General features: G+C 45.6%; 4 protein-coding genes, 1 long non-coding RNA gene and 1 other non-coding gene across 7 annotated transcripts in view; 5 read left to right on the top strand and 1 right to left on the bottom strand.

The window, feature by feature from the left end:
- LOC129847407 (beta-chimaerin-like) overlaps window positions 1–12,742 on the top strand; it is a gene marked incomplete at its 5' end in the record, with an annotated part of 28,218 nt that extends 15,476 nt beyond the window's left edge. Inside the window, 6 exon segments of the mRNA XM_055915195.1 lie at window positions 66–150; window positions 8,065–8,238; window positions 9,104–9,181; window positions 9,401–9,538; window positions 9,722–9,827; window positions 9,970–12,742. Of these exon segments, the coding sequence (XP_055771170.1) occupies window positions 66–150; window positions 8,065–8,238; window positions 9,104–9,181; window positions 9,401–9,538; window positions 9,722–9,827; window positions 9,970–10,141 (753 nt within the window).
- trnaa-agc (transfer RNA alanine (anticodon AGC)) lies at window positions 8,364–8,438 on the top strand. The gene has a single exon. It is a non-coding gene; the product is annotated as a tRNA-Ala (tRNA).
- Window positions 12,743–12,974: 232 nt separating the features above from the next.
- Window positions 12,975–16,055, top strand: LOC129847408 (uncharacterized). The gene is made up of 2 exons (XR_008758418.1): window positions 12,975–13,537; window positions 13,728–16,055. It is a non-coding gene; the product is annotated as an uncharacterized LOC129847408 (long non-coding RNA).
- A 4,455-nt stretch (window positions 16,056–20,510) lies between these two features.
- LOC129847409 (pleckstrin homology domain-containing family A member 8-like) lies at window positions 20,511–36,465 on the top strand. Its single transcript, XM_055915196.1, has 13 exons — window positions 20,511–20,729; window positions 21,000–21,116; window positions 21,685–21,840; window positions 24,067–24,179; window positions 24,893–25,051; window positions 26,118–26,149; window positions 27,793–27,929; window positions 28,442–28,775; window positions 30,269–30,354; window positions 31,331–31,389; window positions 32,128–32,329; window positions 32,464–32,525; window positions 34,561–36,465. Exons 1-13 carry the CDS (start codon window positions 20,690–20,692, stop codon window positions 34,756–34,758), a joined length of 1,695 nt encoding a protein of 564 aa, XP_055771171.1. The 5' UTR covers window positions 20,511–20,689; the 3' UTR covers window positions 34,759–36,465.
- Window positions 36,466–37,396: 931 nt separating this feature from the next.
- LOC129847412 (acetylcholinesterase collagenic tail peptide-like) lies at window positions 37,397–64,451 on the top strand. 2 transcript variants are annotated; one of them, XM_055915198.1, is made up of 16 exons: window positions 37,397–38,717; window positions 39,659–39,774; window positions 41,843–41,959; window positions 49,600–49,644; window positions 49,819–49,845; window positions 57,621–57,692; window positions 58,179–58,241; window positions 58,340–58,366; window positions 58,548–58,628; window positions 58,908–58,988; window positions 59,685–59,781; window positions 60,834–60,970; window positions 61,105–61,224; window positions 61,355–61,496; window positions 61,773–61,875; window positions 62,018–64,451. In XM_055915198.1, exons 1-16 carry the CDS (start codon window positions 38,621–38,623, stop codon window positions 62,085–62,087), a joined length of 1,395 nt encoding a protein of 464 aa, XP_055771173.1. In that variant the 5' UTR covers window positions 37,397–38,620; the 3' UTR covers window positions 62,088–64,451. The 2 variants fall into 2 exon arrangements, with proteins under 2 accessions (XP_055771173.1, XP_055771174.1); XM_055915199.1 differs by having other exon boundaries at window positions 37,398–38,717; window positions 61,370–61,496.
- A 3,995-nt stretch (window positions 64,452–68,446) lies between these two features.
- On the bottom strand, window positions 68,447–69,842 carry LOC129847411 (2-hydroxyacyl-CoA lyase 1-like). The gene is made up of 4 exons (XM_055915197.1): window positions 69,650–69,842; window positions 69,398–69,505; window positions 69,074–69,260; window positions 68,447–68,950 (listed from the first exon to the last, which is right to left on the bottom strand). Exons 1-4 carry the CDS (start codon window positions 69,781–69,783, stop codon window positions 68,918–68,920), a joined length of 462 nt encoding a protein of 153 aa, XP_055771172.1. The 5' UTR covers window positions 69,784–69,842; the 3' UTR covers window positions 68,447–68,917.
- Between the last annotated feature and the right edge of the window lie 514 nt (window positions 69,843–70,356).

Raw genomic sequence — 70,356 nt, 5'->3', positions numbered from 1 at the left:
AGCGAGAAGGTGTGGCGTGTCTTCCAGACTCTAATCTATTGCTGTGTTTTCTCACCCTTCCATAGGTTCATACTTTCCGAGGGCCTCACTGGTGCGAGTATTGTGCCAACTTCATGTGGGGCCTCATAGCCCAAGGGGTCCACTGCTCAGGTAACCTCCTCTTCCATTCAGACATCCCAACACTACTCACTGCTGACCTAGCTACCATCACTGACCTTTCATGGGTACTTCATCACATTAGAGCACCGTCCCAAATATCACCCTATTACCTATGTAGTCCACGTGTGTAGGGCTCATAGGGTTCTGAGCTAGAGTTTTACAGGGAATTGGATGCAATTTGGGATGAAAGCCTAAAGAAAATAACTCCAATCCCTGATCAGACCCTTGGGGTCCTGTTAACATCCCTGATCAGACCCCTGGGGTCCTGTTAACATCCCTGATCAGACCCTTGGAGTCCTGTTAACATCCCTGATCAGACCCTTGGAGTCCTGTTAACATCCCTGATCAGACCCTTGGAGTCCTGTTAACATCCCTGATCAGACCCTTGGAGTCCTGTTCACATCCCTGATCAGACCCCTGGGGTCCTGTTAACATCCCTGATCAGACCCCTGGAGTCCTGTTAACATCCCTGATCAGACCCCTGGGGTCCTGTTAACAACCCTGATCAGACCCTTGGGGTCCTGTTAACATCCCTGATCAGACCCTTGGGGTCCTGTTAACATCCCTGATCAGACCCTTGGGGTCCTGTTAACATCCCTGATCAGACCCCTGGGGTCCTGTTAACATCCCTGATCAGACCCCTGGAGTCCTGTTAACATTCCTGATCAGACCCCTGGGGTCCTGTTAACATCCCTGATCAGACCCCTGGAGTCCTGTTAATCCATTTCTGCCCAGAGGGATGTTAAGTCAACATGTTCAATAAATCATCCATGTAACCAGGTGTTGTCTCATTTTATCCCCCGTGTTTACCACAAATAAACAATATGACTTCCAAGTTTTGATTTATTTCAAGAATTCACGTTTGATCAAATATCAATCAAATTGGACAACTGATCGGACGTCTCTGTCCGGTTGGGTTTCATGTCATGTGACTAATGTCATGTGACTAATTGTAACACATGAGATATCAAACTTGAAATGCCTAATAATGTATTTATTTTTAAATGCTATGACAATAAATAGGGTATTACAATATTATGTTCAAGCCTGGATCATGTCATGGAATGTAGAGTCCAGGAAATGTGGTCTGTTCCATGTAAATCAATGGTTGGATGAGGCCTGTGAAATGTAGTAATTTAGCATTCCTCAGTGACACCTGGGACAAACCAGTTCCCCCGGCGACTATGGCTGTCAACTATTTATAAACAAGACAGACGCTCACAGAGAGCGTAGAAGGTGCATCAACGGGACACACCCAGTCAAGCAAGGACATCCAAATACTGTATCCACAAAACTGCAACAAGGCTGGCTGTGCTGTCAAATCTAATTTTATTGGTCACATACACATGGTTAGCAGATGTTATTGCGAGTGTAGCGAAATGCTTGTGCTTCTAGTTCCGACAGTGCAGTAATATCTAACAAGTAATCTAACAATTCCACAACAACTACCTAATACACACAAATCTAAGTAAAAAAAGTGAATAAGAATATATACATATAAATATATGGATGAGCAATGACAGAGCGGCATGGGCAAGATGCAATAGATGGTATAAAATACAGTATATACATATGAGATGAGTAATGCAAGATATGTAAACATTATTAAAGTGGCATTCTTAAAGTGACTAGTGATCCATTTATTAAAGTGGCCAATGATTGAGTCTGTATGTAGGCAGCAGCATCTGTGTTAGTGGCTGTTTTAGGTCTGATGGCCTTGAGATAGATGTTTTTCAGTCTCTCGGTCCCAGCTTCAATGCACCTGTACTGACCTCGCCTTCTGGATGGTAGCGGGGTGAACAGGCAGCGGCTCGGGTAGTTGTTGTCCTTGATTATCTTTTTGGGCTTCCTGTGACATCAGGTGCTGTAGGTGTCCTGGAGGGCAGGTAGTTTGCCCCCGGTGATGCGTTGTGCAGACCGCATCACCCTCTGGAGAGCCTTGCGGTTGAGGGCGGTGCAGTTGCTGTACCAGGCGGTGATACACCCCGACAGGATGCTCTCAATTGTGCATCTGTAAAAGTTTGTGAGGGTTTTAGGTGACAAGCCACATTTCTTCAGCCTCTTGAGGTTGAAGAGGCGCTGTTGCGCCTTCTTCACCACACTGTCTGTGTGGATGGACCATTTCAGTTTGTCTGTGATGTGTACACCGAGCAACGTAACGTTCCACCTTCTCCACTGCTGTCCCATTGATGTGGATAGGGGGGTACTCCCTCTGCTGTTTCCTGAAGTTCACGATCATCTCCTTTGTTTTGTTGATGTTGAGTGAGAGGTTGTTTTACTGACACCACACTATGAGTGCCCTCACTTCCTCCCTATGGGGGGTCTCGTCATCGTTGGTGATCAAGCCTACTATTGTTGTGTGGTCTGCAAACTTGATGATTGAGTTGGAGGTGTGCATGGCCATGCAGTCATGGGTGAACAGGGAGTACAGGAGGGGGCTGAGCACGCACGCAAGGTGGAGGTTATATGATCCTTGACTAGTCTCTCAAAGCACTTCATGATGACAGAAGTGAGTGCTACGGGGCGATAGTCATTTAGTTCAGTTACCTTTTGTCTTCTTGAGTACTGGAACAATGGTGGCCATCATGAAACATGTGGGGACAGGAGACTGGGATAGGGAGAGATGGAATATGTCCGTTAACATGCCAGCTGGTCTGCGCATGCTCTGAGGACGCGGCTAGGGATGCCGTCTGGGCCGGCAGACTTGCGAGGGTTAACACGTTTAAATGCCTTACTCCCATCGGCCACAGAGAAGGAGATCCCACAGTCCTTGGTAGCAGGCCGTGTCTGTGGCACTGTATTATCCTCAAAGCAGGCAAAGAAGGTGTTTTTGTTTTTCCTTTTGTAGTCCGTGGTTGTTTGTAGACCCTACCACATATATGTCGTGTCTTAGCCGTTGAATTGTGACTCCACTTTGTCTCTAATACTGACATTTTGCTCGTTTGATTACCTTGCGGAGGGAATAACTACACTGTTTGTATTTGGCCATATTCCCAGTCAGTTTTCCATGGTTAAATGTGGTGATTTGCACTTTCAGTTTGGTGCGAATGCCACCATCTATCCACAGTTTCTGGTTAGGGTAGGTTTTAATAGTCACAGTAGGTACAACATCTCCTACACACTTTCTTATAAACTCACTCACCGAATCAGCGTATACGTCGATATTACTCTCTGAGGCTACCCGGAACATGTCCCAGTCTGCGAGATCAAAACAATCCCGTCTGGCCGTGCCGTCTGGTCTGGCCGTCTGGTCTGGCCGTCTGATCGTGCCGTCTGGTCTGGCCGTGCTGTCTGATCGTGCCGTCTGGTCTGGCCGTGCCGTCTGATCGTGCCGTCTGGTCTGGCCGTGCCGTCTGATCGTCTGGTCTGGCCGTGCCGTGCCGTCTGATCGGGCCGTCTGGTCTGGCCGTGCCGTCTGATCGTGCCGTCTGGTCTGGCCGTGCCGTGCCGTCATGCTTTGTAATGGAGATCTTTTTTAAGGAGTGGTTTTAACCCGTTTCAGTGCTTCAGTACATTGGGAAAATATCACAATACTGTTCATATCATTCCAATTGTGAAGTTAAATCGAGTGAAAAGGGACACATGTACTGTAGCTGTCCTTAGAGCTTCCTGCCAGATAAAATGATGTAATATTTAGGGTTGCAAAGCTACCGGTAAGTTACCATATTGTCCATGAGTTTCTAGTAGATAGACCATATGGTTGAAGAGAAAACGGCATAATAATGCAAAAAGCATTTAATCAACAATGACATTATTTTTTATGAACCGTGACACTCTAACTTTTGTCACAACTGCCACCAGTTTGGGACCAATTTTCTTTCTTTACTATTTTCTACACTGTAGAATAATAGTGAAGACATCAAAACGATGAAATAACACATATGGAATCATGTAGTAACCAAAAAAGTGCTAAACAAATCAGAAGTTATTTGAGGTTCTTCAAAGTAGGCACCCTTTGCCTTAATGGCAGCTTTGCACACACTTGGCATTCTTTCAACCAGCTTCATGAGGTAGTCACCTGGAATGCATTTCAATTAACAGGTGTGAATTTCTTTCCTTCTGAATGCATTTGAGCCAATCTGCTGTGTTGTGACAAGGTAGGGGTGGTATACAGAAGAGATCCCTATTTGGTAAAAGACCAAGTCCATATTATGGGAAGAACAGCTCAAATAAGCAGAGAAAAGACAGTCCATAATTAATTTTAGACATGAAGGTCAGTCAATCAGGAACATTTTAAGAACTTTGAAAGTTTCTTCAAGTGCAGTCACAAAAATCATCAAGCACTATGATGAAACTGGCTCTCATGAGGACCGCCACAGGAAAGGAAGACCCAGAGTTACCTCTGCTGCAGAGGATAAGTTCATTAGAGTTAACTGCACCTCAGATTGCAGCCCAAATAAATGCTTCACAGAGTTAAAGTTACAGAAACATCTCAACATCAACTGTTCAGAAGAGGCTGCGTGAATCAGGCTGAATTGCTGCAAATAATCCACTACTAAAGGACACCAATAAGATGAAGAGACTTGTTTGGGCCAAGAAACACAAGCAATGGACATTAGACCGGTGGAAATCTGTCCTTTGGTCTGACGTGTCCAAATTTGAGATTTTGTCTTTGTGAGATGCAGAGTAGGTGAATGGATGATCTCCGCGTGTGTGGTTCCCACAGTGAAGCATGGAGGAGGAGGTGTGATGGTGTGGGGTGTTTTGCTGGTGACACTGATTTATTTAGAATTCAAAGCACACTTAACCAGCATGGCTACCACAGCATTCTGCAGCGATACTCCATCTCATCTGGTTTGCGCTTAGTGGAACTATCATTTGTTTTTCAACAGGACAATGACCCAAAACACACCTACAGGCGGTGTAAGGGCTATTTGACCAAGAAGGAGAGTGATGGACTGGTGCATCAGATGACCTGGCCTCCACAATCACCCGACCTCAACCCAATTGAAATGGTTTGGAATGAGTTGGACCGCAGAGTGAAGGAAACAAGTGCTCAGCACATGTGGAAACTCCTTCAAGACTGTTGGAAAAGCATACCTCATGAAGCTGTTTGAGAGAATGCCAAGAGTGTTCAAAGCTGTCATCAAGGCAAAGGGTGGCAACTTTGAAGAATCTCAAATAAAATACAAAATATATTTTGATTTATTTAACACTTTTTTGGTTACTACATGGTTCCATATGTATTATTTCATAGTTTGATGTCTTCACTATTATTCTACAATGTAGAAAATAGTAAAAATATAAACCCTGTAATGAGTACAATGGGTGTGTCCAGACTTTTGACTGGTACTGTATGTCACACTGACACCCTAATATGGTACCAATGGTATTTACTAAGTTGCTGGTTTATATTTAGGGTCATGTTTTACAGTGTTGTCATTGTTTGCTTATTTTATATATTTTTACAGGTAATAAGGCCACACAGAGGGCCAGAGATAATTACAGATACCTGTGATAATCTGAAATACCCAAAAAGCGCCACTAGATGTCTTGTGATAACTTAATGATTCCACTGATCAATAATGTTGTATCCTAGTGAACTTGTTGAAATGTTTGTTGGCTGAATAACAGATCAGACTGTATTTTTTTATTTGACGAGGCAAGCCAGTTTAGAACAATTTCTTATTTACAATGACTGCCTATTGGGGAACAGTGGATTAACTGCCTTGTTCAGGGGCAGAACGACACGTTTTTACCTTGTCGGCTCAAGGATTCGTTCCAGCAACCTATCGGTTACTGGCCCAACGCTCTAACCACTAGGCTACCTGCTGGTTACTGGCCCAACGCTCTAACCACTAGGCTACCTGCTGGTTACTGGCCCAACGCTCTAACCACTAGGCTACCTGCTAGTTACTGGCCCAACGCTCTAACCACTAGGCTAACTGCTGGTTACTGGCCCAACGCTCTAACCACTAGACTACCTGCTGGTTACTGGCCCAACGCTCTAACCACTAGGCTACCTGCTGGTTACTGGCCCAACGCTCTAACCACTAGACTACCTGCTGGTTACTGGCCCAACGCTCTAACCACTAGGCTACCTGCTGGTTACTGGCCCAACGCTCTAAACACTAGGCTACCTGCCGCCCTATACTTCACTGGTGCAGTGAAGTATAGGGTTCATACACACAATAGAAATACATTACAGACATTTACAACTTAGCAAGACTATAGCACAATTGAGGCTAGTTGACAAGTAGGTTTGGAAAGTCCCTGAACTCTCTGCGATAGACACAGGGTTCTATTATGGCCTGGACACAATCCTGACATGGATGTGTTTTAGAGGAGGACTAACGTGGCTGTTTTTCTCTGTAGACAGATGGTTTGTTGTTCAGTTATTAGCCATGCTTATAAGCCCCAGGCAAACAGTGGTGTCATCAGACAGCCCTGTGCCCTATGGCAATCAGAAGACTTCTTTAGTACTTCCAGTTGTATCTGAAGCAGTCCTTCTCTAACACTCAGAGATACACAACCTGATGACTGGCTTTCTATCCTCGTTGTCTCTCTTCCTCCCTGTCCCCATCTCTCTCTGTTCTCTCTCTCTTCCTCCCTGTCCCCATCTCTCTCTGTTCTCTCTCTCTCTTCCTCCCTATCCCCATCTCGCTCTGTTCTCTCTCTCTTCCTCCCTGTCCCCATCTCGCTCTGTTCTCTCTCTCTCTCTTCCTCCCTGTCCCCATCTCTCTCTGTTCTCTCTCTCTTCCTCCCTGTCCCCATCTCTCTCTGTTCTCTCTCTCTCTCTCTTCCTCCCTGTCCCCATCTCTCTCTGTTCTCTCTCTCTCTCTTCCTCCCTATCCCCATCTCGCTCTGTTCTCTCTCTCTTCCTCCCTGTCCCCATCTCGCTCTGTTCTCTCTCTCTTCCTCCCTGTCCCCATCTCTCTCTGTTCTCTCTCTCTTCCTCCCTGTCCCCATCTCTCTCTGTTCTCTCTCTCTTCCTCCCTGTCCCCATCTCTCTCTGTTCTCTCTCTTTTCCTCCCTGTCCCCATCTCTCTCTGTTCTCTCTCTCTTCCTCCCTGTCCCCATCTCTCTCTGTTCTCTCTCTCTCTTCCTCCCTGTCCCCATCTCTCTCTGTTCTCTCTCTCTCTCTTCCTCCCTGTCCCCATCTCTCTCTGTTCTCTCTCTCTCTCTTCCTCCCTGTCCCCATCTCTCTCTGTTCTCTCTCTCTTCCTTCTTATCTGGCATGCTTAGACTGTCCTCTTCCTCCCTATCCAATCTCCTTGTCTGTCTATCTCTCTTTATCCATCTTTATCTGTTTGTGTGACAGTCTCCCTCTGTTTTTCTCTGTTTTTAATCTGTCTGAGAATAAGGAACCCCAGTCAGCGGACCAGCAATAATGCTGGGTATTTCTTGGTAGTAAAAACGCCACGATCAGTGGTGAATGATTTAGCTGGATGTTCTTATTGAGTCAGGGAGACTCCCAAGTACAGTATGTTAACAGGCAGAGAAACCTCAACCTAGGTTACATTCCTGTGGCATCTCCCAGAGAGGCAGCTTGTTCTCTTCGTCACGGTGTGTGTGCAGGCCAGACCGGGACAGTGATGCCACACAGAGAGGTAGTGCTCTGCTCTCTCACCCCCATCTGTCCAAGACCCTCTGCATGACTAAAACCACAACACTGCCAAACAGCCAAGACAAGACACGCCCCTGGGGACAGATACGCTGTGACGTGGCCCACCATGGCATATTGAAGCAGCCTGGTCTTACCGTAGCTGGCTGGGCTTTCTCTCTGAGATTGGGGTTAATCAATGTACTACTTGTTATCTCTAACCCTTCTGTAATGTGTTACAGTGTTACATGTTGTTTTAGAAGAAGTCGACCATAATCATGTCAGATTATAAGATTTGAATATATCCTTTCTGTATGGGTATGTATTTAACACTGACTACCTCTCTGACCTGTGGTTTCCAGACTGTGGGCTGAACGTACACAAGCAGTGTTCCAAGCTGGTGCCCAGCGACTGTCAGCCAGACCTGCGCAGGATTAAGAAGGTGTTCAGCTGTGACCTCACTACCCTGGTCAAGGCCCACAACACCACACGGCCCATGGTGGTGGACATGTGTATCAAGGAGATAGAACTACGAGGTACCGTTTAGCAGCCATTCAGTTTAGAATGTTTCTGTGACATTTAAGCCAGGTGCACCCTGCATGTTGTTCGCTAAACTGAAAGAATATTCCAATTTCAAGGTGAAACTGGATGTCTGTGATTTGGTCTCGTGTGGCTCAGTTGGTAGAGAATGGCGCTAGCAACGCCAGGGTTGTGGGTTCGATTCCCATGGGGACCAGTACTTTAATGTATGCACTCACAACTGTGAATTGCTCTGGATAAAAGCGTCTGCTAAATGACTAAAATGTATTGGCTCTCTTGGACCAGGGCTTAGGAGGCTCCTAAAGTAAGCGCTGTGTAAACCAGTCTTTTAAATTAGCATCAAATTCAATCAATCAAATGTATTTATAAATCAATTTTTACATCAGCAGATGTCACAAAGAGCTTAGACAGAAACCCAGCCTTAAACCCCAAACAGCAATGCAGATGTAGAAGCACAGTGGCTAGGAAATAGTCCCTAAAAAGGCAGGAACCTAGGAAGTAACCTAGAGAGGAACCAGGCTCTGAGAGGTGGCCAGTCCTCTTTAGGCTGTTCCAGGTGGACATTGCTACATTTAGTGAAAGAAAATTGTCCATTTGAACTGTGTTGAACTACTCTCAAAAGGGTTATTTCAACTGGATGTGTTATTTCTAAAATATATGTAATACACTTAATCAAAATATGTAATTTCCCCAAAGTACTGTAATCTGCCTCAAGGCTCCATTGGTTGAAATAAAGGCCACCCTTGTTGAATAATTTTGTTGATCCAAAGAGCTTGTTGAGTTTATTTAGTAGAGACTGCATGGGGGTGAAAGAGGGTACAGGGAGTAGAGATAACCGACTCTCTGTGTTGCTGCTTGCAGGTCTGCAGTCTGAGGGCCTCTACAGAGTGTCTGGCTTCTCAGAGCACATTGAGGACGTGAGGCTCGCCTTTGACCGAGGTTTGTGTTAACTTAATTTCCTTTGCCTCAGTGCTTAGGTCTGGTTTAAGGTTATGAGACATGAAAGTCCATAGGTTCAAATGAAAAGCACAGGATAGCTGTATCAGACTGCCGGATGTCGTTATGTGAGGTGTAAAGGGCATATTTGTTGCATTGTGGTAATTGTAGTGAATATACTGCAGTCTGGTCGGTACGTAATGTGTCTGGTCATCTCTGCAGATGGCGAGAAGGCAGACATCAGTGCCAATGTGTACAACGACATCAACATCATCGCTGGAGCTCTGAAGCTCTATCTGAGAGACCTGCCCATTCCAGTCATCACATTCCACGTGTACTCCAGATTCATACAAGCTGCAAGTACGTACTCCCGTATTTATTCCCACAATTAGCTCAATGCACCTTGGGTCTCCAGCGCAATGACTGATGGCGTACTGAGCTAAAGGCTAGGCACTAGCTTGGGGAGCTAAGAAAAATCTTCAGGTCTTAGGCACGGTTATTTATCAGGTGAACGTAACTAACATTAGTACTTCCTCCTGGTAGAAATTCCCAACCCAGACACCAGACTGGAGGCTATCCACGAGGGGCTGCTGCAGCTCCCGCCAGCCCACTACGAGACCCTACGCTACCTGATGATGCATCTCAAGAAGTGATGAAACACACACACACACACACACACACACACACACTGCATCTGATCTTCATGGGGTTGAATCAGTGATGTAGTCTTACAAATACACATATGTTGTTTCTCACCTTTCTGACTGATATAATAATCATCTTTCTCACAGGGTCACCATGTTTGAAAAGGACAATTTCATGAATTCTGAGAACCTGGGGATTGTGTTTGGTCCGACGTTAATGCAGCCGCCTGAACAGAACGCCCTGGCCACTCTGAACGACATGAGGCATCAGAAACTCATCATACAGCTCCTGATAGAGCATGAAGATGTCTTGTTTTGAAGGACTGGAGCCCTGTCTGTTGCTGGGCAGGTAGGGCTGGAGCCCTGTCTGTTGCTGGGCAGGTAGGGCTGGAGCCCTGTCTGTTGCTGGGCAGGTAGGGCTGGAGCCCTGTCTGTTGCTGGGCAGGTAGGGCTGGAGCCCTGTCTGTTGCTGGGCAGGTAGGGCTGGAGCCCTGTCTGTTGCTGGGCAGGAAGGGCTGGAGCCCTGTCTGTTGCTGGGCAGGAAGGGCTGGAGCCCTGTCTGTTGCTGGGCAGGAAGGGCTGGAGCCCTGTCTGTTGCTGGGCAGGAATAGGATGTTTGATTTACTCCATACCAGAGGAATCTCAGGCCATCATGTCTGTCATCATATGAAGTGGCAAAATTCCTAAATGTTTCTATTGTGGTCAGATTTGCGCTTCCATTGCTTCTCTCCCATAAGCATGACTGTATCAGTTGAAGTTGAGTCTGTGGTACGTCAGTCAGACATCATGTCTTGTTACAGTAAGGTCAAAGGTTGTCACATTCTGCCATATTCTCCTTAAGAGGAACAAGGTATTGGATACGTCCCAAATGGCACCCTATTTTCATTACTTCTGAACCGGCCCCATAGGGCTCTGGTTCACAGTAGTGTGCACTATATAGTGAGTAGGGTGCCATTTTAGAAAAAGCCATTGATTCCAGCATTTCCACACACCTTTCATGGCGTCAAGTAGCCTAGCGGTTAGTGTTGGGCCAGTAAACGAAGGTCGCTGGTTTGAATACCCGAGCCGACAAGGTTAAAAATAAGTCAATGTGCCTTTGAGCAAGGCACTTAACCCTAATTTGCTCCAGGGTCGCTGTACTACCATGGCTGACCCTGTAAAACAACACATTTCACTGCCCCTTTCCGGTGTCTGTGACAATAAAAACACGTTTTCATAAATCTAGCATCATCACACTAACACATTCTTCCTGGTTGATGTCTGTCTGTATAGTGATTGTCTGCTCAAGTGTGTTCGTTGTGTGCTTATTGGTTAATGAGTCTCATGACTCAGAGACTATTGACTCAGTAACTGTGTGATCCTGTAGGGTGAGATATGGATGGATGGTCTATGTATGAAGCACTGTGCAGATCAATTTATTTTGTGAAGATTTTTTTTTGCAAAAGTTTTCAGCATCATGTGCTTTTTATCCCCTGAAGCTGATAGGTTGTCAAGGATCTGCGATATGTTCCATTGTCAAAATACATCAAAACCCTAAAGGAATTGGTAAACAGAGCAGGTTAAACTTATAGGGAAATGCTTAGAAACATATTTTGAGTGGCACTGTTGAAGTTCCATCTGCAACTGTTTGCTGGTACTAGAAAAATAGGCTGAGTTATAGTATATGGTTTGGGTGAAATGTGTCTGAGCCTAAATGTTTACAGAACTTTTGAATCAAACTTCCCATTCTTTTAAATTGACACATGGAATGGGTAAATTAATGAATATAATATATATATTAATATTCATACTTACCATGGGGAATACCATGGGGTAATATATATACATATACACACACTGAACAAAAATTTAAATGCAGCATACAACAATTTCAACAGAATTTACTGAGTTACAGTGCAAATAAGGAAATAAATGAATTAGGCCCTTATCTATGGATTTCATATGACTGGGCAGGGGCGCAACCATGGGTAGGCCTGGGAGGACATAGGCCCACCCACTTGGGAGCCAGGCCCAGCCAATCAGAATTCGTTTTTTCCCCCACAAAAGGGCTTTATTACAGACAGAAAGACTCCTCAGTTCCATCAGCTGTCCGGGTGGCTGGTCTCAGACGATTCCGCAGGTAAAGACGCCGGATGTGGAGGTCCTGGGCTGGCATGGTTACACGTGGTTGTGAGGCCGGTTGGACATACTGCCAAATTCTTTAAAATTATGCCGGCTTATGGTACATTCAATTCTCTGGTGGACATTCCTGCAGTCAGCTTGCCAATTGCACGCTCCCTCAAAACTTGAGACATCTGTGGCATTGTGTTGTGACAAAACGGCACATTTTAGAGTGAACTTTTATTGTCCCCAGCACAAGGTGCACCCGTGTAATGATCATGCTGTTTAACCAGCTTCTTGATATGCCACAACTGTCTGGTGGATGGATTATCCTGGCAAAGGAAAAATACTCACAGGGATGTAAATACATTTGTGCACAACATTTTAGAGAAATTAGCTTTTTGTGCAAATGGAACATTTCTGGGATCTTTTATTTCAACTCATGAAACATGGGACCAACACTTTACATGTTGCGTTTATATTTTTGTTCAGTAATAGCTACTCGTAGACTGCCAAACATCTAGTCTGGGTAAGGACTAGACCTCATAGTGTTCTGCCACTATTTGACACATACTAAAGTCAGGAAACATGAAGTCTAAATGTTCAGCCTATAAAACTGCCTGGAGCAGCTATAGGTGCTGTGGAACTCACCCACTCAAAACAACGTCATGGCGACAGAGTTTACACATTCTCTGTTTTCCATTATTGATAATAATTGAAATCCTTTCTACGAATCCATTTTATTAAAAGTATTTTTGTGATGGGTGCAATTAAGATTGTAATTTATCAAATGCTGATTTATTAAAAGGATGTAAAATGACATTTTGCTCAATCTTTTATGTGTACGTTTAGGATAGGCTACAATTCAATTGCTCAAAGCAATGTCTGCATCATGGTGCAATGCAATCACAACACACACGTACTCTACCACACCTTCAATAGGACAACGATGGCGCAATAGCGCTGGTGCTGAAGAGAGCAACAATGGTGGACGCCCTGTACCTGAGGGTACACACGGAATGTGTCTCAAATGGCACCCTATTCCCTATATAGTGCACTACGTTTGAACAGGTTCCATAGGACTGTGGTCAACAGTAGTGCACTATGTAGGGAATAGGGTGCGAATTTGGGACTCAGACATGATTAGTCACCCTGTTTCTAAATGTAAGGGTGTGGAGGACTTTGCATGTATTGTTTCTTCTGTGTGTCTAGTTCTCAGATAATGTGTTACTCTGGCTGTCAGGTCAGGTGTTCTTCCTGCAGGCTTCCAGGGAGGTAACTTCTCTCCCAGTTTTACGTGCACCAATCAGGTGTGCATGGGTGGGGTTTTGTTTGTAGGCGATATAGACAGCTGTATTCCGATGCCTGTAACATTTGTTGCCTCTCAGTGACAGGGATTATATCAGAACTCGGTTATTTACAGTCGGGTAAATTCAAGCCTTGATTGGATGTTGTAAATTGAATCTTCCAAGTGGATGCAGCTGGAAAAAACTTGGAATCTACACTGTCTTAGAAGGTCTGTGTGCGGGTCATGTTGTCCTCAGCCGAGGACTGACCTCACGTTGAACCCCCTTGGAGATATTAGAAGAGACACCAGAGGGCTGAAAACATACAGGTGAGTTGGTGGCAGGTGTATGACATATTATCCATCATAGCTGATCACAAATGTATAGCATGTTTACATGACAGCTATATGAACATGATTTCCTATATTTTCTATTATTGACAGAATTTTTATGGTATGATTGATTCTTTTTTCTCAAAACCAGTTTGGCCATATTGACATACAGAACTGTATCTTGCAGGTGAAACGTGATCCTCCAGATATGGCAGCGCCTGTGAGATTCCCTTGGTGGAGAGCATTTGTGACAAGGAAGAGTATTCCAACAACCCAAGAATCTGGTGAGACCCAACCTTCTGAGGAGAAGATGTCTCCCATCTCCTCCAAATCTACACCGGACTCAAAGGGAAACGAAACATTTCCAGATGCAGAAACCTTTGACGATGCAGAGTTTGAGCCAATGTTCAATGAGAAAACTTGTAGACGGAATCTCAAAGTGTCACGTTCTGGACGTTTTAAGGAGAACAGAAGAGTACGGGGGACCATACCTGACAATAACAACTTCAGTGGAAGTGTTGCTGTGACTGCTGTTGCCAAGTAGTCCAGGCTATACCATTACCATTCTACCTGCCAGACTGCAACCTGTTATAGAGCATGGAGCAATGATGATGAAATTTGAATACATTTTGAGGCATTTTTTAAAGATATAACTTTCATAAATGTTCATCAATTGTGCCTATCACCAGGTATACACCTAATTCATAATATGTTTAGGCCAATGAAGGATGGATACGGAATAGTTATGAAGTATCAAATAATTGTAAAGAATGATTTCATAATCATTTTATAGTGAAATCGGGAAGTAGATCCGTCCGGGACACAAACCAGGGTCCGGTAACTGTCAAGCCATAGACCTTAATGCCAAGAGTTCTGGGTTAAGGTTACTATATATATATACCTTCCTTCAGGAGAGTGTCCCCACACTTCTCTATACCAAGTCTCTCTCATGTGTACACGCCTCTCCGATGGCCTCATAGGTACCATCCCACTTCACTAGGTGTGGGTTAAGGTCTCCTACAATATTGATTTTCAAGTATGTTTTTATATTTCATACACACACAGCCTAAAGCACATGGTATCTAATGTTACAAATATATCCAACCAGGGTAAATTACTGATTTTGTCATTTGTTTGAATTGCTTTTTGTGTGTTTTGTTTTCTTGATATGAAGGACATGACGGACGTGAGGTGGTTTGATATGAAGGACAAGAAGTGGTTTGATATGAAGGACAAGAGGTGGTTTGATATGAAGAACAAGAGGTGGTTTGATATGAAGGACAAGAGGTGGTTTGATATGAAGGACAAGAGGTGGTTTGATATGAAGGACAAGAGGTGGTTTGATATGAAGGACAAGAAGTGGTTTGATATGAAGAACAAGAGGTGGTTTGATATGAAGGACAAGAGGTGGTTTGATATGAAGGACAAGAGGTGGTTTGATATGAAGGACTAGAGGTGGTTTGATATGAAGGACTAGAGGTGGTTTGATATGAAGGACTAGAGGTGGTTTGATATGAAGGACTAGAGGTGGTTTGATATGAAGGACAAGAGGTGGTTTGATATGAAGGACAAGAGGTGGTTTGATATGAAGGACAAGAGGTGGTTTGATATGAAGGACAAGAGGTGGTTTGATATGAAGGACAAGAGGTGGTTTGATATGAAGGACAAGAGGTGGTTTGATATGAAGGACAAGAGGTGGTTTGATATGAAGGACAAGAGGTAGTTTGATATGAAGGACAAGAGGTGGTTTGAAATGAAGGACAAGAGGTGGTTTGATATGAAGGACAAGAGGTGGTTTGATATGAAGGACAAGAGGTGGTTTGATATGAAGGACAAGAGGTGGTTTGATATGAAGGACTCACATACAACCAAACGTTATTTAGATCATGCTGGATTAATCTGATTCTGTTCATACTGTCCTAGGCTACCTATGTTCTAGTATGCATTAATGCAGTGGTTCCCAACCATTTTTTGGTTACTGTACCACCAACTGAATTTTGCTCTGCCTGGAGTACCCCTGAAGTAGACATGTGTATTTTACCAGTAGACCTATGATCTCATGAGTCTTCTCAAGTACCCCTGTGGATAGACCAGGTACCCCCAGGGGTCCTAATACCACTGGTTGGGAACCACTGCAGTAATGAACTCTTCCAGTGGATGTGAATGAAGGATATGCCAGCAGGTACATTAGCTAGTGTTGAGGAGATTTTAAGATTAAATTTAGTTGTTTACATCACATAATATTTTAAATGTAAAAAGAACAAAACATCTGCATTTAGTACAGCAATGTACGTACACACACACTCACTCAGGAATTACATATGACGTTAATACACCTTTGTTACATATTTATTGTGGATAATATATTTACTATTTTGTCACGATCTCAAAATCTCTGTTTTGAATGGACTATGCCTACTGGCATCATTGTTTACAGTCTGCTAAAAGTTTACTTCAGAGATGTATATGAAGAAAAAACATCTACAATATTGTAAATAAATGTGTAAATATGTCATTTGGTTTACTTTGTGTTTTATTTTTACTTAACAATAACAGATATGGTGAAGAAAGCTAAATACATCTAAAAGTCTAAATACATCTTAATAAAATGTTATTGGTCGCATATACATATTTAGCAAATGTTATTGCGGGTATAGCGTAATGCTTATGTTCCTAGCTCCAACAGTGCAGTAATACCTAACAATACAAAACACACAAATCTAAAAAGTAAAATAATGTGATTAAGAAATATATACATGTTAGGATGGAAGTCTAGAAGTCTAAAAGTCTAAATACACCTACCTAAAAGTCTAAATACACATAAGTCTAAATACACCTAGTCTATATACATTTAGAATTTTCAAGATTCTGGTTTATTCTGGTTTCTAGAAGATCAATGGATGCATGACCTGGAACCACACAATAGATGTAGCCATTGTCATTGTTCTGTTGCTAGGCCTCTGGGTGTGGTGACATGTTTAGACAGCAGCTTCCCTGGGGCTGTTGGGGTTATTTTTAAATCATACATTCTTGCCTCTTAGAGCACCATTATTATAAACAGAATTACCTAGGCTTATTACAATAAATTATTGATAGATCCAAATGACCAGTTCCTCCTTACTGGATTAGAGGTAGCTACTGTAACTCATTATGGTTCATGTGAACGGCATGGTTGCTAATGTCAGTGCCAGGACATGATAATGGTTGCTAATGTCAGTGCCAGGACATGATAATGCTTGCTAATGACAGTGCCAGGACATGATCATGGTTGCTAATGTCAGTGCCAGGACATGATGATGGTTGCTAATGACAGTGCCAGGACATGATAATGGTTGCTAATGACAGTGCCAGGACATGATAATGGTTGCTAATGACAGTGCCAGGACATGATCATGGTTGCTAATGTCAGTGCCAGGACATGATAATGGTTGCTAATGACAGTGCCAGGACATGATAATGGTTGCTAATGACAGTGCCAGGACATGATGATGGTTGCTAATGACAGTGCCAGGACATGATAATGGTTGCTAATGACAGTGCCAGGACATGATCATGGTTGCTAATGTCAGTGCCAGGACTTGATAATGGTTGCTATTGACAGTGCCAGGACATGATAATGCTTGCTAATGACAGTGCCAGGACATGATCATGGTTGCCAATGTCAGTGCCAGGACATGATAATGGTTGCTAATGACAGTGCCAGGACATGATAATGGTTGCTAATGACAGTGCCAGAACATGATAATGGTTGCTAATGACAGTGCCAGGACATGATAATGGTTGCTAATGTCAGTACCAGGACTTGATAATGGTTGACTGACGACCTTAATTGAGTGAAATGTACAGTATAAAGGAATGATCTGGTTCATCCTTTTTCAACTCAGATTCACACAGAAGTACATACTGTATTCCCCGTTGCTCTATGTAATCTGCTTATTCACCCGTGTTACAGATGGTGTGAAATAGGGGGACAAATATTTGTGATGGAATGGCTTCTGTGAGCTTTTCACTTCAATTGTTCTCTCCAAGTAAGCAAGGGAGTTTTTCTACACTTTGGGTATTAGTATGAAAACAGAAGAAAGAGCGCCCTCTACTGTTCATCCTGTACTCTACTATCAGTGCCTCTCCCTTATTAAGGCATTGTTGGCACAATTGCAACTTGGCCATGTTTGCGTTGGGGGGAAAATAATAAAATAATAAATACATAAAAATAAAAAGAGTACATGACTCCTCTGAGAGATTTATGAAAAGTGATTTTATTTCAGTGGCTGACAAATACAGATATTCTTAGGAATACTGTATGATACTTTACAAACTGGTGACCCCATCATTCACCATCAGCCTTGTACTTGAACTAAAGACTTGTACTTGAACTAAAGACTAACACAAAAATATGTATCTATACAGAAAATCATTGAAATGAATGTGAATAACTGTACATTGGGTAGAAATGCAGTGGATAGATTTAGTGTTCTCTATGATACGTCTTCAAGGCAGTTGGGGTGGCAGGTAGCCTAGTGGTTAGAGCGTTGGGCCAGTAACCGAAAGGTTGCTGGATCAAATCCCCGAGCTGACAAGGTACAAATCTGTTGTTCTGAACACTGTTCCCCGGTAGGCTGTCATTGTAAATAAGAATTTGTTCTTCACTGACTTGCCTAGTTAAATAAAACATAAAAAAGGTAATTTCATACCTGCAAAACCTTGAAAAATACCCAAATCACATAAATATATGCCAGTAAATCCTGAGCGCTCCTCAGAACACTTTAATTGTAAATTCAGGACTGATTGAACATAGTTAAAATAAGGAGTAAAGGCTGGTTTATACCTGGGCTAATGACACAGACAGTCGCTTGACCTACTGTAAACCAACCTTATAATATCGTGAAGTTCAGACTTCTACAGCTCATCGTGTTTGTAGGTAAACTCTCTAGAAGATATGAATCAATCCTCGCCTCATGACGTGCGTCAGTGAAGAACAAATCCCTTATTTACAATGACGGCCTACCGGGGATTAGTGGGTTAACTGCCTTGTTCAGGGGCAGAACAACAGAACAACAAATCCAGTTTGGGGATTTGATCCAGCAACCTTTCGGTTACTGACCCAACACTCTAACCACTAGGCAACCTGCCGCCCCAACTGCCTTGAAGATGTCTTTCAAACTCTTTCTTCAGGCTTCACAGAGAGAACATAAAACCCTCACATTAACAAACACCTCCTCTCTGTAACCCAGATGTAAAATAATCTGCCTACAGGAGATTAACAATCTGGGTTCAAATACTGGGCTTGATTGAGTTTATCCTGGTGTAACAGTATCACTTCCTTCCTTAGGTACCCTGTCCCTTACTGAGCTCGAACCAGTGATCCTCTGCCTCGCAAAAACATGAGACATTTCAAGATGGGGAGTGAGGTTAGCCATGTAGCTTGTGACTCGAGGGTCCACTAATCCCTGCCGTGTGTAGAGTCCTCTGATGCCTACCTCTGGTTTGGAGAGCCTCCAGTCATCGTTTTGATCCATTTCCTGGAACGTTCTGAATCTCCATGATCTCAATGTCAAAGATCAACGTACTCTTAGGGGAGATTTTACCTGCCAAAATACACGTGAGCAATATGACACGATGGCTGTGTCCCAAATGCCATCCTATTCCCGAGTGTATTTATTTCATCCAGAGCGCTCTAGTCAAAAGTATAGCACTAGGAAAGATTGTCCCATTTGTGGTGCATCTGATGACATTGACACAAAATAATCACCTAGCGAATTAAAGTAATTATGGATTTCAGTGTTTCAGGAGATCACACTAACGATCAGTTCTGTAATTGGGTATGAAGGGTTAGGTAAGCACTAGGCTACTGGTAGTCATATGTTAATACATGTGTAATACCTTTTCCCTCTTTGCCATAGGCCAGAGCTGGGGGGATAGTGAGCTCCCTCATCCCTCCTGAACACATGTACTTCATTCAGCCCCTTATCCCAACCCTTGATCACCTCTCGGATCCCCAGGGTGAACCACACTGGCTGCTTGTCCCTGTGGTTACGGCTGCCAAGAGTCACACAGATCCATCATAGTGTTCTTAAAGAAAAATCAGTAACCACTAAATTAAAGGACTAGTTCACGCCAGTGGCGGCTGGTGGGTGGAGCTATGGGAGGATGGGCTCATTGTAATGGCTGGAATGGAATTCATGGAACGGAGTCAAACATGTGGTTTCCATATGGACTGTCCCTTTAACCAACCGGTTAATCAGAAAAACAAACACATCGATTGTCAATGTCGACAAACATGCAGGTGTGCAGGTGTTATGGGAGTGGGATCATGGGGATTGCCACCTTCAAGATCCCAATTCAACCCTTGAGTATGATGGACTGGTTGACCATTGGTTAGTCGACTAAGATTGCAGCAACAGGCAACGGAACCTTATCCAATCAACAGAGCATTTCATATCGGTTTCAACAAGTCAGCTGGAATGAAACATGGTGCCATTGCTCTCCAGAAATCCCTCGAAGTGCACAAGAAGTATGTCTCCATATTTCGACTTCCTGAAAGCACGCAAATGGTTTATTCAAAACCTCAATTTTCACCTCTGGTTCGGGTAGTTTAGCGCAATTCATATATAAAAAGCACAAAAAAAATTGACCAAAATATAGGAGTAACATTTCAGTGCTTTCTGGTTGGATAGATTAATCACACCAGAGTACACAACTAAGTAGACTTCGCCTGACTAAAAAGTGTGCAACAAACCTGCATGGAGTCTAGATCAATTGATAGCTACGTGGCAGTCAAACTGAGAGGGGTACTTACAAAATGTTTCCCTTGTTCATTTGTGAGACCACCTTTTTTGCGATTGGAGAGAATTTTTGGAAGCCGCACCCAATTTCTAAATAGTTTCTGTTCATTGGAGGACATGCATAGTTCCTCCCACATTGTCACGTCCACAGGCCCTAAAACGCAAATCCATTTGACGTCATATAACTGGGCGGGATCTCACGGAACCCCATTCATGTATGACTTACGTACTTTTCTGTCGTAGCCAAGTGAAACGGGTCCTTTATTTCCGAAAATCTTACTTGGTAATTCAATTGAGTCTCCAGGATCAGCTGTGGCCGGCGTCTTGTTCTAATAAACAAGTAATGAACCTCAGAAACAGATGAAGAATGGAGGGAATCCTATACAAGTGGACAAATTACATAAGTGGTATGTAGAAACTAAGCAGCTAACTGAGCTTCTGAATAAGTCAGCTTTGAATCAGATTGTTAGCTAGCTAGCTAACAACTAGCTGGACAAGTAATCAGCCAGAAAAACAACATGATCTAACCTTAGCTAGCTAGTTAGCTAATTGTCATTGGATGGCACTGAGCCATATGGTTATATGTCTTGCTCTGTTAGCTAGCTACTACAGGTTACAATGAATAGTGAAAGTTGTTTTTCACAGTGGTTATAGTTATCAACATCCTTTTTTTCCAGGTTGGCAGCCTCGCTGGTTTGTACTGGAAGGAGGGACTTTGTCCTACTATGACTCGCAAGAGGATTCCTGGAAAGGATGCAAGGGAAGCATCAAGATCTCAGTGTGTGAAATACAAGGTTGGTACTTGGTAGCTATTACTGGCTTGGTAAAGACACAGTGGCCTGTATTATGACAACATGCTAACTGTTGCGGTCCTTTGAACTAGATAGGCTACACCCTACTGAAGAGTCAATCTGAAGCTTAGTCTATATTGTTTTAGTCCCAAACCTTCCATTTGGAAAAACTCTTTCCCACTTCCTGTTTACCTGTGTGCCTATATACATGTGACCCATGACCCAACATATAGAACCGCTCTAGTGTACAAATTAAGTGGAATATACAAAGGCAGACAAACTATAGACAACATAACAACCACATATGATTGCCAAAATGTCTCCTACACCAGTGGTTCCCAACCTGGGGTACTTGGCCTATCCACAGGGGGTACTTGAAGACTCATGAGCCCATAGACCTACTGGTAAAATACACATGAGGGGGTACTTCAGGGCTACTCCAGGCAGAGCTAAATTCAGTTGGTGGTACAGTAACCAAAAAAGGTTGGGAACCACTGTTCTACCCCCTGCTGTTAACTGGGGTTTACCCACTTTCTGTCTTTCTCTCTCTTCCACCATCTCTCCCTGCTAGTCCACTCCTCTGACTTCACACGGGTTGACCTGACCATCCCTGGAGAACAGTACTTCTACCTCCGAGCCATCAACGCAGCGGAGAGGCAGAAATGGCTGGTCGCGTTGGGATCTGCAAAGGCCTGTCTGACAGACAACCGAACCAAGAGAGAGAAAGGTAAGATGATCGCTTTGGGTTACTCCAAACAAGTCTGAAAACACAATAGCTTGAGTGAAACACGATTTCATGCTTTTATGTGGGTATTTAATTTGGCTTGGTTTTACCTGTTGTAGCCTGGTGCCTGTCATGGACATGTAGGTCTACATGGGTGACCTGTTAAAAGCTTTCCAACTGACTTCATGAAATGAATGTGTTTATATTCCTCAACTGGTGGCCCGAGGGAGGGACAAAGTTTTCTGAGCAAAAACCCCCCAAAACAAGGTGTTTATTTGTTGGAACTGATTTTACAGTCTCATGTCCAAAATATTCCCACGCATAATAGAGATGTGATCGTATAAATGTAAGCAAGGTTTGAAATGATTATGTTTTAGTCAAATATATTTTGGGGATTCTTGCGATCAATTTACAGTCTACAAATAATTTTTTATTATGTTCCGGCCCCGCTCAATAAAAAAATTGTTCCGCTGCTGACTAGTTGATGATCTACAGCAAGTAAGTGAGAACCTCCGCATCCCAAATGGCATCTATTCCCATATAGTGCACTACTTGCCCATTGGCCCTGGTCAAAAGTAGTGCACTAAATAGGGAATAGGGTGTCATTTGGGATGTAACCAGTAAAATGAATTTCCAGGTGAACAAAAGAGAAGAGCAGTCTCAGTTAAAGCAATCCTGTTTATTACAAGTTATAGCCTCCAGCACAGCAGCAGAGGAAATGTCTACCTGGCCTTCTCTGAGACTAAATCCTAATCAGCAGACAGCTGTTCTGTAAACACCAGCCCAGAAGGCTTGTATGAAGTCCAAACAAAAGGCAGTGACTGTCAGCTTCTACAGAATCACAGTGTTTCAGACAACACAATAATAATCAGTGTGTTTAGTCCTTGTACCTCCAGTCTGGCGTCAATCACTATCAACAGATATGAGTTTAATCCGTAACATACAGCATCCAGTCTAGTGACCATCAACCCGAGAGCCACCAACAGAACATTGTGTATTATAGAGAGCCACCAACAGAACATTGTGTATTATAGAGAGCCACCAACAGAACATTGTGTATTATAGAGAGCCACCAACAGAACATTGTGTATTATAGAGAGCCACCAACAGAACATTGTGTATTATAGAGAGCCACCAACAGAACATTGTGTATTATAGAGAGCCACCAACAGAACATTGTGTATTATAGAGAGCCACCAACAGAACATTGTGTATTATAGAGAGCCACCAACAGAACATTGTGTATTATAGAGAGCCACCAACAGAACATTGTGTATTATAGAGAGCCACCAACAGAACATTGTGTATTATAGAGAGCCACCAACAGAACATTGTGTATTATAGAGAGCCACCAACAGAACATTGTGTATTATAGAGAGCCACCAACAGAACATTGTGTATTATAGAGAGCCACCAACAGAACATTGTGTATTATAGAGAGCCACCAATAGAACACTGGACATGGTGTATTATAGAGAGCCACCAATAGAACACTGGACATGGTGTATTATAGAGAGCCACCAATAGAACACTGGACATGGTGTATTATAGAGAGCCACCAACAGAACACTGGACATGGTGTATTATAGAGAGCCACCAACAGAACACTGGACATGGTGTATTATAGAGAGCCACCAACAGAACACTGGACATGGTGTATTATAGAGAGCCACCAACAGAACACTGGACATGGTGTATTATAGAGAGCCACCAACAGAACACTGGACATGGTGTATTATAGAGAGCCACCAACAGAACACTGGACATGGTGTATTATAGAGAGCCACCAACAGAACACTGGACATGGTGTATTATAGAGAGCCACCAACAGAACACTGGACATGGTGTATTATAGAGAGCCACCAACAGAACACTGGACATGGTGTATTATAGAGAGCCACCAACAGAACACTGGACATGGTGTATTATAGAGAGCCACCAACAGAACACTGGACATGGTGTATTATAGAGAGCCACCAACAGAACACTGGACATGGTGTATTATAGAGAGCCACCAACAGAACACTGGACATGGTGTATTATAGAGAGTTACCAACAGAACACTGGACATGGTGTATTATAGAGAGCCACCAACAGAACACTGGACATGGTGTATTAGAGAGGGAAATGTATGCAGAGAATATGATCTTTATTCATCTTAAATATTCACATAACACAACAAAGGATATTTTCAAGAAGTGACATCACATGTCTCTCTCTCTCCATCAGAACACCAGGAGAACACAGAGGCTCTTAAGACCAAGATATCAGAGTTGAGGCTGTACTGTGACCTTCTCCTCCAGCAAGTTAACCAGATCAAGGACAGTGAGGAGAATGAGGAGGTAAGACAGATGGCGGGGTGAGGTTTCAATGGCCTATTTACTCTCTGTGCAACCATAACTTTTTCTCACTGAGTTCAGTATGTTTGCTCTGTTTGAAGCGCCAGTGGATTATGTTGCTATGCAAATGGCCAGTCACTTTTACAGCACAAGCAAGGGATAAGCAATGGCATAAGCAATCTGCTTAGGAGTTGATGGTTGTGTATATCAACTTGCCAGCAGCATACCACCCTGCATACCACTGCTGGCTTGCTTCTGAAGCTAAGCAGGGTTGGTCCTGGTCGGTCCCTGGATGGGAGACCAGATGCTGCTGGAAGTGGTGTTGGAGGGCCAGTAGGAGGCACTCTTTCCTCTGGTCTAAAAAAATATCCCAATGCCCCAGGGCAGACACTGCCCTGTGTAGGGTGCCGTCTTTCGGATGGGACGTTAAACGGGTGTCCTGACTCTCTGAGGTCATTAAAGATCCCATGGCACTTACCGTAAGAGTAGGGGTGTTAACCCCGGTGTCCTGGCTAAATTCCCAATCTGGCCCTCAAACCATCATGGTCACCTAATAATCCCCAGTTTACAATTGGCTCATTCATCCCCCTCCTCTCCCCTGTAACTACTCCCCAGGTCGTTGCTGCAAATGAGAATGTGTTCTCAGTCAACTTACCTGGTAAAATAACGGTAAAATAAAATAAAAAATAAATAAAATATCTGTGTGTCTGTTTCAGGCTGGGGAGAACCCTGGCACCATGGTGAAGTCTACATGCACCACCTTCATCAAGACGTTGGAGGAGTGCATGCTGATCGCCAACCGCACCTTCAGCTCAGACCAGGCCACAAAGACCCCACCCGGGTCGCCTCCCGTGGCAACCATCAAACCCCAGAAGGTACCAGCGTACGCATAGAGATACCAAAGGTTTTTTATAACTAAACCAAGATGGACCACAGCCCGTCGTTTCAAATGGGAACAAATGAGTCAGTGGGCAGAACAAGCAAGGAGGTGGGCAGAGCCAAGCACGAACTAGCGAGATCCTATTGGTGCGTTCTAGCATTCCTTTGCATATTTGCATTAGGGAACGCCCACACTGAAGTGAGCATGTGCAACAACTCAATTTGAATTTGCACTCCTAAGTAACAACAATTTTAAAACTTTGGCAAACAGTAAAGTCTACAAAACTTAGTCCACTCTGTTTGTAACATATTTTAGTTTTGGTAACAGAACTGTATTGAGATCAAATGTTTAATTGATGAGAAAATGAGCAGAATGTCGGCCAAAAACTATCTTGTTCCGTCTTCACCCACTGCCGGCCGCTGGGCTTCCTCTCACCACCGTATTTGGTAGTGAGTGGAAACACCAACCGGATGCTTCACATTTATACATCCGGTGAAATATGTCTCGTTGTTCTATCTGTGGAGAGAGTTTAAATCCTGACAGATGGCAGATGTTTAGTTATGTTGCTACAGTGCAATGTCCATTTGAGGGTTCTATTTTATGTAATTCTATGGGATAAAGGGCAATTCTAGGTTTGATTCTGAAATGACCGTAAGATCCATATTGACCTAAGAGTTTCTAAACCCAGAGGTGCAACATTGTGAGACTTCCGAGAACGCTTTCGAAACAGATCAAACAGACCAGGCTGGAATTTGGCGTTTTTAAAAGTGGAAAATGATTCTTTAGTTGTTAATTTTCTCGAAATCTAAAGGCTCACCCTAGATTGGAGCCAATATCTTAAGTAGTTTAACATGTTATTACTCCAACCTCGTGACAAAAGCATGTTTTCATTTTTGTCAAAAACAACGTATCTATCGAAGGACTACTTTTTGATTTGGCGGCCTGCACATGCTCAGTTTGGTGCAAGACGACCGTGATTCTACACATGAGCTTAGCTAGCCAACGTTTTATCTTCATACTGCTCTGTCTTTGGCTAATGTGCTATTTTCTTTGTTCCACAGGTCAAACCTGTCAATCAATCAAATCAGGAAAAGTAGGTGGCTCTCTTTTCAGAAGTTTGGTTTGAAGCTAACTTGTTGCTCACGTTCTCAACCTTTACACCAGCACTCCCTTATTTCCATCTTCCATTTATTGTTACATGTCCACTAACTGCTGAAACTACAGCATTAGATATGTATCTATGATAACTCTGTGGGGGGTCATTGTCTTGTTCTCTGGGATGTGGGGGAGGTTATTGTCTTGTTCTCTGGGATGTGGGGGAGGTTATTGTCTTGTTCTCTGGGATGTGGGGGGGTTATTGTCTTGATCTCCGGGATGTGGGGGGGTTATTGTCTTGATCTCCGGGATGTGGGGGGGTTATTGTCTTGATCTCCGGGATGTGGGGGGGTTATTGTCTTGATCTCCGGGATGTGGGGGGGTCATTGTCTTGTTCTCTGGGATGTAGGGGGGTTATTGTCTTGTTCTCCGGAATGTGGGGGGGTTATTGTCTTGTTCTCCGGAATGTGGGGGGGTCATTGTCTTGTTCTCTGGGATGTGGGGGAGGTTATTGTCTTGTTCTCTGGGATGTGGGGGAGGTTATTGTATGTGGGGGGGTTATTGTCTTGATCTCCGGAATGTGGGGGGGTTATTGTCTTGTTCTCCGGGATGTGGGGGGGTTATTGTCTTGTTCTCCGGAATGTGGGGGGGTTATTGTCTTGTTCTCCGGAATGTGGGGGGGTTATTGTCTTGTTCTCTGGGATGTAGGGGGTTATTGTCTTGTTCTCCGGAATGTGGGGGGGTCATTGTCTTGTTCTCTGGGATGTAGGGGGTTATTGTCTTGTTCTCCGGGATGTGGGGGGGTTATTGTCTTGTTCTCTGGGATGTGGGGGGGTTATTGTCTTGTTCTCTGGGATGTGGGGGGGTTATTGTCTTGTTCTCCTGGAATGTGGGGGGGTTATTGTCTTGTTCTCTGGGATGTAGGGGGGTTATTGTCTTGTTCTCCGGAATGTGGGGGAGGTTATTGTCTTGTTCTCTGGGATGTAGGGGGTTATTGTCTTGTTCTCCGGAATGTGGGGGGGTTATTGTCTTGTTCTCCGGAATGTGGGGGGGTCATTGTCTTGTTCTCTGGGATGTAGGGGGTTATTGTCTTGTTCTCCGGAATGTGGGGGGGTCATTGTCTTGTTCTCTGGGATGTAGGGGGTTATTGTCTTGTTCTCCGGAATGTGGGGGGGGTTATTGTCTTGTTCTCCGGGATGTGGGGGGGTTATTGTCTTGTTCTCTGGGATGTGGGGGAGGTTATTGTCTTGTTCTCTGGGATGTGGGGGAGGTTATTGTCTTGTTCTCTGGGATGTGGGGGAGGTTATTGTCTTGTTCTCTGGGATGTGGGGGAGGTTATTGTCTTGTTCTCTGGGATGTGGGGGAGGTTATTGTCTTGTTCTCTGGGATGTGTGGGGGGGGTTATTGTCTTGTTCTCTGGGATGTGTAGGGGGGGTATTGTCTTGCTCTCTGGGATGTGGGGGGGGGGTTATTGTCTTGTTCTCCGGAATGTGGGGGGGTTATTGTCTTGTTCTCTGGGATGTGGGGGGGTCATTGTCTTGTTCTCTGGGATGTGGGGGGGTCATTGTCTTGTTCTCCGGGATGTGGGGGGGTCATTGTCTTGTTCTCTGGGATGTAGGGGGTTATTGTCTTGTTCTCCAGACACAGGGAGTGTAAAGAAATCTCAGGAGGATCTGTAACACATGACAACCAGAGCCTTGACTGTGGAGCAGAGGGACCAGACCAACGAGACGGACCAGACACGCTCCCTGAGAGAACCACCCAAACACCCCCAACAGGTCTCATTTAAATACACTTGCCCTTTCAAATGTACGTGTACACATACACACACACAAAGTTCTGTAGAAAGAGGACCAGCTGAAGTTGGTAAAGTAATGTCTTCTAGAGTTCTGTAGAAAGAGGACCAGCTGAAGTTGGTAAAGTAATGTCTTCTAGAGTTCTGTAGAAAGAGGACCAGCTGAAGTTGGTAAAGTAATGTCTTCTAGATGGAAGACAATGATGGATGCCCAGCAGCTTTATTATATTTATCTTAACGTTGATTAAAATGACGGACCCCAATGTACGAAGCCAGATGTATCACTGGCACATGATAAATGTGGAACTTAGAAAGTGCTTCTTTCACAATATGGCACACCTAGATACTGTTAAGGTAGTGGTTTAGAGTTCCCCTTGAAATGGCATTGACAATTCTGCTTGAATGGGTTTCACATGCCAGTTGCTATGGCTCATACATGCCAACTGGAACAGAACATTTGTTAACATGCTGTGTGTGTGTCTCTGTGCCATACAGAACATAGCCCAGCTGGCGGAGACCACCAGGGCCCAGAGGAGTCTGCAGTGGAAGAGGAGGCCACTACCCAAACCACCCACACAAACCCTGACCCAGAACACACCGACCAACCAGCGCAGCAGGAAGAGGAGGAGGAGGAATTCAAAGAGGTGGAGCAGGAAATGAGGAATGCCCAAGAAGAGAAACAGGAAGTGACCCAGAACCAACAGGAAGCTGGCACTGACCAAGAGGAAGCCAAGCTGGAAGAGGAGCAGCCTTCCCAGCCTCAGGAAGAAGAGAGGGAGGAGGAGGAGACAGAGCAGGTGGACACATTCTTCAGTACGATGAGTCACAGGTATGGGGACACACCGCAGGAGGGACACATACTGTAGACCTTACGGTGTAGGGTGAAGTTGACCCTAGAATGCTGATCTGTGGTCAGTTTTGCATTTCCCCCGCTAATGGTTAAAGGGATAGTTTGGGATTTTGGCAATGTAGCGTTAGCTCAAAGACTGGAAGGCTTGGGTATCTGCTAGCATGCTAGCTGCAGAAGACATTTTCTTTGCGCTAAGCTAGTTAGCATTGGCTCATGAAACTACCTCCAACTTCCTTCATATTGAACGCATAGACATTGTATTAAGGTCAAATATTTTGCTAAATATCTTGAAATAAGAGAAATGACTTGTATTAAGCATGTTTTTGGTTAGAATATGCACAATTAGACTGGTACGGGGGAAAAAGAAGGAAAAGTCAGCGTAAGATATTTAGGCTTGCCTAGATTTCACTTTTTGCATTGTAGGATTGGGGGAGGGGAAGCTGATCCTAGATCTGTAACTCGGGGAAAACTTCACCCCAGAGTGTAGGTGTTTTACTACTGCGGTCAATGCTAATATTTCACAAGCAGTAACTAGACAGAACAAGGGCCAACACATACACTAATCGATTAATCCCCATGTTTCCTATAATTATTCTAGGTACTGTAATGATGTTGATTACACAATGAGGTATTTATTATTGAAATTAATGTATTTAGTGTGATCAGATTATGCTGTGAATTGTGCTACTCTGATATATACTGTTTAGGTCCAATGCTAATGCTTTGGGTATGAAAGGGCAAAGGTCATTTTTCCATGCCTGTGCGAAAACAAAAAGGGAGAACTAGCCTGGTCCCAGATCTTTGTGCTCTTGCCAACTCTGTTGCTGTTAATGACTGACTAGGTTAAAACATAGCAAGTTTTATGACTTTTTAAACCCATTTGAACATATAACAAGTTTTACACTGGTGTGTTCTCTGTTGATCACATGACTATTACAGATGCCCTCATCTGATTTAAAAAAAAAAAAAAAATGGTAATCATTTAACGCTTTCTTTTCTTTTGGATGACATTTGAAAGCACCTATTTAACAGTGTTATTCAGCATTAAGATAGGATTTGAATGATCATAACTGTGATATGAATGATCATAACCATGATGTTGTGATATTACAGTATTCCAGTGACGGGGAGAGACAATGTAAGCAGTGTTAACGTGTTTAAGTGCAGTAAACATCGAACACAGAACTAGTGTAAATTAAATCCTTAGAACAATGCCGTAGAGGTTGGGGAACATAGCAGATATGCTTTTGATACATTAGAATTATTTATGATACAGGTGTATCTTAGTTAGAGACAAACTCAAAACAAGTATCAAATCACCTAATAGCCTGACAGCATGGTCTTGTGTGGAGGCTGTCTTTGGCTTTGGTTGTATCTGTTTCTGTTTTGGTTTGATTGAATGAAATAAAGGTTATCGATGCTGGACCTCACTAATATCTCCCCTTGTTTGAATCTCTCTGACTTCCCTTTAGATTTAGTGATATAAGACTGGACGGTGACAGTGGTATTCCTACACAAGCCTTTTTGGACTCATGCTATGCGATAGTGCCTGTATTAGGTAGGATGGTCACTTCACTCATCTGTCTCTTCGTCCATCTTTTTTTCATTTTTTTTTTTCAATCATACCATCTTTCCTGAAACATGTTGTCAATAATCTTTTCCACCTGGTGGTGCATGCTCTATCCATCATGTTTCCTTCAGTCTCCTCTCACACGTTCATACTGTTCTCTCCTCGTCTGCATCTAATTGATCATCCTATTGGATGTGTTCTCTGGTTGACTGGAGGCATTTCTTCTCTTACTAATCAAGTAATAATATACATTCCTCAATCTACACACAATACTCCACAATGACAAAGCAAAAACAGGTTATAATTTTTTCATAATTTACTAAATAAAAAACCTTATAAAACACCTTATTTACATAAGTATTCAGAACCTTTGCTATGAAACTCAAAACTGAGCTCAGGTTCATCCTGTTTCTATTGATCACCCTTGATATTTCTACAACTTGATTGGAGTCCACCTGTTGTAAATTCAATTGATTGGACATGATTTGGAAATGCAATGTCTGTATGTGAGTCTGGAGTGTGTAATCCATCTTGAAGTCATACAACATCCCTCTCTCTGTCCATTGTTCGTGTGATCCGACCCACCGTAATGCATGTCACTGTGATAAACTATAGACAGCTACTGGTATGTATTGTATGTTATACACATTGCTCTGGATCCTCCAGGCTTACGATCTCTTCCATGTTATACTTAGTTGTTTTGTCAATTTACTCTTCTATTGAAGTCTACATCAGTTTGTAAAGGTTACTGGGGAATAAAACACCGGGGTGGGGGTGGGGTTCCCGGACACAGATTAACACACATTCTTGACGCAAAAGCATTTAATGGAGATTCTCTGTCAAACTGTTTTTTTTTAGTCCAGGACTAGCCTTAATATGTGTCCGTGAAACCGCCCCACAAAGACAAACAATAGTGTAACAAAAATATCCAGCATTGAAGTGACATTGGACTCTCTCTCCTCAGACAAACTAGGATCCACAGTATTTGGTCCAGTAAAAATGGATTTTACGGGCAACATCAAGGTAAGAGGAAAGGTTGTCTTGAGTTTAGAACAATGTTAGATTTTTACATTACAGGAAATTAAAGTTAGATTAAGTTTACTAAAGCCTACCTTTTTTAAAAAGCTGCTCAAATCAGCATAACATTCCGGATGTAGATGTTGTATAAGCCTGTCTGGTATCAACAGTTCTCTAAATTACCACAAGAGGGACTCTCCTCCCTCCATGCAGTTACAATGGGACCAAATTGACTTTTACACCCACCGGGTCTGTCCCAAATGGCACCCTATTCCCTATATACGGTAGCGTAGTACAGAAGTAGTGCACTACAGAGGGAATAGGGTCCTTAACCTGCCCTGTGAGCTCTTCAGTTGGGCAGAATACACTCTAAACAAAGACTGTTCTAACAGTTGCTGTGCTGGAAGGGGAAAGTGATATGTCATTAGGCAGTGCTGTGTGTAAAGCACTGGAACATTTCACTAGCAGAGCTTTAACAGAAGTATTTTACTCTACCGCCACCAAGAAATAACAAGCTATGGTTCCCAGTGTTGTCATGGAACAAGTAAACCTGTTAAGTGGCAACACGACCAACCAGATTTAGAAACCTATAAGAACTGCTGGGGCTGCGAACAAACGGCTCCCTATGCACTACTTTTGACCAGGGCACACAGTGCACTATAAAGGGAATAGGGTGCCATTTGGTCGGCAGACATTGTCTTTATGACGACAAGTCCTTCTGTCTCTCTGTGTGGCTGTCTGTAGAAGATCCACCAGAAGCTGTCGTCGGACCCGGGCAGCTTCCCCACACTGCAGACCATAGTGCTCCATGAGGTGCAGACCGGTGTGGCCCGCGTCCGCAACTCAGCCACCGAGGCCCTGCTGTGGCTCAAACGAGGACTCAAGTTCCTCAAGGAGTTCCTGTCCCTGGTCAACTCTGGGGAAAGGGATATCCCTGGAGCGCTGGGTGAGTTAGCATTGCAACACCGTGATACACACACACACTGGTTAGGTGATAGTCCTCTTTTGGTTTGATGTCATATAGTGTATTACATGATGTCCTCTGTATTCCTAACACACTCCCCTCCCTCGTTCATTCAGGTAATGCTTATGGACGGAGTCTGCGGCAGTATCATGGATGGGTTGTGCGAGGTGTATTTGCTGTGAGTAATACTTGATAATCAGTCTTCAAGCTCTTTTTTTTTTAAGGAAGCAGTTTATAGTTGGAAAAAGTATCCCAACATAAGATCATGCCCACTTGGGCGGGCGGGCACTAAGGCTATTATAGTCAACTGAAAGAAAGTAATCAAGGAAAAAAACTATTTAGTAAACAGAAATAAAATAATTAACAAACCTGTTTGAAAAACTATACTGAAACTTATCTCTGACTCCAAAACCAACTACAATAAGAACATGAATTATGTTCATTTTTCTGGGGAGGCAAAAATGGGGTTTAAGGATTTTTTTCTAATGGTGTTTTCAAGCTTCTGAATCTGGTGGATCACATTGAGATTCAATTATAAAGTCAAAGGGAGACTGAGGAGCAGCACTGCAGATATTGGGTGTGTTTGAGTGGTAAGTCTAAAACAACCAACTGTAGATGGAAGTCAAGGGGGGGTTTGAGTGGTAAGTCTAAAACAACCAACTGTAGATGGAAGTCAAGGGGGGGTTTGAGTGGTAAGTCTAAAACAACCAACTGTAGATGGAAGTCAATCGCATTTGCGACAGCCGAAAGTCGGACACTAATGTAGTTCTCTAACAGGCTCAGATCAACATGACAGTGTTGCCATTGTTTATAAAAAATGTTTTCTTTATAATGTATATAACCCATATCACACAAACTGAAATAATAGTATACTGAACAAAAATATAAATGCAACAGGTAATGTTTTGGTTTCATGAGCTGAAATAAGTTTCCAGAGATTTTTCCTAGGCACAAAAGCTTATTTCGCTGAAATTTTGTGCACAAATTTGGTTACATCCCTGATAGTGAGCATTTCTCCCTTGCCAAGATAATCCATCCACCTGACAGATGTGGCATATCAAGAAGCGTATTAAACAGGATGATCATTACACAAGGGCACCTTGTGCTGGGGACAATAAAAGGCCACTAAAATGTGCAGTTTTGTCAAACACAATGTCACAGATGTCTCAAGCGGAGGGAGTGTGCAATTGGCATGCTGACTGCAGGAATGTCCACCAGAGCATTTAATCTTAATTTCTCTACCATAAGCCCCCTCCATTTTAGAGAATTTGGCCGTACGTCCAACCGGCCTCACAATCGCAGACCACGTATAACCACACCAGCCCAGGAAGTCCACATCCGGCTTCTTCACCTGTGGGATTGTCTGAAACCAGCCACTCCCCAGTGGGTTTGCCTGGCTCCCAAGTGGCTGGGCCTATGCCCTCCCATGGTTGCGCCCCTGCCCAAGTCACATGAAATCCATAGATAAGGGCCTAATGAATTTTTTATTTAACCGGGCTCATTGAGATTTAATCTCTTTTTCATGACTCAGCAAGATGAGCAATTTATTTCAATTGACTGATTTTCCTTATAACTAACTCAGTAAAATCATTTCAATTATTTCATGTTGCGTTTATTTTTGTACAGTATACAGTGGAGAGAACAAGTATTTGATACACTGCCGATTTTGCATGTTTTCCTACTTACAAAGCATGTAGATGTCTGTCATTGTTATCATAGGTACACTTCAACTGTGAGAGACAGAATCTAAAACAAAATTCCAGAAAAGCACATTGTTTTGAGCCTGTAATCAAACCCACAAATGCTGATGCTCCAGATACTCAACTAATCTAAAGGACAGTTTTATTGCTTCTTTATTCAGAACAGTTTAACTGTGCTAACATAATTGCAAAAGGATTTTCTAATGGTCAATTAGCCTTTTAAAATTATGAACTTGGATAAGCTAACAACGTGCCGTTGGAACACAGGAGTGATGGTTGCTGATAATGGGCCTATGTAGATATTCCATTAAAGTCTGCCGTTTCCAGCTACAATAGTTATTTACAACATAAACAATGTTATTTTAATGGACAAAAAAGTGCTTTTTCTTTCAAAAACAAGGCCATTTCTAAGTGACCCCAAACTTTTGGCCAGTAGTTTAAGTACAAACCTATAATAACCTTGGTGTGTTCGTGTGTGAGACTTATTGACATTTTTCATCTCTCCGTTCCCAGCTGGCCCTCCGAGCAGCGCCATCATACAGCAGCTTTGCGGCGGCTCTGGTGTCCAGAGAGGGGGATGAACTGAAAGAAGGATTCAACACAGGCATGCACCGGGACCTGGGGGTCTACCTGCCTGCCATGGAGAACCAACTGGCCATCCTGGATGCCCTGTATGAAGAATACAACCTGGAGTCAGATGAGGTGGTCTGAGAGGAGGAGACGAGATCCCAACTGGTGGCCTGAAGAGACGAGACCCCAGCTGGTGGCCCGAGAGGAGGAGACGAGATCCCAACTGGTGGCCTGAGAAGAGGAGACGAGACCCCAGCTGGTGGCCTGAGAGGAGGAGACGAGATCCCAACTGGTGGCCTGAGAGGGACACTACCAGAGGAGGAAGAGAGCCCTCAGACTCAGACCATCTGGGATACACTGACAGAGGAGGACGGTGTGGAGGGAGAGGAGAACCCTCTTCAGGATGCAGAAACTTTAACCCTGGAGGTGTAGGCTTAGTTGGTTTGCTCCCCGAGAACAGGGTCAAGCCCCAGGTAGCCTGCTCACTAGATTAGCCAATCGGAGCCATCCGGAGGATGGAGGGGCGTGATTGAGTGTGAGCATGCTCGGTGTAAGATGAGGTATTGTCTCACATTACTAACTCTGGAACAATGCAAGGCCTAATGGCCGTAGAGGGACTAGGTTTTGGAGGGAGGACTTTTTCAGGTTTTCCTTCTAGTGGTTTACGCTTAGTACTTCCAATTACAAAGGGTGCACTGTTGTACAAATGGTGGTCTTCTGACGGAGCACATTTCCTGACGACGGATGCACACTTCACTTCGTTATAGTGACTTTGACTGTACTTGATGTAGTGTACAGTACTTTGGACTCAGGCTCTTTTCCCTCCTGTGACTTCAATTATGAACAGCTGCACCATTGGTTGCTGAGAATGCACAAATATGAACTTTTACTTTAAATTGAGGCTGATATTGTTATAATTGACAGCATTATTTGACAGCTTACATAGGCTGTATGTAATGAACTGCATACACCACTGAAGAGTAATGTAGCAGTGTTAGTATTGATCCCTGCTGAACTCATACACCAATATACTGTATCTACATGGATGACCTCCCTCCCTCTAGAACCCACCTCCTCCCTCCCTCTAGAACCCACCTCCTCCCTCCCTCTAGAACCCACCTCCTCCCTCCCTCTAGAACCCACCTCCTCCCTCCCTCTAGAACCCACCTCCTCCCTCCCTCTAGAACCCACCTCCTCCCTCCCTCTAGAACCCACCTCCTCCCTCCCTCTAGAACCCTTCTCATTCTAGCATATTGTCTCATCTACAAATGTATTGTTTACCAAGTGACATTAACATGAACTAGTATTTTCCTCGTTATTTTAATCATTTAAATGTAGTCTTTGAGTAACTTATGGAATAAACCATGTTCTATATGGATGGATGGAAATGTCCATGTTTTAATGTATAGGGTTCGACTGAGGTGCCAACTGAAGTGGAATATATATATAGCAAGGCCTTGATTGAAAATGTATTAACAATCATGATGATGGATAGATTGTTAGTCTATTAGCTGACTTTCCTCTCTGTGACTGATGGTGTGGGTTAATGATAATACAGTGGTTATCAGAGGCAGTCTAACTTTGGCCTCTTCATTCTGGACATGAATTCAGTCTTGTTATAGATGCACTGAGCCATTTGAACAAAGCAGGAAGATCTGACCGATGTGCAATAGGCTGATTCCTTGTTGTGAATCATTTCTGCTGTTACTGCTAATGTTTTTGCTATGCTAATGTTTTTGCTATGCCAATGTTTTTGCTATGCTATTGTATCTCACAATTTCAGAACACAATTTATACGAATGTACATAAGATGGCATTTTTACATATGTATTAAACTTGATGAAATGATGAATGGGTACGTTTTGGTCATTTGGATGGTGTTTTTACCTTGGGCATTTCAGTTTCCATTCCAACCCTGTGGAATCCCAACCTTCTAAGACTCGGGTTCCCCTCCTATACACACTCTATCAACCTATATCTTCCTAGCCCTTGATGATGACTCTCCATTACACAGAAGTCATTGGCTGAAGGCATCTTCTCCATGGGGTTTTCTTAAGAGTCCTGACACTGAGTTTGTTGAGAGCATGGTTTTGGAAGCATAAGGACGTTTCATATCAGTGAGAAATAATTGCCAAACAAGGTTAAATTGATACACACCCTTTGTAGGGTTAGGGTTCCCACAAGGCCATATTTCCACAGAGCCACACAGTGGGGGGGTGAATACCCAGAAAACCTAGGTCAAACAGGGAAATGATTCCAATCGTTCCCCCCTCCCTCCCATAGGCGATTTTAGAAACACTTAAAACAAGGGCTGTGTTTCATGTGGGTTTACCCTGGTGTAACATTTTTATAACCATGTAAATCTCTCATGGACAAGGTGACTTTTAGCAACATATTCGGCTCTGTTTACTCTAATTTGAAAATGCTAATTAGCATCAATGTAGACATAATGCAAAACATCTGTAGCCGACATCTTTGCTAACAGGTATTGTATCAATTTAAAACTTGCCCCAGACACTTCACAGAATTGTCAATTTAAAGAAACGTAGCCAATTATTCATTTACTACATTTAGGTAACATTATAGGTAAGAGATTCTTACCTTTGCCTCGATTCGGTAGTCTTGGCCAGATCATCATGGCATGTGGAGTTCTTTATGATAACCACATTACCAGCTAATTCGCGTTTCATTCGTTGGGGGTAAATATAGGCAATATATTGATAAAAGTCACCTTGTCTGAGAGAGATTTTACACACCAGGGTAAACCTTCACGAAGCACAACCCTTATTTTAAGTGTTTCTAAAATCCACTAGTGGAAAAACGATAGGAACCATTTCCCTGACTGCTGTTTTGGCTTCGAGACAATTCATCTTTAAACGGAACATGTAAGGTGGACTATAAGGAGTATCGACAGGCTCCTTTAGTTCATTATTGGGCTAATTATCTAGTTAACTAGACACTTATCTACCTCTTCTTCAAAGAGTGTAGATAGTTTAGCTATAACAGAGGAAATAAATTACACCAAGCAGGCATGGAAAGAGGAAATGTCCATTTGTGAGAGTAATTTATTTGTGCACGTGAAATTTGGGGCGATAAAACTGAACGTAAAATTCAAGTCATGGCAATCACCTACATGTGCAAATAATTGATTGCTCTAATTGGGAGAAAATGTCAAATATAATTCCAAACTTTTAGATTAATTTATTTAAATTGATACTGGCGTCTATATTGCTCCCCTGCCAGCCCAAGATCCAAGTGCCTCTTTGTAAATGCCTGGCCATTAATGTTGCGGTAGAGGCTGATACGTTGATGTGGTGGTCTAATCGATATATCCTATAGACCGATGTTGTAGTGAATGCTGTGTGACACAAGTGGAGTCCTATTCATTGCGTATCCATGTGGTGCGCTTCTAATACCTAAACCTTATTTTAATGATAATAATCGTATAATCTAACAAATGTTTTAGATTATATATTTTTACGGTGACAACCCGCCACAGGTGCATTGCGATTTGCAGGCATTCATGACAGAACCGTGTTTATTTTTCCTTGTGTTGTGCAACATGTACAAGATCATACAGCTTGTGAAAATGTGTTCTGTTTATTTTTCTACAGTTGTGAAGTGACCCCATAGTATGGTCTTTGTCTGTCCAATGGCATTCCAGCCATGTAGTATATTTTGTCGTCTTGTATCCTTATGAGAGGAGAGGGGAAACTATTAAGGCATCCCTTGCAGTAGTAAGATTCTAATATTGTCACAAAGGGCAGCTGACAGGCTGCGCCTCCTGTAATTTTAGCGCACACTGATGCAGGAGATAGATTTAACGGGCAATGGTTGGCAAGCACCCCCCTCCTAAAGACGCAGGGAGACTGAGAGAGGAGAGAGAGGGGTGTTGAGGGCAGTATGCAAGAGAGAGTCAGAGAGAGTGAGAGTGGAGTCGTTTTGCTGTGGCTCCTCAGTAAACCCAAGTTAGAGACAGACAGGGCATTGTATTGACAGCAGCATGATCCTTATCACATTTGGACTCTATCTTCCACTATTGTTTTGTTATGTCTTGTCTCAGTCCTCTTTCCTGGACAATATTCTTTCATTCCCAGCAGGTAAGATATTGTGTGTGTGTACATGCGCATACTCATGCATGTGTGTGTGTGTTTATGTGTGTGTGTTTAAGTGTGTGTGTGTGTTTATGTGTGTGCGTGCAGGAATATGTCATGCACGGTTTTGACAAGCTGCAGTCCGACCCTGGGTAAACCCCATGTCATGTCTTATCCTGATTGTCTTTGCACTTTGAAGAAGTGTGTGTTCCTGTGTATTTTCCCTTAATTTATGGAATACGAAATGCTGTCAGAATGGAAATGTCTCTATAAATAGCGTCTGTCGACAGTTCCTGACAGGGAGGCGGGCATATGGTGCTTCATATGTGTATTCAGCCAGAGCCAGGAGCAGCTCTCTCCAGTGTGGAGGACCACACGTATCATGTTACAGCTCCCAGTCTGAATATTCTGCTGTTCTTATTGTATTCTAGTTATTATGTGTTAGATTTGTAGAGCTATTTTACTTGTTGCTGTATATCTATGTAGATACCAGTTGTAGCGTCTAGTGTTGTCAATATCCTACCAGACCGTACATTTACAGATGACTTTCAGTTCAGCTGATGTTTGTTGTGAAGGGGAGGATCTGCTGATTGAGTGGATTTGAACTTGGCAGCTGCAACACCACTTCTTTGGCAATGCCTCAATGCAGGAGCTTTTACTTTATGGCTTGTTAGTGAGGTGTTGTCTGCTCTCTGCCTCTGCAGGATGCAGTAACATACAGATTCTATTACACACCTTACCATCCACTCTGATGCTGTTAGAAATAAGCCAACATTGAGTTTTCTTTAAGCCCCTTCAACTAGTTTTGACTCTATTCATTTCATTTGCCACTGATGTCAACATGACAAACAAATGTAATATTCTATTACAAGGGCATCCTCTGCAGCGTCGGTGTGTATTTATTTCCCATGTGACTGACTTACCGTACTGTCCACTACTTTCCTCAGCTCTCCAACAACAACCTGCCTTGGACCAGCAGAGGAAATTCAACCCCTGCTGTTTACTGAGTCCACCCCCACCCCCCCTGTTCCCTCCTCCCTCACTGTGGCACCGCGGTGGTCATGTGAGTCCAAAGTCATGTGACTTGCCCATGTGACAAGTGTATGATTGTTGATTTGTCCTTGGGTGCTGTCCAAACCTCACTCCCTGGTTACGTTCCAAATGGCACCCTATTCCCTATTTAGAGTACTACATTTGATAGGGCTGCGGTCAAAAGTAGTGGACTATAATGTATAGGGAACAGCGTGTCATTTGTGACTTAGCCTCACTCTTGCCCTCCTCCGCCACTGACTAAGAGCAGTAGGGATTTCTGATGATATAGTAGGTGTGTGCAGGAAGCAATGGATTAACGTGTCTCCCACGAGTGCTGACTGCAGATCAGGGTTGATGAGGGGAAACGACCTTAGAGGGTCCTCTTAGAGATACAACTCTGTCTGTTAGAGGGTCCTCTTAGAGATACAACTCTGTCTGTTAGAGGGTCCTCTTAGAGATACAACTCTGTCTGTTAGAGGGTCCTCTTAGAGATACAACTCTGTCTGTTAGAGGGTCCTCTTAGAGATACAACTCTGTCTGTTAGAGGGTCCTCTTAGAGATACAACTCTGTCTGTTAGAGGGTCCTCTTAGAGATACAACTCTGTCTGTTAGAGGGTCCTCTTAGAGATACAACTCTGTCTGTTAGAGGGTCCTCTTAGAGATACAACTCTGTCTGTTAGAGGGTCCTCTTAGAGATACAACTCTGTATATCCTGTTAGAGGGTCCTCTTAGAGATACAACTCTGTCTGTTAGAGGGTCCTCTTAGAGATACAACTCTGTCTGTTAGAGGGTCCTCTTAGAGATACAACTCTGTATATCCTGTTAGAGGGTCCTCTCAGAGATACAACTCTGTCTATCCTGTTAGAGGGTCCTCTTAGAGATACAACTCTGTATATCCTGTTAGAAGGTCCTCTTAGAGATACAACTCTGTATATCCTGTTAGAGGGTCCTCTCAGAGATACAACTCTGTCTATCCTGTTAGAGGGTCCTCTTAGAGATACAACTCTGTATATCCTGTTAGAGGGTCCTCTTAGAGATACAACTCTGTATATCCTGTTAGAGGGTCCTCTCAGAGATACAACTCTGTATATCCTGTTAGAGGGTCCTCTTAGAGATACAACTCTGTCTGTTAGAAGGTCCTCTTAGAGATACAACTCTGTCTGTTAGAGGGTCCTCTTAGAGATACAACTCTGTCTGTTAGAGGGTCCTCTTAGAGATACAACTCTGTCTGTTAGAGGGTCCTCTCAGAGATACAACTCTGTCTATCCTGTTAGAAGGTCCTCTTAGAGATACAACTCTGTATATCCTGTTAGAGGGTCCTCTCAGAGATACAACTCTGTATATCCTGTTAGAGGGTCCTCTTAGAGATACAACTCTGTATATCCTGTTAGAGGGTCCTCTCAGAGATACAACTCTGTCTATCCTGTTAGAGGGTCCTCTGTCGTTCTGCCCCTGAGCAAGGCAGTTAATCTACTGTTCCCCGGGCGCCGATGACGTGGATGTCGATTAAGGCAGCCCTCCGCACCTCTCTAATTCAGAGGGGTTGGATTAAATGCAGAAGACATATTTCAGTTGAATGCATTCAGTTGTACAACTGACTAGGTATCACCCTTTCCCCTTCCCTTTCCCAGAGATACAACCCTCAGTCTAGAGCACAGGTGTCAAACTCATTCCACGGGGGGCCGAGTGTCTGCGGGTTTTCGCTCCTCCCTTGTACTTGATTGATGAATTAACATCACTAATTAGTTAGGAACTCCCCACACCTGGTTGTCTAGGGCTTTATTGAAAGGAAAAACCAAAAACCTGCAGACACTAGGCCCTCCGTGGAATGAGTTTGACACCCCTGGTCTAGAGCCTAGACTGTAAACTCAAGAGGGGTGATGAGCAGAAGTTGACGCTGAATGATTGTGTAGAATCTGAAATTCAAATTGACAGATGACATGACACACAGCTGTCATTTTGATTGGCAAGTAGTGTACAAGTGATCCACAATCTTAACTGCATTGTAATTGTACTTCAGTACCACAAACGGCTACTGATCATTTTATTATAAAATAAAGCAATGATTGAATGGAAGTGTTTTTGTGTGATTGGTTTAGAATGAGGAGTCCAGTAAGAGGGGAAATCACAGAGAAGATCCAGAAACAGGGACGGAGCTGAAAGGTCCCAGCTGTGTCGCAGGCCCCCCTGGCCCCAGCGGACCCCCCGGTCCTCAGGTAGGTAAACCTATCCACCTCCAACTGTCTTACATTTACATTACATTTTAGTCATTTAGCAGACGCTCTTATCCAGTGCGACTTACAGTAGAGTGCATACATTTTATTGCATTTTACATACTGAGACAAGGATATCCCTACCGGCCAAACCCTCCCTAACCCGGACGACGCTATGCCAATTGTGCGTCGCCCCACGGACCTCCCGGTTGCGGCCGGCTGCGACAGAGCCTGGGCGTGAACCCAGAGACTCTGGTGGCGCAGCTAGCACTGCGATGCAGTGCCCTAGACCACTGCGCCACCCCGGAGTCTTCTGTCATCCCACTGGCTTCATCAATTCAATATATATTTTTAAGCCGATTTTGGCCAATACAGTTATAATGCAGTTATAATGCAGATATTTGGAAGAGTATTTAATCAGGGTTTATCAGGTGGAGACAATAGTTAGTTGCCTGAGCTTCCTTACTTGTCAGTAATGGTAGTATACAGGTGTTGGGGGTTGGTTAAGTCCTCTATAGGCCTCTAGCAGCTCTTTACCATCTGAGACCCGTGTCAGTTCCTCCTCTTCCCTTCCTGTTGTACCTCTAGAGCTAGGGACGGGGACGGGGACGGGGACGGGGACGGGGATTACATGGAGCTCTGCAACACAGCAGCCCATTAATGCTCCACATTTAGACACGACGCAAATAGCCTTTTTCCACTGGCTGCCGACTCTCCGTCCCTCCACACACCATTCTTAGAAACAACCCAAACAGCCCGGTCTGCTTGGAAAGACATATTGACTGGAGCGACTCAATTCCTGTATCGCCCTGTGTACACAACAACCTGGTTAGGCTGCATGTGATTAGTTGCAATGTGTTATCGTGTGGAGGGTGGGTGGTGGTGTTGCCATGTGGTGGTGGTGTTGCCGTGTGGAGGGTGGGTGGTGGTGTTGCCGTGTGGAGGGTGGTGGTGTTGCCGTGTGGAGGGTGGTGGTGGTGGTGTTGCCGTGTGGAGGGTGGTGGTGTTGCCGTGTGGAGGGTGGTGGTGGTGGTGTTGCCGTGTGGAGGGTGGTGGTGTTGCCGTGTGGAGGGAGGGTGGTGGTGTTGCCGTGTGGTGGGTGGTGGTGTTGCCGTGTGGAGGGTGGTGGTGGTGGTGTTGCCGTGTGGAGGGTGGTGGTGTTGCCGTGTGGAGGGAGGGTGGTGGTGTTGCCGGGTGGAGGGTGGTGGTGGTGTTGCCGGGTGGAGGGTGGTGGTGGTGTTGCCGTGTGGAGGGTGGTGGTGTTGCCGTGTGGAGGGTGGTGGTGTTGCCGTGTGGAGGAGGGTGGGGGTGGTGTTGCCGTGTGGAGGGTGGGTGGTGGTGGTGTTGCCGTGTGGAGGGTGGGTGGTGGTGGTGTTGCCGTGTGGAGGGTGGGTGGTGGTGGTGTTGCCGTGTGGAGGGAGGGTGGTGGTGTTGCCGTGTGGAGGGTGGGTGGTGGTGGTGTTGCCGTGTGGAGGGTGGTGGTGGTGGTGTTGCCGTGTGGAGGGTGGGTGGTGGTGGTGTTGCCGTGTGGAGGGTGGGTGGTGGTGGTGTTGCCGTGTGGAGGGTGGGTGGTGGTGGTGTTGCCGTGTGGAGGGAGGGTGGTGGTGTTGCCGTGTGGAGGGAGGGTGGTGGTGGTGTTGCCGTGTGGAGGGTGGGTGGTGGTGGTGTTGCCGTGTGGAGGGTGGGTGGTGGTGGTGTTGCCGTGTGGAGGGAGGGTGGTGGTGTTGCCGTGTGGAGGGTGGTGGTGTTGCCGTGTGGAGGGTGGTGGTGTTGCCGTGTGGAGGAGGGTGGGGGTGGTGTTGCCGTGTGGAGGGTGGGTGGTGGTGGTGTTGCCGTGTGGAGGGTGGGTGGTGGTGGTGTTGCCGTGTGGAGGGTGGGTGGTGGTGGTGTTGCCGTGTGGAGGGTGGGTGGTGGTGGTGTTGCCGTGTGGAGGGTGGTGGTGGTGTTGCCTTGTGGAGGGTGGTGGTGGTGTTGCCGTGTGGAGGGTGGTGGTGGTGTTGCCGTGTGGAGGGTGGTGGTGGTGGTTGCCGTGTGGAGGGTGGTGGTGGTGGTGCCGTGTGGAGGGTGGGTGGTGGTGTTGCCTTGTGGAGGGTGGTGGTGGTGTTGCCGTGTGGAGGGTGGTGGTGGTGTTGCCGTGTGGAGGGTGGTGGTGGTGGTGGTGTTGCCGTGTGGAGGGTGGTGGTGGTGGTGGTGGTGGTGTTGCCGTGTGGAGGGTGGTGGTGGTGGTGGTGTTGCCGCGTGGAGGGTGGTGGTGTTGCCGCGTGGAGGGTGGTGGTGTTGCCGCGTGGAGGGTGGTGGTGTTGCCGCGTGGAGGGTGTTGCCGCGTGGAGGGTGGTGGTGTTGCCGCGTGGAGGGTGGTGGTGTTGCCGCGTGGAGGGTGGTGGTGTTGCCGTGTGGAGGGAGGGTGGTGGTGTTGCCGTGTGGAGGGTGGTGGTGGTGTTGCCGTGTGGAGGGTGGTGGTGGTGTTGCCGTGTGGAGGGTGGTGGTGGTGTTGCCGTGTGGAGGGTGGTGGTGGTGGTGGTGTTGCCGCGTGGAGGGTGGTGGTGGTGGTGGTGTTGCCGCGTGGAGGGTGGTGGTGTTGGTGTTGCCGTGTGGAGGGTGGTGGTGTTGCCGCGTGGAGGGTGGTGGTGTTGCCGTGTGGAGGGTGGTGGTGGTGGTGGTGTTGCCTTGTGGAGGGTGGTGGTGGTGTTGCCGTGTGGAGGGTGGTGGTGGTGTTGCCTTGTGGAGGGTGGTGGTGTTGCGGTGTGGAGGGTGGTGGTGGTGGTGGTGTTGCGGTGTGGAGGGTGGTGTTGGTGGTGTTGCCGTGTGGTGGTGTTGCCGTGTGGAGGGTGGTGGTGGTGTTGCCGTGTGGAGGGTGGTGGTGGTGTTGCCGTGCGGAGGGTGGTGGTGGTGTTGCCGTGTGGAGGGTGGTGGTGTTGCCGTGTGGAGGGTGGTGGTGGTGTTGCCGTGTGGAGGGTGGTGGTGGTGTTGCCGTGTGGAGGGTGGGTGGTGGTGTTGCCGTGTGAATTGTGGGTGGTGGTGGTGGTGTTGCTGTGTGGAGGGTGGTGGTGGTGGTGTTGCCGTGTGGAGGGTGGTGGTGGTGGTGTTGCCGTGTGGAGGGTGGTGGTGTTGCCGTGTGGAGGGTGGTGGTGGTGGTGTTGCCGTGTGGAGGGTGGTGGTGGTGGTGTTGCCGTGTGGAGGGTGGGTGGTGGTGTTGCCGTGTGGAGGGTGGTGGTGGTGGTGTTGCCGTGTGGAGGGTGGTGGTGGTGTTGCCGTGTGGAGGGTGGTGGTGGTGGTGGTGGTGTTGCCGTGTGGAGGGTGGTGGTGGTGGTGGTGGTGTTGCCGTGTGGAGGGTGGTGGTGGTGTTGCCGCGTGGAGGGTGGTGGTGGTGGTGGTGGTGTTGCCGTGTGGAGGGTGGTGGTGGTGTTGCCGTGTGGAGGGTGGTGGTGGTGTTGCCGTGTGGAGGGTGGTGGTGGTGTTGCCGTGTTTAGGGTGGTGGTGGTGTTGCCGTGTGGAGGGTGGTGGTGGTGGTGTTGCGGTGTGGAGGGTGGTGGTGGTGTTGCGGTGTGGAGGGTGGTGGTGGTGTTGCCGCGTGGAGGGTGGTGGTGGTGGTGTTGCCGTGTGGAGGGTGGTGGTGGTGTTGCCGTGTGGAGGGTGGTGGTGGTGTTGCCGTGTTTAGGGTGGTGGTGGTGTTGCCGTGTTTAGGGTGGTGGTGGTGTTGCCGTGTGGAGGGTGGTGGTTGTGTTGCCGGGTGGAGGGTGGGTGGTGGTGTTGCCGTGTTTAGGGTGGTGGTGGTGTTGCCGTGTGGAGGGTGGTGGTGGTGTTGCCGTGTGGAGGGTGGGTGGTGGTGGTGTTGCCGGGTGGAGGGTGGTGGTGGTGTTGCCGTGTGGAGGGTGGTGGTGGTGTTGCCGTGTGGAGGGTGGTGGTGGTGTTGCCGTGTTTAGGGTGGTGGTGGTGGTGTTGCCGTGTTTAGGGTGGTGGTGGTGTTGCCGTGTGGAGGGTGGTGGTTGTGTTGCCGGGTGGAGGGTGGGTGGTGGTGTTGCCGTGTTTAGGGTGGTGGTGGTGTTGCCGTGTGGAGGGTGGTGGTGGTGTTGCCGTGTGGAGGGTGGGTGGTGGTGGTGTTGCCGGGTGGAGGGTGGTGGTGGTGTTGCCGTGTGGAGGGTGGTGGTGTTGCCGTGTTTAGGGTGGTGGTGGTGTTGCCGTGTGGAGGGTGGTGGTTGTGTTGCCGGGTGGAGGGTGGTGGTGTTGCCGTGTTTAGGGTGGTGGTGGTGTTGCCGTGTGGAGGGTGGTGGTGGTGTTGCCGTGTGGAGGGTGGTGGTGGTGTTGCCGTGTGGAGGGTGGTGGTGTTGCCGTGTTTAGGGTGGTGGTGGTGTTGCCGTGTGGAGGGTGGTGGTGGTGTTGCCGTGTGGAGGGTGGTGGTGTTGCCGTGTTTAGGGTGGTGGTGGTGTTGCCGTGTGGAGGGTGGTGGTGTTGCCGTGTGGAGGGTGGTGGTGGTTGCCGTGTGGAGGGTGGTGGTGGTGTTGCCGTGTGGAGGGTGGTGGTGGTGTTGCCGTGTGGAGGGTGGTGGTGGTGTTGCCGTGTGGTGGGTGGTGGTGGTGTTGACGTGTGGAGGGTGGTGGTGGTGTTGCCGTGTGGAGGGTGGTGGTGGTGTTGCCGTGTGGAGGGTGGTGGTGGTGTTGCCGTGTGGAGGGTGGTGGTGGTGTTGCCGTGTGGTGGGTGGTGGTGGTGTTGACGTGTGGTGGGTGGTGGTGGTGTTGCCGTGTTTAGGGTGGTGGTGGTGTTGACGTGTGGAGGAGGGTGGTGGTGGTGTTGCCGGGTGGAGGGTGGTGGTGTTGCCGTGTTTAGGGTGGTGGTGGTGTTGCCGTGTGGAGGGTGGTGGTGGTGTTGCCGTGTGGAGGGTGGTGGTGGTGTTGCCGTGTGGAGGGTGGTGGTGTTGCCGTGTTTAGGGTGGTGGTGGTGTTGCCGTGTGGAGGGTGGTGGTGGTGTTGCCGTGTGGAGGGTGGTGGTGTTGCCGTGTTTAGGGTGGTGGTGGTGTTGCCGTGTGGAGGGTGGTGGTGTTGCCGTGTGGAGGGTGGTGGTGGTTGCCGTGTGGAGGGTGGTGGTGGTGTTGCCGTGTGGAGGGTGGTGGTGGTGTTGCCGTGTGGAGGGTGGTGGTGGTGTTGCCGTGTGGTGGGTGGTGGTGGTGTTGACGTGTGGAGGGTGGTGGTGGTGTTGCCGTGTGGAGGGTGGTGGTGGTGTTGCCGTGTGGAGGGTGGTGGTGGTGTTGCCGTGTGGAGGGTGGTGGTGGTGTTGCCGTGTGGTGGGTGGTGGTGGTGTTGACGTGTGGTGGGTGGTGGTGGTGTTGCCGTGTTTAGGGTGGTGGTGGTGTTGACGTGTGGAGGAGGGTGGTGGTGGTGTTGCCGTGTGGAGGGTGGTGGTGGTGGTGTTGCCGTGTGGAGGGTGGTGGTGGTGGTGTTGCCGTGTGGAGGGTGGTGGTGGTGTTGCCGTGTGGAGGGTGGTGGTGGTGTTGCCGTGTGGTGGGTGGTGGTGGTGTTGCCGTGTGGAGGGTGGGTGGTGGTGTTGCCGTGTGGTGGTGGTGTTGCCGTGTGGAGGAGGGTGGTGGTGGTGTTGCCGTGTGGAGGGTGGTGGTGGTTGTGTTGCCATGTGGAGGGTGGTGGTGGTGGTGTTGCCGTGTGGAGGGTGGTGGTGGTGTTGCCATGTGGTGGGTGGTGGTGGTGTTGCCATGTGGAGGGTGGTGGTGGTGGTGTTGCCGTGTGGAGGGTGGTGGTGGTGTTGCCATGTGGTGGGTGGTGGTGGTGTTGCCGTGTGGTGGGTGGTGGTGGTGTTGCCGTGTGGAGGGTGGTGGTGGTGTTGCCATGTGGTGGGTGGTGGTGGTGTTGCCGTGTGGTGGGTGGTGGTGGTGTTGCCGTGTGGAGGGTGGGTGGTGGTGTTGCCGTGTGGAGGGTGGTGGTGGTGTTGCCATGTGGTGGGTGGTGGTGGTGTTGCCGTGTGGTGGGTGGTGGTGGTGTTGCCGTGTGGAGGGTGGGTGGTGGTGTTGCCGGGTGGAGGGTGGGTGGTGGTGTTGCCGTGTGGAGGGTGGTGGTGTTGCCGGGTGGAGGGTGGTGGTGGTGTTGCCGTGTTTAGGGTGGTGGTGGTGTTGCCGTGTGGAGGGTGGTGGTGGTGTTGCCGTGTGGAGGGTGGTGGTGTTGCCGTGTTTAGGGTGGTGGTGGTGTTGCCGTGTGGAGGGTGGGTGGTGGTGGTGTTGCCGTGTTTAGGGTGGTGGTGGTGTTGCCGTGTGGAGGGTGGTGGTGTTGCCGTGTGGAGGGTGGTGGTGTTGCCGTGTTTAGGGTGGTGGTGGTGTTGCCGTGTGGAGGGTGGTGGTGTTGCCGTGTTGAGGGTGGTGGTGGTGTTGCCATGTGGAGGGTGGTGGTGGTGTTGCCGTGTGGAGGGTGGTGGTGTTGCCGTGTGGAGGGTGGTGGTGGTGTTGGTGTGTGGAGGGTGGGTGGTGGTGTTTTTGCCGTGTGGAGGGTGGTGGTGGTGTTGCCGTGTGGAGGGTGGTGGTGGTGTTGGTGTGTGGAGGGTGGTGGTGGTGGTGTTGCCGTGTGGAGGGTGGGTGGTGGTGTTGGTGTGTGGAGGGTGGGTGGTGGTGTTGTTGCCGTGTGGAGGGTGGTGGTGGTGTTGCCGTGTGGAGGGTGGTGGTGTTGCCGTGTGGAGGGTGGTGGTGGTGTTGGTGTGTGGAGGGTGGGTGGTGGTGTTTTTGCCGTGTGGAGGGTGGTGGTGGTGTTGCCGTGTGGAGGGTGGTGGTGTTGCCGTGTGGAGGGTGGTGGTGGTGTTGGTGTGTGGAGGGTGGGTGGTGGTGTTTTTGCCGTGTGGAGGGTGGTGGTGGTGTTGCCGTGTGGAGGGTGGTGGTGGTTGCCGTGTGGAGGGTGGTGGTGGTGTTGCCGTGTGGAGGGTGGTGGTGGTGTTGCCGTGTGGAGGGTGGTGGTGGTGTTGCCGTGTGGAGGGTGGTGGTGGTGTTGCCATGTGGTGGGTGGTGGTGGTGGTGTTGCCGTGTGGAGGGTGGTGGTGGTGTTGCCATGTGGAGGGTGGTGGTGGTGTTGCCGTGTGGTGGGTGGTGGTGTTGCCGTGTGGAGGGAGGGTGGTGGTGTTGCCGTGTGGAGGGTGGTGGTGTTGGTGTGTGGAGGGTGGTGGTGTTTTTGCCGTGTGTGTGGGTGGGTGGTGGTGCTGCTGTGTGGAAGGAGTTTGGGTGGGTGGTGGTGTTGCTGTGGGGAGGGTGGAGGGAGTTTGGGTGGGTGGTGGTGTTGCTGTGAGGAGGGTGGATGGAGTTTGGGTGGGTGGTGGTGGTGGTTTTGTAATGCAGCAGATCCTATAGTAATTCCAGAGTCCTATAAATGGCCGCTTGCCTAGATGGCATTCTATCAGGGAGAGGAGAGCAGGATTGGTAGACTCTTCCGATATGTTTTTCACATCTGTATTCATACACAATTTAGCCTATACAGTATGGCACTACAACAAACACATTTGGTGTCAGTATGGATCCTGTACCTGCTCATTGAAATGACACTGTGAAGGGAAATAATACTTAGAATATTACTGGGATTGTAAATAATCAGTTGATGGCATAAAGACAGAAAAAGCCCATGTTCCGATTGGTTAGATATCTGATTATTGTTGACCTTCTACAGGGTCCAGCTGGTCTACCAGGTCTGAAGGGACCAAAAGGTGAAAAGGTAAGTGTCATTTATAAACAGTTTTTTTTACATTAGATGTTTAGTGAATGATTGAAAACTACCATTATACGAAGCGGAAAGGCCTTGTATAAAATAGCAGCAGTTATATCTCTCTCTCTCTGTCTCTCTCTCTCTCTCTCTCTCTCCACCTCCATCCAACGAACTTGTTGCCAGGGAGAACTGGGACGACCTGGACAAAAGGTGAGAGCACCCATTGATCATTCTATTAGCTCTGCTAAGTGGATTTGCTGAAAAATGAGATCCAGTCCCTCCTCAGTCTGTCTGGTGGGCTGTAACTCACGTCCCCGCCGCCTGCCGCCCGCCTGTCCCCCCCGCTGCCCGCCTGTCCCCCCGCTGCCTGCCTGTCCCCCCGCTGCCTGGTTATGAGCATTATGAAATTCAGAGAAAGACAAGCAGCACAACCTGGACACGATGCCAGGACAGCTAGGATACAGAGAGAGAAAGACAAGCAGCACAACCTGGACACGATGCCAGGACAGCTAGGATACAGAGAGAGAAAGACAAGCAGCACAACCTGGACACGATGCCAGGACAGCTAGGATACAGAGAGAGAAAGACAAACAGCACAACCTGGACACGATGCCAGGACAGCTAGGACACAGGGAGAGAAAGACAAGCAGCACAACCTGGACACGATGCCAGGACAGCTAGGACACAGAGAGAGAAAGACAAGCAGCACAACCTGGACATGATGCCAGGACAGCTAGGATACAGAGAGAGAAAGACAAGCAGCACAACCTGGACATGATGCCAGGACAGCTAGGATACAGAGAGAGAAAGACAAGCAGCACAACCTGGACACGATGCCAGGACAGCTAGGACACAGAGAGAGAAAGACAAGCAGCACAACCTGGACACGATGCCAGGACAGCTAGGATACAGAGAGAGAAAGACAAGCAGCACAACCTGGACACGATGCCAGGACAGCTAGGATACAGAGAGAGAAAGACAAGCAGCACAACCTGGACACGATGCCAGGACAGCTAGGATACAGAGAGAGAAAGACAAGCAGCACAACCTGGACACGATGCCAGGACAGCTAGGATACAGAGAGAGAAAGACAAGCAGCACAACCTGGACACGATGCCAGGACAGCTAGGATACAGAGAGAGAAAGACAAGCAGCACAACCTGGACACGATGCCAGGACAGCTAGGACACAGAGAGAGAAAGACAAGCAGCACAACCTGGACACGATGCCAGGACAGCTAGGATACAGAGAGAGAAAGACAAGCAGCACAACCTGGACACGATGCCAGGACAGCTAGGATACAGAGAGAGAAAGACAAGCAGCACAACCTGGACACGATGCCAGGACAGCTAGGATACAGAGAGAGAAAGACAAGCAGCACAACCTGGACACGATGCCAGGACAGCTAGGATACAGAGAGAGAAAGACAAACAGCACAACCTGGACATGATGCCAGGACAGCTAGGATACAGAGAGAGCCGCTGAGGTAGAAGATGGATAGAATCATTCTGCTGAGTTGGAGAGGAGAGTGGATGAACCTCCCACCCCATCCCCAACAGATGAGGAACATATAGTCACCCTGTTAGCTCCTGAAACCTATCCAGCTTCACTGGGCCCTGTTCAGGAGGGTGCAGCGTTACAGCACCTTCACATAGAGATGTATAGCATAGAAAATAGATGATTGTCGGAGGGACAGGGGAGGAGTGAGACCTGTCAGAAGAGAAGTGTGGTCCTAATCAATTGGTGGCTGCAGTTATGTATTAAAACAGTTCCGTTGGGAGAGCTTCACCCTGCGTCCCAAATGGCACCCTATTCCCTTTATAGTTCACTGCTTTTGACCAGGGCCCATCAGTCACTGCCCTGCTCTGTCTGAGCTGCAGGGCTGGCTGTGTACAGCAGCAGCATTGCAGTGCAATTTAGCTTAGTGCTCGAGCCAGACCATAAATCATTTTATTTCCCACAAGCAGAGGGCCGTCCTGTTCTATATATACGGCCTATCATTTAATTAAAGAGGACAGAGTGACAGACCTTGTTAAAGTCCTTCTCTCTCTCCACATGGCGGACCAGGGTAAAAACAGAACACAGGTTGTCATGTCAACATCCTGGCCGGCTTATGGAATTCTCTGTAACTATTCAGAACAGCCATGTTTGTAACTCCTGCTTAATGTTACTTCTATGATATTACACATGGACATATTATACTGTACACTACACAGCTTACATGGATAGCTGCTGATTCATTCAATAAGGCTTTTTTAAATGATGCTAGGTCAGCTGGTCATTGTTTCTATATGGCCGTCTTCATGCCCTGTGTTTTCTAGTCAGTTCAGAACTTGTGGTCTGGTTAAAGTAGTGTTCTAACGGTTCTGATATGGCTCAGCTATTCCCACACACACCCTATGTACCGTACACACGAGGCTGCAGAGGGGAGGACGGCTCATAATAATGTCCGGAACGGCACAAATGGAATGGCATCAAACACCTGGAAACCATGGAAACCGTGTGTTTGATGTATTTGATACCATTCCACAAAGTCCGCTCCAACCATTACCACGAGTCCGTCCTCCCCAATTGAGATGCCACCAACCTCCTGTGGTACTGTGATAACTGTAAAAAGTCTGCTAAATCAGGCATTCCCAAAGTGGAGGTACTGCAGGGAGTCTGCTAAATCAGGCATTCCCAAAGTGGAGGTACTGCAGGGAGTCTGCTAAATCATGCATTCCCAAAGTGGAGGTACTGCAGGGAGTCTGCTAAATCATGCATTCCCAAAGTGGAGGTACTGCAGGGAGTCTGCTAAATCAGGCATTCCCAAAGTGGAGGTACTGCAGGGAGTCTGCTAAATCAGGCATTCCCAAAGTGGAGGTACTGCAGGGAGTCTGCTAAATCAGGCATTCCCAAAGTGGAGGTACTGCAGGGAGTCTGATTCTTACATTTACATTTAAGTCATTTAGCAGACGCTCTTATCCAGAGCGACTTACAAATTGGTGCATTCACCTTATGACATCCAGTGGAACAGCCTCTTATTTTTTTAACAATAGTAATACATTAATTTAATAAAATGTTTTTCAATTAATATTGCTGGCAACAACCGATTAAACACATTTTGCAGAAAGGATCTGTGAAAAGTGCTTAGACTAGAGGGTGCAATACAATACAATGTATTATTCAACCACAATTTCTGTTAAACCTTAGACTCAGAGCCTGGGACTGGGAAGTTCATGGGTATATATAGTGGGGAGAACAAGTATTTGATACACTGACGATTGTGTAGGTTTTCCTACTTACAAAGCATGTAGAGGTGAGAGACGGAATCTAAAAAAATCCAGAAAATCACATTGTATGATTTAAGTAATTAATTTGAATTTGAAAAAACTTCGAATTTTTCAATTTAAATTATTGTACAAAATTCTTGCAACTAATAGAATGTTATATATATGGGGGATACAATCTTCCCAGCTCTGTAGATTCTGCTGTGAGGAGGCAGAGTCATTAGACCATTTATTTTGGTATTGTCCGCATGTAGCTCGTTTTTGGTCACAGGTCCAGGAATGGTTGAAGAATTGCAACATTTGCGTAGAACTAACGCTACAGATAGCAATACTGGGGTATTTGAAAAGCCATAGTCAATCAATCAATAATATAATAATTATTTTAGCAAAAAAAAATATTTTTAATTTACAATCCGTGGAAGCTATGAGAATAGGAAGATTCAAATCTTTTGTGAAGCATCACAGCACAGTTAAAAAATATATGGCAAATAAAAATCCGAAATGGATGATGTTGGAAGATAGATGGGAAAGGTTGAGTGGAGCTGAAGGGTGGGACTAATAACAAGATAAACAATGTAGGGCATACGGGATCTGTGAAATGTGTATAGGTGCGGAGCTATTGTGAAATAGCACAGTTACAAGTGGAAATCAAACTGGATGGACAACAGAAATAGAGGAAGGACTAAGAACAAACAAGAGAGAACTATTATAAAGTAGACTGTGTCTGTAAAATGTGTATAAGATGTATAAATTGAAGGTAAAAACAGAAATGTTTATCAGTTTACTCCAATTGGGGGATCGGTGGTAGGGTTTGCGGGGAATAGTAATAAAGGTATACTCTTTAAAAAAAGTATGTATGTCTATGTAGGTATGTGTATGTATATATGTGTATATGTATGCATACGTGAATGGATATATATATTTACCCCAAAAAATATGGGGGATTGGAAATGATGCAGACAATTACATTGGAAGCAACATTCTTTCCGCAATATTAAGCTGATCCACCCCCCAGAAAAAAAATAAAAAATAAAAATAAAAAATAAAAATGTATTTGATTTTTATTGTATGACATAAGTATTTGATGCATCAGAAAAGCAGAACTTAATATTTGGTACAGAAACCTTTGTTTGCAATTACAGAGATCATACGTTTCCTGTAGTTCTTGACCAGGTTTGCACACACTGCAGCAGGGATTTTGGCCCACTCCTCCATACAGATCTTCTCCAGATCCTTCAGGTTTCGGGGCTGTCGCTGGGCAATACGGACTTTCAGCTCCCTCCAAAGATTTTCTATTGGGTTCAGGTCTGGAGACTGGCTAGGCCATTCCAGGACCTTGAGATGCTTCTTACGGAGCCACTCCTTAGTTGCCCTGGCTGTGTGTTTCGGGTCGTTGTCATGCTGGAAGACCCAGCCACGACCCATCTTCAATGCTCTTACTGAGGGAAGGAGGTTGTTGGCCAAGATCTCGCGATACATGGCCCCATCCATCCTCCCCTCAATACGGTGCAGTCGTCCTGTCCCCTTTGCAGAAAAGCATCCCCAAAGTATGATGTTTCCACCTCCATGCTTCACGGTTGGGATGGTGTTTTTGGGGTTGTACTCATCCTTCTTCTTCCTCCAAACACGGCGAGTGGAGTTTAGACCAAAAAGCTCTATTTTTGTCTCAACAGACCACATGACCTTCTCCCATTCCTCCTCTGGATCATCCAGATGGTCATTGGCAAACTTCAGACGGGCCTGGACCTGCGCTGGCTTGAGCAGGAGGACCTTGCGTGCGCTGCAGGATTTTAATCCATGACGGCGTAGTGTGTTACTAATGGTTTTCTTTGAGACTGTGGTCCCAGCTCTCTTCAGGTCATTGACCAGGTCCTGCCGTGTAGTTCTGGGCTGATCCCTCACCTTCCTCATGATCATTGATGCCCCACGAGGTGAGATCTTGCATGGAGCCCCAGACCGAGGGTGATTGACCGTCATCTTGAACTTCTTCCATTTTCTAATAATTGCGCCAACAGTTGTTGCCTTCTTACCAAGCTGCTTGCCTATTGTCCTGTAACCCATCCCAGCCTTGTGCAGGTCTACAATTGTATCCCTGATGTCCTTACACAGCTCTCTGGTCTTGGCCATTGTGGAGAGGTTGGAGTCTGTTTGATTGAGTGTGTGGACAGGTGTATTTTATACAGGTAACGAGTTCAAACAGGTGCAGTTAATACAGGTAATGAGTGGAGAACAGGAGGGCTTCTTAAAGAAAAACTAACAGGTCTGTGAGAGACGGAATTCTTACTGGTTGGTAGGTGATCAAATACTTATGTCATGCAGCAAAATGCAAATGAATTACTTAAAAATCATACAATGTGATTTTCTGGATTTTTGTTTTAGATTCCGTCTCTCACAGTTGAAGTGTACCTATGATAAAAAATTACAGACCTCTACATGCTTTGTAAGTAGGAAAACCTGCAAAATCGGCAGTGTATCAAATACTTGTTCTCCCCACTGTAGGTATCCACAGTTCTCCATCAATTATATTATATTATTATATTATTTGTTTAATTAAATTCGTCTTGTATTCCCCAAAATGTTGTTTTGAACATAATGGCGCTGTAATTTAAGCCAAAAACTGCAACATTTTCTCTGTGTCCATGGCAAAATGGGTAGAACTAATTTGGTCACCTGTTTTAGTTTTAGTCTTAGACCTAGATTTAATCAGATCAAGTGTTAACAGGCGATAGCTGACACCCGCATAGCTGATGTTTTGGCAGTGTCAGAGGTGTAACTCTGTTAGAGCTGTCACATTGGTGAGAGGCAGCTGCTCATGTGGTCATGTTCACCAAGCCACATCCATTCCTCTTGTCAGAGGTTCTGAAGGAGAAAGTCTAGGCTATTTAGAAATGACACTCAAACAACATAATAAGAATTTACACTGAGTGGACAAAACATTACAGAAAAACATTATGCTCTTTCCATAACCTCTACAGGATTGGTGGGTCCCCCTCGGGAAGGGTGAGCTAACGTAGGCTAATGCGATTAGCATGAGGTTATAAGTAACAAGAACATTTCCCAGGACATAGACATATCTGATATTGGCAGAAAACTTAATTCTTGTTAATCTAACTGCAGTGTCCAATTTACAGTTGCTATTACAGTGAAAGAATACTATGCTATTGATTGAAGAATGTTCTTTCCATAACATAGACTGACCAGGTGATGAACCCTTATTGATGTCATTTGTTAAATCCACTTCAATCAGTGTAGATGAAGGGGAGGAAACAGGTTAAAGAAGGATTTTTAAGCCTTGAGACAATTGAGACATGGATTGTGTGTGTGTTCCATACAGAGGGTGAATGGGCAAGACAAAAGATTTAAGTGCCTTTGAATGGGGTATTGTAGTAGGTGCCAGGCGCACCAGTTTGTGTCAAGAACTGCAATACAACTGGCTTTTTCACGCTCAACAGTTTCCTGTGTGTTTCAAGAATGGTCCACTCCCCCAAAGGACATCCAGCAACTTGACACAACAGTGGGAAGTATTGGAGTCAACATGGGCCAGCAACCCTGTGGAACGCTTTCGACACCTTGTAGACTCCTTGCCCTAACGAATTGAGGCTGTTCTGAGGGCAAAAACTCAATATTAGGAAGGTGTTCCTAATGTATCGTACACTCAGTGTATATCAACCTAATCGAGGTGTAGATTACATTCAGGTAGCCTTGTCCCACTAGGCCTACTATCCCCTCCTATAATTTAGCTGGCCACATTGATATTGTGGCAGATTGTGACCAAAGCCAGCCATAATTAACCATAAAGGCTTAACTACAGGTAAATCAAATGTACAGCTCTGATTTTCTCCCCATCATGACTTTTGAAGGGGTAAATAACAATTGTTTCATTGAAGGGGAGAATTTTAGCTTTCCAGAAATATTATTGTTTTAGGAAAATAGAGCTTCTGATGATATCAAAGTAAAAATATCCTACATGAAAGTAAGAGAGAATAAACATGATTGTTTCTAGTTAAGGTTAGTTACAAGTGATGTGTCCTGGCTTCACATCAGTTCAAAAGATGGACTGAAGAGACCACCTGGGAGCTTTGTGGGAGAGACGGACAGATCAGCTCAATCAGATCGCACAACTGAAAGATGTCAACTCTGCCAATGAGAGGGTTGCATGAAATATTCTGCATTCTTCTGATTGGACAAAACAGATGAAAAGGAGCTTCATGTCAAATTAAATATTCATTAGTCTCATGTGGAATTCTCATCTGGTCACATTTGTGTCAACTAAAATGAAAACTAATTTGTTACAGTTATCGTTTTCGTCCCAGGGCGTCTCGTTATCATAGCTTTAGTCAGGAAAAATAAGTCGTCAAGTATTTTTTGTCATAGTTATTGTTGCCGAAATTTACACTGGTGCTAGGATTGCAAGAAGTTAGCTTTAAAGTGGCAAAAGGGCCTCTATGCACAAAGGAAACATGTGTAGAATTACAAGTAATGAGCTTTTCTTCTCTGATGCTAATAGGGGGGCCTTTAAAGATGTATTTCCCGGGGCCCAAGACCTGAAGTCATAGTAAAACTGCTTGTATGCTATTTATAGTCCACTCTGAAGTAGGACTTGTGTTCTGATATTATGAGGTGTTCCCTGATGAATTTGCTATCACAAAAGGGGTCCCCCATGCAAAAAACAATTTGGGAACCCTGTGCTAAAGAAATGCTGTTGTGGCCCATTAGGGTCGGACGGGTCCTCCAGGTCTCACGGGGCGCCAGGGACCAGCCGGGTGGCCAGGACCAAATGGGCCCAAGGTGAGTAAGTCCTATTTCATGGTGCCCATATGTCAATATGATTATTATACCGTACCATAGTATGGTGGGAAAAAATGATAGAACACAAATTATGTAATAAGATAAGATGGTATGTGTGTTCCTGTACCTACAGGTGTTAGATCTTAATTTGACCAGTTTCGTCGCAGGAGTAAAATCATCTTGCAGCAGGAGGATTTGATTATTTTTTTTAAGTGATAATTTCTAATGAGAAAGGACTGTAGTTTTGATAGGCTACAGCAGGCTATATATTAGGAGTGAGATCGAGTAAGAGAAAGAGAACTGTGGGTTTTCAGTGAATTTATGTCAATCATGAGGCTCATTTGAATTTCCTACGGTGCAGGAAAATTCTCTGTGACAACAGAGTGATCAAATTAAGATACCACGTCTGTATGATATTATTTGTCAAGGTAGATGAAGACTGTGTTGTCAGAGCCGTGTGTGTGTGTGTGTGTGTGTGTCTGGCAGGGGGAGAAGGGAGATGGTGGATTGATGGGAATACCTGGAGCAAGAGGACCTCTTGGACCTAAGGTCTGTGACCCTTCATCTTTCACCAAGAAAATTGTCTGATTTCAACCATAATGTTATTCATAATTTCTATACTTCAGACTTCTGATCTTCCTTCCTAGGGTTTACCTGGATACAAAGGAGAAAAGGTGGGTGATGAGGCTGATGCTTTTGACTGCTTTCTTTTATTCTATTACATTACAAACCATATTTTAGTTCCTCTGGGTTGGTTCAACAACATGTGTGTGTTTTTAGTGTATCTGCCTGATCAGGTCTCCTGTTTATGGATGTTTTGTTTACAGTTGTTTTGTCTCCTGTCTGTCTCATCAGGGTTCCCGTGGTGACCGTAGTGAGAGCGGGATGAAGGGAGACAAGGGCACAATGGGCTTCCCTGGAATGCTTGGACAGAAAGTGAGACATACATCTGTAATCTCTTGATCTAGACATTATCTGATGTTTATCCACTGCTGGGGTTGATGTGAAGGAAGGGGAGAAGGAGGAGGAGCAGGAGGAGCAGGAGGAGGTCATTGTAGGGTGACGTGTAGTGGAGGTTCATTGAACAACAGGATAAAAGCAGAATTTACTGGCCCTCCATAATAACTCAAGAACACAATTCTAAATTGGACCACAGTTATTTATATGATGTACCGGCATATGTTGTTGATGGAGTGCTGTGGTTTATGTCCTCAGGGTGAAATGGGTCCAAAGGGAGAACCTGGAATCTCAGGGAATAGAGGACCGACGGGCAGACCAGGGAAGAGGGGCAAACAGGTGAAAGATATATCTTATTATTAAACAGGTGAGAGATATACTTGATTAGTAAACAGGTGAGAGATATACTTGATTAGTAAACAGGTGAGAGAGATACTTGATTAGTAAGCAGGTGAGAGATATATTTGATTAGTACACAGGTGAGAGATATACTAGATTAGTACACAGGTGAGAGATATACTTGATTAGTAAACAGGTAAGAGAGATACTGTATTAGGATCTTACTTGGATCTTAATGATATAATATCATATGCTGTTAGAAGCTGTATTAAACAGGTGAGAGGTACTGTATTAGGATCTTACTTGGATCTTAATGATATAATATCATATGCTGTTAGAAGCTGTGTTTAAAAAAGTTATTCCGATCTTTTATTTTTTTTAACCTTTATTTAACTAGGCAAGTCAGTTAAGAACAAATTCTTATTTTCAATGACGGCCTAGAAACAGTGGGTTAACTGCCTTGTTCAGGGGCAGAACGACAGATTTTTACCTTGTCAGCTCGGGGATTTGATCTAGCAACCTTTCGATTACTAGTCCAACGCTCTAACCACTATGCTACCCTGCCGCCCTCTTTGAGCAACATACTATAACTTCAAATCACTATGATGTGGTGACATGTTTTGACCACTGAAGGTTTACCATATGTTTGTCAGTTGATGTTTTTACATGTGGTGTTTATCTTGTCTGATTAATCAGGGAGGGAAGGGTGACAATGGGATTATCGGCCCTCTAGGTCCAGCAGGTCCTCAGGGGCCCCCAGGCCACCCTGGTCCCCCAGGTCTCCCAGCCTCAGGTAAGGACTCCACCTACATAGTCTCTCCCATCTGAGCTTCGCTTCTTTAGAGACCGCTGTAGGGCTAGGGAGTGTGGCTGGGCTAACATGCTAATCTGTTGCCAGTCTGTGTATATGCAGGCTGAGTGTGTAGCTGGATGAATTCTAGGGAAGAACATCGAGTCAGATTTAGAGTTATTGGTTTGTTCTTTGTTGGAGGCTCTGCCCATTTTTTGGACTCTGAAGGCTAGTTTCTCAGACCTAGATTATTAAACCTTGTCCTGTAATTAAAAGAAATGCCCAATGGAGAATCTCACTGGAAAGTACATTTTGAGGTTTATATGGGGTCCTGTCAGTGTGAGAAGCTTTAGGGATGGGTCTGAGAAGCTTCAGGGATGGGTCTGAGAAGCTTCAGGTATAGGTCTGAGAAGCTTCAGGGATGGGTGTGAGAAGCTCCAGGGATGGGTGTGAGAAGCTCCAGGGATGGGTGTGAGAAGCTTCAGGTATGGGTCTGAGAAGCTTCAGGGATGGGTGTGAGAAGCTTCAGACAGGCAGCCTCCCGTGTCAGCATCAGTGAAAGGAAGCAGACATTAAAACACAGCAGGAGGTAACACTAGAGAGCTTATTTAGGTTCAGAGGAACCTGATCACCGCCCCTCTCCCCCCCTCCTGAGGTGAAACAGATACCATGAGGGGGGTGGCGGGGGTGACTGGGATGGGACGGATGCTAAAGCCATGACATCATGTCCTTAAAACGAATTCATAGTGGGCCAAGAAGCTTCTTACATATTTACAAACATTATGTCACCATGTAATTAAACTGTTACAGCCGGTGTCTTGTTCAGGTGTCTGCGCAAATTAAGTTGATTGCTTTACCAACTTGATAGATAGACGAGGGGGCCAGGATAGTGCAATTCAATTGAGGTATTTATAACATATAGTCCCTGTGACCTCGCTTATGGCTGTCTCTGAATGTGGTTCTCTGTGATATAGAGATGGTGTCATGTGTACATCACTTTTTGTACATATGCCTGCATTGATAATATATAATCTAAATGTTTATTTCTTGTTCAGGACTCTACGTGGTTGGAACGAAAGGTGAGAGGGGGCTACCAGGTCTTCCTGGACCTTGCAGCTGTAACTCCATTAGTGTTAAGAGTCCACAGTTTGATGAACATAGTTCCAGGAGCGACTACGCCAAAGTGCCAGCGGTGAGCACGCAACACAACTAACACATGATCAACATTTACTGCCAATCAGAAACTTGCCTCAGCTAAGGCACTTAATAGGCCGAATTAGTCTTTGTGTCTCACCCAGAATGTGTCTTTTGTTGTTTCTCGTACAGATATTTGTGGTAAACAATCAGGAAGAACTAGATGGTCTTCATACAGACAATGCCCTAGCCTTCCGGAAAGACCAGAGATCGCTTTACTTCAAAGACACCAACGGATGGCTGCCCATTCAGGTACCTCACTTGATACGCTATCTTCTAAACGGGATATGTCTAAGTGCTTACAGTATTGCCTGGCAAGGTTCATCTTTAAGTTACAGTTTTATTTCATTTTCTTAGTTTTAGTTTCTAATCTCTGTAAAAGACTTCTTTCTTCCAGCTGACGCCTTTCCAGTCTACGGAGAATGCTCCGGAACAGGAGGGTTACTGTGGCGACGGGATCGTTCAGATTCCCAACGGGGAGGAATGTGACGACGGGAATAGGATTGTCACCGACGGCTGCGTCAGTAAGTCACGTTATCAGAGTGGATGAACCAGATTCGTGATTTGGTTCTGCTGATGGTTCCGTTTGTTGAATCCTGGTGTTGTCGGTTGGATTACCGCATGGGAAGTTGATTTGTATAAATGAACTTGTTAAATGATAATGCTATTGATGACATACAGAAGCACCGGTCTGGTTTGGATGGCTATTGATCTCTATCTGTCTCTCTGTGTCTGTCTCTCTACGTGTGTCTCTGTTTTTCTCTCCCTTTGTTTCTCTCTCCCCCTCTCTTCCTCCTCAGAGTGTAAACATGCTTACTGTGGAGATGGTTATCGCTATGACGGTGCCGAGGAATGTGATGGAAAGGACTTTGGCTATCAGACATGCAACTCATATCTCCCAGGGTTAGTAGGCTGACTGGCTTGATCCATTCTTGTCTGCTTTCCATATCTTACTGTATGTAACTTTGTGTTCCCTATGAAGCAGTAACTGTCTGCTTTTGTCATGATTAGTTGACAGAGGGTTCTAATTCTCCTTGATTCCCAGGTCTTATGGTCGTCTCAGATGCACTCCGTACTGTGTCATTGACTCTACAAACTGCAAGTATTTCACATGAGGAGGAACCTGGACACAGCAGTGGGATGCTTCTTGTCTTGTTTGCTTTGGTACTGAACAGGATGACGGTAATGCAAAAAAAAGATCAACAACAACACTGCAAACAAGAGACTCAAAAAGGAAGTGTTGACAAACTGGACTAAACCTGACAAAATAACTAAAACTACACACACTAACTCTGTTGTATCGCTGCTGAAGCCATGTAGCTCCCGAGGAGGGGGGCCGGGGCCAGTAAAACGCCCCCTCATCCATTCGCACTGGACAATTTCACTTTGTCTTAAATAAAACTCAACCCAAGACTGAAGAGGTTCTGCCCACCTGATAGGACCAGCCGCTGAATGAGAGGCGGTCAAATGAGAGACAGCCAGGAAGTGAGAGACAGCCAATGGGAAAGCTCTGATAAAGTGAGCGACTCGTGGGTGGAGCCGGAAGCCATATTTACCTCGACGTAGCACTGTTAAAGAAAAGAGAACCAGGTCTGAACAATCAGAAGCAGGGTGCTGTGTATTTTACTGCAACGTCAATGACGTCATGTACTGTAGCAGTTGCATGAGGCTGAAATTGCTGTGTGACCATGGCTACAGATGTCACTACCTGGGCATTTAACCAATCACAATACTTACTATCGTTGTCATGAGCTTCGTACTGTGTATATATAGTAGGTATACGTCTCCAATTGTACGTAGGGAGTATATTGTATGTCATAATTTTACTAATCAGGACAGGAGGGGCATGTTATAATAATACAGTATTCAGGAGGATTCTGAGAGCCTTGGTCAGTCTGTACTGAAGAGGCAGATCTTAAGCCTTGGTCAGTCTGTACTGAAGAGGCAGATCTTAAGCCTTGGTCAGTCTGTACTGAAGAGGCAGATCTTAAGCCTTGGTCAGTCTGTACTGAATTTGGCAGATCTTAAGCCTTGGTCAGTCTGTACTGAATTTGGCAGATCTTAAGCCTTGGTCAGTCTGTACTGAATTCGGCAGATCTTAAGCCTTGGTCAGTCTGTACTGAATTTGGCAGATCTTAAGCCTTGGTCAGATCCTCTTCAGAAGAACAGTAAAGCTATGTACTGTATAGTAGTAGCATTTAGCCAAGATGGCTGCCTGTGGAAATAGCAGCCAAGCTGATAGACCGGGAACCCTCACCTTCTGGTAGAACTGAACAGCAGACTTGTCCCAAATGACACCCTATTCCCTATGTAGTGCCCTACTTTTGACTAGAGTCCAATGGGCCCTGGTTAAAAGTAGTGCACTATATAGGGGATAGTGTGCCATTTGGACAGCCAGGCCCGTGAGCTCTATTAGCTTTTGATGGCACTGTACTGTAGTTGAAGAGGGCCGTTCAGAATCTGGACATTGTGGACAAGGTCAGCTTTGCTTTAGTTTAGATTGACATTTCCACGGTTTAACTCAGGAATCACTAACAAAATGTAGCTTGCGGTTTTCAGAGAAATCCCCCCTCATATCCACTGTAGAACACAGATGAGACCACCCAGTCTGTGCTGCACACTGACTGTTACACTATCTCTCTTCTCACTCAGAAGTGCTTACTGTACACGTTGATGACTCATGCCATCAGTCCTCTAGGTAAAGAGGAGGACCAGTGAACTACTGTCTGCAGGGAGAAATGACACGTGAAGGCTGGCAAACTGTTATTATGACTGCTACTACTACATGTTCTTAAATCATTTCCTCATTGCAGAACAGGAAGCGTTTTTAGCTGCTATTTGGTAGGAAGTGAATTCCGATAGTTAGGGTGGGAAACCTTATGACAGTCTACGGTGCATCAGCTCTGGACATCTTTCTGTCTGGTATTTATAGCAGTACTCCTCTTGATACCTCCAGCCCGCCTGCTTAAATAACTGGAGCAGAACTACTGCACCACTCAGTGGAGAACTGAACACTATAGTCTGCATTACTTCCTGTATTCCCTCAGTAGTTTAAGAGAACATTTCAGGATAAGCTGTTCTTTACCACAAGCTATAGGTCGCCGTGCCAACGGAGGCCAACCTTTAACCTCACCCACACTTAGGAAAATATTGTTGCTCATGTAAAAGTGGATGTATGAAAATATGTAATTTCAAGACTGTTCTAAATGTTACATCTGCATGTTAGTGGTACTGTAACTTACAAGTTGAAAATGCAACCCATTTGCCAAAGGAGGCTGTGAATGAAGCCTACATGCTGTAAGTAAATATTAGTCAACTCTCGACAAGGTATATGCTTTTAAAGAAATATTGATGGTTCTTGTTAATGTAACTGTATAACTGTAATGACTGAATATTATGTCAACTTTTATATGACAGGTATAACTGTATTATCCATTGCACCGTGTATAAACACATTAAATATCCATTTGTTTGGCTAATATGAGTGTACTGTATGCTGTAGGTACACTGGTAGCATGTGGTAACATGACACAACACTTGGTGGTGGTCAATGCGCTCGCATATCAGCATTTCACAACTCTTCTGATTTCACAATTAACACATGTTTGACACAGACATGTTTGACACAGTCATGCATTATTGAGAACAAAATAAAGATGAGAAAATGGAAGCTGTTGACTGTTACAAGCTTTTTACTCAGCCTAGGAACTCACATTAAATGCTCAAATCAAATGTAAAAAATTGGTTGCATACACATTTTTGACCAGAGTCAATACTCTCTAGTTAGTGTCAGGGCATCTGGTTGGTCTGACATGGGGCTGGGAGTCAGAGGTTTGTCAGCATCCCTGAGTAGAGGAGTCTCCTCGGTCGTTGACAGTCATTGGATGGTTGGTGTGTGGTGGGGAGCAGACTGACAGTTCCGGAAATTCTGTTGACGTTCTCTCAGGAAGGAAGAGAACACACTGCACAGCAGTGGACCTGCATCAGGCAGAGAAAAGACGCTGTCAGCAGGCAGCTGCTGACAAAGTGCTGTGTCTGTCTGTACTGTTTCATGTATTGGCAGGGCATAAATATCCTCAGAGAGACAGAGTCTTGAATTGAACACACCACAGCTAGAATTGTCATCAACCCTCCCAGATTTGGCCTAGTGTTCTATAGTCAGCCTGATGGTCTACCTCACGAGCAGTAACATTATTCTGGGACTATTTTGTACTATATTGTATGATCTCTCAGAATGAGAGAGGGGTGTGTGTGTGTTTATATATTTACACACACACACACACACACACACACACACACACACACACACACACACACACACACACACACACACACACACACACACACACACACACACACACCTGAGGCAGAAGATTGAGGGCTCAGGTCGTGGCAGGGAGCCATGGGTGCAGGACAGGAGTAGGTAGGAGTTGGCTGCAGTTCTGCCCTCTCCGTAACTCAATTACCATGTCATATTTCACTCCATGATTTCATTAAGGTTCATTTGCCTGCAGAGATGCCCAAGTAAAAGCTTACTTATGCTTTTCTTTGTCCTACCACTCTGGGTTCCCTAACCAGACCAATGTGATTTGTGGGCAGAGTACCGATGTCTCTGTAGATGCCTTTAGAAATGAAGCGGCAAATGCAGCCCATTCTATTATCTTAATGATGAGTTCTGAAGTTGACAAAAGAATACAGAGACATTTTTCCCTAAAGCCATTTTGTGCTCTGTGTGACTCTAAAATATCATTTGAGACGGACAGTCTGGGTGACCTTCATCAGTTTATCCTGGGTGGGGGGGGGGCTTTGACCTCTGACCCATCAGGATGCCTGAGTGAGACAGGAGTGGTGGCGGGTCATGAAATAATGAACACAGTCACTGGCTTTTCATTCCCAGAGAAAAGTGTCGTGGAAATTCAGTACTGAGAGAGACTTGGTCTTAGTCATTTCTTCAAACAATCATCTTTATATAATATCGATTAATGATTGCAATAATGAGACCGTTAGCCCACCAGTCTTGACTGACTGTTAGGCTGATAGTCTAGCCTTTACAGACGATGCACAGTTTTTATATAGCTGATCCCAAGATTGCTTAGTCAGTCACTTCTAACCTTCCCATAAGCCACTTTGGTTATCTACACAGGATGGTCTTTTACTTAGTTTCCCAGATGCCAGGAAGATGAGACAATGAGGCATTATTCTTAATTCTTCCAGGCTCTCTATCTCGAGTCACACACACCACATCTTGTCTATAGAATGCTAGCTTTTAGGTTTTTATCACCAACACAAGTCAATTGTCAGCTTCAAGCTGTCTCTAGTAGAACCCATGTCCTCAACACCCAGACTGGCTGCAGGGTGCTAGAGTGGAGGCCATAAAACACAGCATTAGCAGGACAATTGTTACATATCCAACAAGGTGAATACATCATTTTTTCCTCACAAAAGAGAAAATGTGTTATTTGAGTGCATGTTGGGGTGGAGTTAAGGTTGTAAGGGGAGGAGGGCGTGGGGGGGTGACGCTGGGCTGGGGAGGCCTCGGGGCAGGAAGCAGGCAGGGACCCAGCTGTCCTCCCAGTCCCAGTGGAAATCCCTGACCTATAAAGAGGAATGACAGGCATGCAGGGTGCTGTGGGCCAGGCGGGGACACAGCCACACATTGAAAATGCACGCATGCACGCGCACACACACACACAGGCCTTATTCCAACCAGTGGCGGTCGATGCTGTTTAAGATGAGGAATGATTTTTTTTCTTTCCATTACAGCATATTGGATGACTGCCATTCATATTCCGTTCACCTATCTCAATGTAACATTGATAGGTTTAGGCTACTCACATTTTCCCTATAGCCATCATGAGGTTGCTACAACCTAGCCTATGAGGGAAAGCTAACAATGTAGGTCGAGAGAAATTTCAGTAATCAAGGTGACAGACAGTGACACATTCAATACCGCCTTGCACACTCTTGGCTGCATCTAGCTGATCTAGGGTGTAATCATTAGTCGAACAGTTGCAAACAAGAGTTCTATTGGAGAAATTCAGGTATGTTTATCCCCTTTTCGTTCTGTTTGGGAAATGTTTTTCAACAGAGTAGGCGGAATGAATACACCCGCACACACAAACACAGTTCACTTCCATAGCAGCCATACACACACAGTGTGACTTTGATCGTTGGCTAATTCCTTCTCGCATCTATGCGCTCTCCTCCTCTCACCTTTTCCCTTCACTTGTGGACTCCAGTGCACAACACATCAGCTGTCAGGCAAAAAAAAAAACATTCCAAGCCAAACCTTCAAATCATAACCGCTACACACAGCCTACATCGTTGTCACCATATTAGCTCACGTCAAGTCAACATGGCTACTAAAACTAACACTTTAGTAAACCCGCTACAATAATGCACTACAGTGTATAGTCAGCAAGCAGTTTAGCAGTTACACTGGCGGCCCCAGTGGCAATAAATTAATAAAACCAAAAGCTTACCTTGACTTGGAAGAGTTCCAGTGTTGGATAGCCATAGCTAGCTAGGTAACATAGCATCCCTCTCTGTTTGAGCCAGGTGTTTGAGTAGGCTAAACTAGCTAGCGAAGTAAGTGAAAGTGGAAAAAACGATATAGCTCTCGTTTAATTTTTTAAAGAATTTCCTTTGTTTAACTTCAATTACTGTCTCTCTCTTTGAGTCAACGACTCACCACATGTTATGCACTACTAGCTAGCTGTAGCTTATGCTTTCAGTACTAGATTAATTTTCTGATCCTTTGATTGTGTCAACAACATGTCAGTTAATGCTGCAAGAGCTCCGATAGGTTGAAGGAAGTCCTCTGGAATTTCTGTAAATTTATGGAAGGGGTGAGTACCACGACCCTCCTAGGTTTTCTATTGAAGTCAATGTACCCAGAGGAGGAAGCTAGCTGTCCTCCAGCGACACCATGGTGCTACCCTACAGAGTGCTGTTAAGGCTACTGTCGACCTTCATTGCAAAACTGTGTTTTAATAGACTATTTGGTGATATTTAGTATAGTTTTATCTAAAAAGGTTCACTTTAATGTTTCACTGTTTATATTTATGAAATTCACTGAGGAGGATGGTCCTCCCCTTCCTCCCGAGGAGCCTCCACTGATTCCAACCCAATGTCAAACAGACTGACATGGCACACATTTCTCATTAACCAATGTCAGCCATGATGTTTCCTTGACAGAGGAACCCTGAAGAGGGGTAAGAGGTTAGTTTGAGGAAGGAGTTGCGTTGACCACATGCTACACATGTGCTTATTTTCAGCTGGAGAGCCATACCATTGTAATATCAGCAGTTACATGGGTATTGTTGGAGACAAGTCACACTGACTGGGGAGATGAACAGGACACAGATAACAATAATTTCCCTTACTCCGAAAGGAAGTGGCAAAGCGTCATCTAGTCTACTGCTCTGAAAGACATTGACATCACTTATCATTTTCTAAAATAACTACTAATATCTTTCAGTTTGTCTGCAACAAAGTTTATTTTCAAGGACACTTGTACAAATATAGTAAACAAGCCAAAGACAAATATTATACCTGACATTTTCTCACAAATCTACATCTTAATCATGGTATAAATTTCCAAAATCGAAAATGTAATACTACCGTGTAGTAAATGTGACTTGATTAAAACATTTCATAGAAACATGATTATTTTTTAGATACAAAAACACATGCAGCCTTCTCATGTTAGAGGAGCTGTCATTGTCTCCAAACACCATGTTATAGAGAGAAACTTCACTGACAAGGGCTGCATACCAAATGGCACCATATTCCCTATTTAGTGCACTACTTCGATCAGGGCCCATAGAGAATTACATTTATAGAGAAGAGGTTGCCATTTGGGATGTACCCAATTTCTCCATCAGGTAGCAGAAGAAAGCAGGTCTTCCTCACTGTCCCATACAGCAGACCTCTCCTCTCGGGCCTACAGGTTGGAGCGAGTTAGCCATGGAAACTCCTAAGAGACACAGACAGAGACAGACCATGGACAGTCAGTCGAACTGGCTTTGACGTCCAGATTTGAATTTGCATGGTGTAGACCAGGGAATGGGGCATCATGTCAGATTTGTCCTGTAGTTACCTGTTGCTTCCTGTCTGAGGAGGGGTCTATGAGGACGTTGAGGAGACTAGGTCTCTCCCAGTCACTGAGGCTGAGCTGTAAGGCACTACGCAGCTCCTCCTCTGTCCGCACCAGGAACCCTCGTCCTCCGAAGGCGTTCATGACCTCGTCATAGCGGGCTTCAGGTAGCAGGGTCACAGGGGGGGCTCTGGAGAGAAGAGGGGGGAGAACCGAGGACAAGATGACCAACATACTTTCACAAGAGGGAATCCTGACCTTGACATAACCAGTCAGAGTAGGCCCAGTCCCAAATTGACCTTTAAACCCAAACCACTCTGTACTCACACAGTGGTGAGATCTCCCATCTTCCCCATCATTTCCCACGTCTCTGCGTCCACGCCGCTGTAGATCCCGTTGTTGTTGACCACGATGATGACCACCGGGAGTTTATACCTGGTCAGAGGGGAAAGCATCAATGACGAGGGGAAAGCATCAATGACTAGGTTAGGGGGTTGACACTTTAATTATCCTATGCACCTGACCAGTGATTACTACAACCACGTTTTGCTATGTGAGAGAGACCTTGACTGTACCAACCTGCACATGGTCTCCACCTCCATCCCAGAGAATCCAAAGGCACTGTCCCCCTCCACACACACCACCCTCTGGCCTGTGTTCTGGTTCCTCTGCACTGTTGCAGCTGCGATGGCAAAGCCCAGACCCACCCCCATCGTCCCGAAGGTGCCAGCATCCAACCTACACACACACACACACAAGTCTGCGTTAACACGAGCTCAGAGTGTGTATAAAGGTACCTTAGTTGGTCTGTGTGCTAAGTAGGAAGCAAGGAACAATATCTGGGGGGGGGGGTAAGATACTAAGAGAGACCATCTAGTCAACCTGTCAGGCAGCACTACATTGAGGGGTCATCCAGTCAACCTGTCAGGCAGCACTACATTGAGAAGTCATCCAGTCAACCTGTCAGGCAGCACCACATTGAGAAGTCATCCAGTCAACCTGTCAGGCAGCACTACATTGAGAAGTCATCCAGTCAACCTGTCAGGCAGCACTACATTGAGAAGTCATCCAGTCAACCTGTCAGGCAGCACTACATTGAGAAGTCATCCAGTCAACCTGTCAGGCAGCACTACATTGAGAAGTCATCCAGTCAACCTGTCAGGCAGCACTACATTGAGAAGTCATCCAGTCAACCTGTCAGGCAGCACTACATTGAGAAGTCATCCAGTCAACCTGTCAGGCAGCACTACATTGAGAAGTCATCCAGTCAACCTGTCAGGCAGCAC

Source organism: Salvelinus fontinalis, unplaced genomic scaffold, assembly GCF_029448725.1.
Source record: "Salvelinus fontinalis isolate EN_2023a unplaced genomic scaffold, ASM2944872v1 scaffold_0828, whole genome shotgun sequence".
NCBI lineage: Eukaryota > Metazoa > Chordata > Actinopteri > Salmoniformes > Salmonidae > Salvelinus > Salvelinus fontinalis.
Note: the sequence above shows the minus strand (reverse complement) of the source record. Positions and strands in the feature narration are given on the sequence as shown.

Coding starts and splice junctions, on each gene's coding strand:
- LOC129847409 (XM_055915196.1), top strand. CDS start 20,690: ATGGAGGGAATCCTATACAAGTGGACAAATTACATAAGTG. Junction 21,841..24,066: donor CCGAACCAAGAGAGAGAAAG/GTAAGATGATCG, acceptor TCTCTCCATCAG/AACACCAGGAGAACACAGAG. Junction 27,930..28,441: donor CACCCAAACACCCCCAACAG/GTCTCATTTAAA, acceptor TGTGCCATACAG/AACATAGCCCAGCTGGCGGA.
- LOC129847412 (XM_055915198.1), top strand. CDS start 38,621: ATGATCCTTATCACATTTGGACTCTATCTTCCACTATTGTTTTGTTAT. Junction 39,775..41,842: donor TGTGGCACCGCGGTGGTCAT/GTGAGTCCAAAG, acceptor TGATTGGTTTAG/AATGAGGAGTCCAGTAAGAG. Junction 58,367..58,547: donor CTGGATACAAAGGAGAAAAG/GTGGGTGATGAG, acceptor CTGTCTCATCAG/GGTTCCCGTGGTGACCGTAG.
- LOC129847411 (XM_055915197.1), bottom strand. CDS start 69,783: ATGGGGGTGGGTCTGGGCTTTGCCATCGCAGCTGCAACAGTGCAGAGG. Junction 69,506..69,649: donor GAGGTGGAGACCATGTGCAG/GTTGGTACAGTC, acceptor CCCTCTGACCAG/GTATAAACTCCCGGTGGTCA. Junction 68,951..69,073: donor CCTCAGACAGGAAGCAACAG/GTAACTACAGGA, acceptor TGTGTCTCTTAG/GAGTTTCCATGGCTAACTCG.